The sequence below is a fragment of the Oncorhynchus mykiss genome, unplaced genomic scaffold (assembly GCF_013265735.2).
Source record: "Oncorhynchus mykiss isolate Arlee unplaced genomic scaffold, USDA_OmykA_1.1 un_scaffold_654, whole genome shotgun sequence".
Classification (NCBI taxonomy): domain Eukaryota; kingdom Metazoa; phylum Chordata; class Actinopteri; order Salmoniformes; family Salmonidae; genus Oncorhynchus; species Oncorhynchus mykiss.
In genome coordinates this window covers 1-52,500 of record NW_023494101.1, presented here as the reverse complement: position 1 = coordinate 52,500, position 52,500 = coordinate 1, and the positions used below count along the sequence as shown (strand labels likewise).

The 52,500-nt window shown below is 43.3% G+C and overlaps 1 long non-coding RNA gene across 1 annotated transcript; it reads left to right on the top strand.

Moving 5' to 3' along the window:
• The first annotated feature begins 9,757 nt into the window (after window positions 1-9,757).
• Window positions 9,758-29,712, top strand: LOC118961014. The gene is made up of 3 exons (XR_005048882.1): window positions 9,758-9,781; window positions 28,102-28,163; window positions 29,654-29,712. It is a non-coding gene; the product is annotated as an uncharacterized LOC118961014 (long non-coding RNA).
• Window positions 29,713-52,500: the final 22,788 nt, after the last annotated feature.

Here is a 52,500-nt window from a genome sequence, read left to right as displayed (position 1 = left end):
GCAGAGCCTCAGACTACAGCTAGCACTGAGATGCAGAGCCTTAGACCACAGCTAACACTGAGATGCAGAGCCTTAGACCACAGCTAGCACTGAGATGCAGAGCCTCAGACCACAGCTAGCACTGAGATGCAGAGCCTCAGACCACAGCTAGCACTGAGATGCAGAGCCTCAGACCACAGCTAGCACTGAGACGCAGAGCCTCAGACCACAGCTAACACTGAGATGCAGAGCCTCAGACCACAGCTAACATTGAGATGCAGAGCCTCAGACCACAGCTAGCACTGAGATGCAGAGCCTCAGACCACAGCTAGCACTGAGACGCAGAGCCTCAGACCACAGCTAACACTGACATGCAGAGCCTCAGACCACAGCTAGCGCTGAGATGCAGAGCCTTAAACCACAGCTAACACTGAGATGCAGAGCCTCAGACCACAGCTAGCGCTGAGATGCAGAGCCTTAGACCACAGCTAGCACTGAGATGCAGAGCCTTAGACCACAGCTAGCACTGAGATGCAGAGCCTTAGACCACAGCTAGCACTGAGATGCAGAGCCTTAGACCACAGCTAGCACTGAGATGCAGAGCCTTAGACCACAGCTAGCACTGAGATGCAGAGCCTTAGACCACAGCTAGCACTGAGATGCAGAGCCTCAGACCACTGCACCAGTCAGGAGGCCCCTGTAACAGAGCTGTTGATAGTCCCGGTAGGCCTGTTTATTATTTTCGCAGCCTTTGCCGTTACCCTTATTGTCGTGTTTTTCTCTTTCTACAGTTGGCACTGGGCGCTTTCCCCTATCCACAGGTGAGTCCCTTCCTCACTACATTCCATTCACATGGCTTCATGTTTAGCTATGTAGAAGCCACACAGTAGGGTGTCATGACAACATGTGGTCATAGGGTCTTTCTCACTCCCTTAATTCTGTTTGTGATGTCACTGGTGGTCCCATAGTGACTCTTATCCATTCTCCATGTTGACCCTACTCCTACAATCCTGCTCATCTTCAAATGTAATTGCTGAGCCACAGAAGAGGTCTGCTGAATCCCATCAGCTCTTTAATTAGGCCCAAATGAGGGCTTAGAGCCATAATCCTCCTCTGAGCATGCTGAACTTGGTTACCTCGCCTGACTGGCTGCACGGCGGCCATCTTGGAAAGCCATGTGGATGGTGGCTGTAATGGTGGTTATTGAGTGGATTCTTTGAGTGTTGTTTATGATGTGTCACTGGACCAAAAGGTCTTCTCACTTGATCAAGAGTGACCTTTCTGAAAGGTCACCTGGCTTTGTGACATCTACTTTATCCATTGTGTGCTTCATCTACTCCGACTTACTTTCCATTATTCATTCTTCTGAGAGGAAAATGGAATGACAAGACAAAATGGCTACTGAGTATGTAGAACTTTCTATAAACCTCCAAACAACCATAAAATAATGTGATGTAGGTTTTAAAAATAATTGTTTTGTGAAAGGAATGTTCTGGAGTCAGGTACCTCAATTATTGTCCCAAAATTAATACATGTGTGTCCTTTCTACATAAAGGGTCCCATGTTTCTCAGTTGGCAGAGGAAGGCGCTTATAACGCCAGGTTGTGGGTTCGATTCCCACGTGGGACCAGTACAACCACAAAAGTATGAAAATGTCTGAACTCACTAATGTAAGTCGCTCTAGATAAGAGCATCTGCTAAATGACTAACATGTAAGTCTCTCTGGATAAGAGTGTCTGCTAAATGACTAACATGTAAGTCTCTCTGGATAAGAGTGTCTGCTAAATGACTAACATGTAAGTCTCTCTGGATAAGAGTGTCTGCTAAATGACTAACATGTAAGTCTCTCTGGATAAGAGTGTCTGCTAAATGACTAACATGTAAGTCTCTCTGGATAAGAGTGTCTGCTAAATGACTAACATGTAAGTCTCTCTAGATAAGAGCATCTGCTAAATGACTAACATGTAAGTCGCTCTAGATAAGAGCATCTGCTAAATGACTAACATGTAAGTCTCTCTGGATAAGAGTGTCTGCTAAATGACTAACATGTAAGTCTCTCTGGATAAGAGTGTCTGCTAAATGACTAACATGTAAGTCTCTCTGGATAAGAGTGTCTGCTAAATGACTAACATGTAAGTCTCTCTAGATAAGAGCGTCTGCTAAATGACTAACATGTAAGTCTCTCTGGATAAGAGTGTCTGCTAAATGACTAACATGTAAGTCTCTCTAGATAAGAGTGTCTGCTAAATGACTAACATGTAAGTCTCTCTAGATAAGAGCGTCTGCTAAATGACTAACATGTAAGTCTCTCTGGATAAGAGTGTCTGCTAAATGACTAACATGTAAGTCTCTCTGGATAAGAGTGTCTGCTAAATGACTAACATGTAAGTCTCTCTAGATAAGAGTGTCTGCTAAATGACTAACATGTAAGTCTCTCTAGATAAGAGCGTCTGCTAAATGACTAACATGTAAGTCTCTCTGGATAAGAGTGTCTGCTAAATGACTAACATGTAAGTCTCTCTGGATAAGAGTGTCTGCTAAATGACTAACATGTAAGTCTCTCTGGATAAGAGTGTCTGCTAAATGACTAACATGTAAGTCTCTCTAGATAAGAGCGTCTGCTAAATGACTAACATGTAAGTCTCTCTAGATAAGAGCGTCTGCTAAATGACTAACATGTAAGTCTCTGGATAAGAGTGTCTGCTAAATGACTAACATGTAAGTCTCTCTGGATAAGAGTGTCTGCTAAATGACTAACATGTAAGTCTCTCTAGATAAGAGCGTCTGCTAAATGACTAACATGTAAGTCTCTCTAGATAAGAGCGTCTGCTAAATGACTAACATGTAAGTCTCTCTAGATAAGAGCGTCTGCTAAATGACTAACATGTAAGTCTCTCTGGATAAGAGTGTCTGCTAAATGACTAACATGTAAGTCTCTCTGGATAAGAGTGTCTGCTAAATGACTAACATGTAAGTCTCTCTGGATAAGAGCGTCTGCTAAATGACTAACATGTAAGTCTCTCTGGATAAGAGTGTCTGCTAAATGACTAACATGTAAGTCTCTCTAGATAAGAGTGTCTGCTAAATGACTAACATGTCAAATGTAAAGAAAGCATCAATCAGCAGTTGAAACAATAACGCGTTTACCTCGCACCTCTTTCTATAAACAGAGAAATCTAACCACTGTTACATCCATAACTCTGTCTGTGAATTTAAGGACTGACCTATCAAAATGATAGTTTGAATAATGAGGTTTTATAGTGTTTATTTACAAACATTGGAGCAAAACAAGCTTACGTTGGGATCAGATGGGGAAGGACAGTTGAACTAAGCTCGTGAGACATTTCTAGGTTATATTCTCCACCAATCAGTCAGTCACATCATTCATTTAAAGTCCCAAAAATGGATGCAGCAACTGTATATTGTTTTAAAAAGGACATGAAGTTCTACAACGCACTTTTCAGGTCCATGTCTCCATGTCCCCATCCATCAACCGCTGCTAAGGCAATACGGTGTGACTTTTTAATCGTCAACACCACTTCCTCTTTACATTTCTCATGCTCAAGAACAAGATATATATATATATTTATAAGTCAAATGTCGATGCACTGTCCCATTTTAATATGTGACTCCTAAGGTACACAGTTTCCAAGCGGTGAAATCTAAACTCCGTGGAGGCTGATTTTAAAGGAGCCCAGTGGGCTAAAGCAGAGCGCTAGTACCATTAGTCCAAGCTCTGCGCTGGTGACCACTTTGTTTCCCAGTGCTAATTAACCCAACAGGCGTGCTGCGAACCAATCTAATGAACATTACTCACGGCTACCATGACCGTCGGCCTGTGGATGGCCTGGAACACCCAAATAAGACTGGAGGGAGACCATAGCACTGACGGACTGAAACTGGGATATGATGCCAAGTGTATCATTGGTTGTGAATCTATTCAGTAGCTATAAGATACCGTAGCTGCATGTCCAGAAGAGGAATTGTCTAGGTTCTGTGGCATTGTTTATAATGTTTAGTACGCAGAGTAAGACCTGTGAATTAGGATAGTTGTGATAGTTATCCCTAGATGTGTTTCTGTAGGGGCTTTGCAATAAATGGATGTCTTGAAGAGAATAATTAAGAGGATATAAGCCCTCTACACAGTGATTAAGCTGCATAGTGAATCCGTTTTGTTAATACTAGTCCTGGAGACATGGGAAATACTAAACTTGTTTTGAGGCGACCAGTCAAACGTGTGTTTGTGCCCCCTGTGTTCATCCTGCTGTGATGACGTACATGAGGTCTCCATGGTTATTGTGTGTGTTGCCTCAGGCAGGTCTCATTTCGGAGTGCTGCCACTCTTATCTTCAGCAGTGTCTATTAACGTGGCCATTATCATGTTAATCGCCAATGTATGATTACATACAATAATGAATGCCTCACAGTCTCACACACACACACACACGGTTTTTGAATAAGAAGCAGAGAGATGTGGGCTTGTCTGTTCTTCTCTGGTATTTACATATCCACCATTTTGTATGGAAGAGAGCATCATTCACAGCATCTTCATGCTTCTTTTTAATAGGCATGAGACCTCTGGTAACACTTTAATATCTCCAATGTATTGAATCCAATCTATAACAGTCTGTCTGCCTGTATACTTCCACCAGAACCTGATTCTTAAATTAGCCTAAATAACCAGAGGAAGAAAAAAGACAAACTTGTTCTTTACAAATGGAGCCATAGGCGTTGTGGTGGAGCGTTGAATGTTTTCACACCCTATTAATTTATTTATTCTTCCTCTCTCTCCCCGTCTTTCACTGTTTCCCCCCTCTCTCTCTCTCTCTCTCTCTCTCTCTTTCTCTCTTCCTCATTCTCTCTCTCTCTCTTCCTCATTCTCTCTCTCTCTCTCTATCTCTCACTGTTCCCCCCCTCTCTCTCTCTCTCTCTCTCTCTCTCTCTCTCTCTCTCTCTCTCTCTCTCACTGTTTCCCCCTCTCTCTCTCTCTCTCTCTCTCTCTCTCTCTCTTCCTCATTCTCTCTCTCTCTCTCTATCTCTCACTGTTCCCCCCTCTCTCTCTCTCTCTCTCTCTCTCTCTCTCTCTCTCTCACTGTTTCCCGCTCTCTCTCTCTCTCTCTCTCTCTCTGTCTCTGTCTCTCTCTCTGTCTCTCTCTCTCGCTCTCTCTCTCTCGCTCTCTCTCTCTCTCTCTCTCTCACACTGTTTCCCCCGCTCTTGCTTTCCCATCCTTCTCGCTCTCTCGCTCTCTCGCTCTCTCTCTCTCTCTCTCTCTCTCACACACAGTTTCCCTGCTCTTGCTTTCCCATCCTCTCTATCTCTCTCACTGTTTCTCCTCTCTTTCTCTCTCTCTCTCTTCTCTCTCTCCTCTCTCTCTCACACTGTTTCTCCCTCTCTCTTCTCTCTCTCTCACTCTCTCTCTCTCACACAGTTTCCCCCGCTCGCTTTCCCATCCTCTCTCTCTCTCTCTCCCCTTCTATCTTCCCTACATATGGAATTTAAAGCTACACCAAGAGACAGTGTGTTGCGCCAGGGAGATCTCCCCGCTGCCAGTGCTCTCCTCATTCTCTCTGTTTAATTTTCCCTGCTCCATATGGCGTTACAGACAGTTCACCTGGGCAGGCTGTAGCAGAGCACTGGTAGAACGGGTAGAGTGGCGGCCGAGCGCCGCTCGGCTTTCATCTCGCCAGGCGCAGCCGGCGAACGTCCTCGGGGCCCAGGCCTGTCAGCTGTCTGTGCAGAAGCCCCCTGTGCTATCACCCGCCACGGTCCACCCGGACTGTGGCAGCCAACACAAAAAGAGAGAATGGAATCAATTGTAAGCACCTGAGATTTGCTCAGGATAGGTGGTTTGGGGAGAATGGGGTCAGTGTTTTGGGTGGGATGTGGGTGGATTTGAAGGCAGGAGGGGGCTTTTTTGTTTTTGGAAAGAGGCTGCTGTGACGCTGTAAGGGGGCTCTTGTACTCACCCATTTCCATGTTGGAGTGTGTGTGTGTTTGTGTGTGTGTGTGTGTGTGTGTGTGTGTTGTGTGTGTGTTGTTACTATACGAGTTGCCGGAGTATGGGTAAACAGTAAAAAAACAGTGGGGGCGGGGAGGTGGCGGGATAAACAGAACACACGCCATGGCGTTTTCCATCCTGTGTTGTCTTGATTAGATTGACGGCCTCTTAATTCCTCCTCACCCCATGTGGTGATCCATTTGCATTCGTTGTGAGGAGAGTTTTCTAATGGGAGTTTTCTCATGGCTCTGAAAGTCTTTGAAGACAGCAGACTGGATGTGATGTGTATACAGCCGCCGGGGCAGCGCCCCCCCTGATTGATTGGGGGGCACTTTCCCTCATCTCCATTTTAAATTGTCCGCAGGGAAGAAGAAGAAAGAAGGAAAAGAAGAAACAGGAAGTAGAGTAGTTCAAATATGTTTTGATGGTGTTGTTTTATGAAGGGATCACATAAACATGTCAAAACTGTAGAGGGATTTAACAGATCAGTGATTGCACTCCCAAGTATTGAGTAATGTACACTTTTTGACACCATCCCCATATTGCGTTGTGACGCGGGGACTTTCATATGATGAAGTATCACATTCCAAAAAACATGTTGAATGCTTTATGCAGAGGCCTCATTCACCCCTTGTCTGGGAACGTTTTTTACTTCTTGATGCTCTAGCTATTGCTCCCCCTCAACCCTGAACATCTCTTGCCTTTCAGATCAACACACAGCTGTTAACATCTAGAGAAAAAATGGGAGACCGATGGCGGTATTGAGGTGTTTCAATAAGTACCGTCTTTCCCTGTCTGTAGACTGAGAGAACAGCTTCTAACATGGATGACTGAGTAGGGAATACCACCGTCTCCCTGTCTGTAGACTGAGAGAAACCCACTTCTACGTGATTGACTGAGTAGGAATACCATTGTCTCCCTGTCTGTAGACTGAGAGAAACAACTTCTACATGATGACTGTAGTGAATACCATTGTCTTCCTGTCTGTAGACTTTGCTGCAGATCTGAGAGAAACAGCTTCTACCTGATGACTGAGTAGGAATACCACCGGCCTCCCTGTCTGTTAGACTTGAGGACGGGGGAAAAAACAGGTTCTACATGATGACTGAGATGGGACTGAGTAGGAATTTACCATTCTCCCTTTTCCTGTAGACTGTTTTGAGGAAAACAGCTTCTACCTGGGATGACTGAGTATGAATACCATTGTCTCCCTGTCTGTAGACTGAGGAGAACCAACTTCTACATGATGACTGAAGGTAGGAAAAAAAAAAAAAACATTTCCGTCCTCCCTGTCTGTAGACTGGAGAGAAAACAAACTTTCTACATTGGGATGACTGAGTAGGAATTACCATCGTCTCCCTGTCTGTAGTGACTGAGAGGAATGAACAACGTCTACATGATGACTGGGTAAGTAGGAATAATACCACGTCTCCCTGTCTGTAGACTGAGAGAACAACTTCTACATGATGACTGAGTAGGAATACCATTGTCTCCCTGTCTGTAGACTGAGAGAACACAGTTTCTACATGATGACTGAGTAGGAATACCATTGTCTCCCTGTCTGTAGACTGTGAGAACAGCTTCTACCTGATGACTGAGTAGGGAGAATACCATTGTCTCCCTTTCTGTAGACTGTGAGAAACAGCTTCTACAAATGAGACTGAGATGACTGAGTAGGAATACCATTCTCCCTTTCTGTAGACTGTGAGAACAGCTTCTACCTGATGACTGAGTAGGAATACCATTGCTTATAACCAAATCTGTCTATTTCTGTTTGTGGGATTGATGACTGTGATGAAACGAGGGGAGTTTCATTGAGTTGACCTCGAGTGTCCATCCATTGCCTCTGAAATGTTGTTCCCTCAGAAGTATTGGAGTCCATTTTGAAACCAAGACTTTAAAAAAATCCATATTTTTGCCTCTACTCTTATTTGGGGTTATTGTTCATGATTAGAGTTGTTGTTTAAAACTGAATGTGAAACACAGAACACTGTTGTTTTCCTCTGCAGGATTCAGTCTCCAGTTTGTTGTCCACAGTAGTCGTCATTTTCAAAACCAACTCTGTATCAGAAACAACAAGGGACTCATTGAAAGGTTAATGTATTGTTAGACCGTAATCATCATATGAAGCGCTGATTACCCCCAGGACAAAATTATATATATACTACGTTGTGATGTGTAAATTAGATCATCAAGTTATATCGTTCAATGACTATGTTAAATGGAAAGATGGGACGGCATTGTTACGGCTCACTTTGTCGACGCCAGATCAAATTACTGTGTACGAAAAGAACAAACTCTTGACAAAATAGAACTCAAATAAGTTTGCCTTCCACAATCCAATTTCAACCCCTGAGCAGCTTGCAATTTTGTTTAGTAAAATTATTTCTGAATGAATTTGTTTTCTGTAGTCGCCCATAACGTATGTCTGAATCAGTTAAAATAGGTGTAGAGGCCATGAAGGGCCTCTTGAGAATTTACCACGAGTTGCAAAGCTGTCAGTTAATTCAGAGAATGAATCAATAGAGTTCTAACGCATTATCAAAGAGCCTACGAAACAAGCAATTAATTGTCTAAACATAATGGGCCATCTAGCTCAAAGCAGAAAGACCTTGGGTCTCTTGTTATCTATGCATTAAAAACGTTCTCCCTGTCTGACTTACAACTCCGTTTCTTGTGGTGTGTGTTGAGCTTTTCGGCCATGAAAGAAACTTCAAAGACTGTTTTTTTAAAATTCATTTTATATAATTTATCTGAAGTAAAATAATTGAAACTGTTGATGAACAAAGCCGTCATTTCAGGTCATTGGACTTCCACGTACTTTGTGTTGGAAGCTGTTGGTTTCCTGTGGAGTGGTGATGGATGAAGACAGAATAGTCTATACGGAGAACCTTGTCATTTGGTAGTGTCTCACCAGAGATGACTGGATAATTGTTAGTTTTAGTGGTCGACCATAGCCCCCATGTTAGCCTCTTTAACTTTTTATTCTCCTTCTTTTTAACAACATTTAATTATGTTGTATCGTTTGAGTGGAAATGTTTGCTCAGCCTGCAGATTCCTATTTGAAATATACATTATGCACAATTCATTCTACAAACCCTGCACCTTTAGACAACCTGGAGGGGGTAGCAGGGAAGATGAAATGAACAGTGTGAATGAATCTCTTCCACCTCCCCAATGAGAGCAAGACTATTAACGTTTGGGTATTGTGTGTATTATTATGTAGATGGTGTTAACCACATGCCACCGGGGGGGATGCCATCATATTCTCCCAGTGATCATAATGTGTCCAAGTGTGTGCTTTTGATTATGACATGCTAATTACATATTGCCTCTCTCTCTCTCTCTCTCTTCTTCTTCTTGTCTTCGTCTGCCTTTACAGATTCAGAAAAACCAAGGATCTTTAATGGTGAGATGTGATGTATTTTTCGTGGGGGGAAGACAGTGTTTCACCCCGGCAGTGTTTCACTCTCCAGCAGATCCCTCATTTGAAACGTCCCACAAATTGCGTTTTTTTTTTTTTTTGCATTGAAATGATAACGGGGGCCTTAACTGCCTGTATTAGATTAGATGCTATTATAGAATAATAGAAAACATTCAGGAAGCGATGGCTGTGCCGGAGCTTGGTGCATTTGATTAATGTGAATACCTTTTTATTACATTAGTGATTTTCTCTGCCACCTCTCTGTCGTAACGTCTCATGTAGACTAATACTTCGTTTTCTTCTTCTGCCCATCTCCTCTCTCTCTCTGTTCTCTCCCCATTCAAGCCTCTCCAGTTTACTGCAATGCATCGTTGATGAGGTGAGTCGGCGTCTTATGTGCTTTCTCTCCTAAAAGTCATTCCTAATGGTGTGGAAAGCTTATATTTTGTTTCCTAATGAAGCACAGTGCTCAGACGGCTTCGCTCGCGCTCGCTCACCCCCCTCCGCACCCCCACACACACACAACCGCCTTGGGCCATTCCACACACACACACACATACACACACACACCACACACCCACCACACACACTCTCTCTCTCTCAGGCTGCATCCACCCTGAGCGGCTCTGTAGACACAACACACACACACCCACACACACACACACACACACACACAGGCAGATCACAGATGCACGTATACACACACAGATAGACATAAACACGTACTTACTGCCTGAACCATTCTATACACCACACATTGATAGACACACACACACACACACACATTGATAGACAAACACACACATATTGATACATACACATTGATAGGCACACACACACACACACACACACACACACACACACACACACACTGATAGACACACACACAGGCAGATCACACACACACATTGATAGACACACACACACACACACACACACACACACACATTGATAGACACACACACACATTGATAGACACACACATTGATAAACCCACACACATTGATACACACACACTGCTGCCTCAAGTCGTTCTCAAAGGTTATTATAGTTTTTATTTCTCTTCGTTTTCTGATTTTTATTTTATTTGAAATTTAGTTTGTTGGTTTTCAGACCTGAATTGATTGTTTTTTTAAATTTAGTTTTAGTTATTTTAAAATGATTTATATTTCTAGTTTCTCACACACAGGCCAGGGATAGAAGATACAATGTAGTAAGCTTCCTCCCAGTATCAGCCCAAACAGCTGTTACTTCTTCAGCCAGATCTCTTTTACAAGCTATTATGTTACTTTGTTTCTGATGGCGATCTATTGTGCATTTTCTTTTGTACTCTTAAGGCAGCAGGTTTTACAGAATATATTATTGACATTTGCAACGAGCATCCCAGCGGAGTGTTTGACACACTTTTATTTCAGTCAATACTCTGATCTTCAATTCCCTGTCGTTTTCTTTTATACGTTTATGCTCGGTTTCCTTTCCTGACATTTAACTGCCCCTTAATGGACCCGTTGTACAACTTCCGATGACCCCCGTTAGAGAACATCAGCGTGAAGCGAAGAGCGCTGTTGAATCACGACAAAAATAGTTATCCCTCAAAACACACGCGTGGCAAAAATAGACACGATTGATTGGATTGGAGACATTGGGTCAATTACAGAACATTTCCTAGGATTTTCTACCTGCAGAAACACTAGTGGATAATGCTGGAAGTAGCAGTTAAAACACAGGGCCTCCAGAACTGGACCAAAAGGCAGGACTCTGCACATACCTAACTAGCTAACCCACCATGTTAAGTCTATAGGAATGCTAACAGGGCAACTTTAGCTTCGTAGTGCTTATACTATGTAAAAACACACTATATTTATTAAACCTTTATTTACACAGGGAATCCCATTTCAGCCGGGCATCTTTTTCAATGGTGCCCTGATGAATTGGTTTCTATATTTAATAGTTTGATAATTGTAATTCATATTTAACCACATCTCCTCCCTGGGTTTGCTTGTGTGTCAATGTGCCAAATGTTGATCGCAGCAAATATGGCCGCGCCCTTGTTGCCAGGCTACATAAGGTGAATATAGAGACACACTCAGATGTTCTCACTCAAGTGCTTTAATATACACACACACACACACACACACACACACACACACACACACACACACCTGGCAGAGGTAATGTAGCATGACCAGTCTAAGGAGCACAGAGAGTGTCAGGCCATCCAATATGTAGCATTAACCTTGACCTCTGACTCTTAGCAACACATGTTCCCAGAACCTTGACACACTTCCCTATCCTACACACACACATACACACACACACCAGGGTCAAGGGCAGTGTACCCCTCAGTCTACATGTAGCGCTGTGTATCAATCCTTTCTAGAATGATATATTTCAACAGCGAGGATATTTTGTGAAATAGGTTACGACGTGGTACTGCAGTCAGGTTAAGACCATGGTGAGGTCGACGAAGTACGCAGATGAGCTTCCCTGTTTCTGACCGTTTGGATGTGGAGGCCCTGGGTTGGCGTGGTTACGTGTGTGTGTGAGGTCTGATGGACGTACTGCCAAATGATCTAAAGTTATATTGAAGGCGGCTTATGGTAGAGAAATTAACATTAAGTTCTATGGCAACAGCTCTGGTGGACATTCCTGCAGTCAGCATGCTAATTGCGTACTCCCTCAATGCTTGAGACATCTGTGGCATTGTGTTATGTGACAAAACTGCCCATTTTAGAGTGGTCTTTTATTGTCCCCAGCAGAAGGTGCACCTGTGTAATGATCATGCTTCTTGATATTCCACACCTGTCAGGTGGATGGATTATCTTGGCGAAGGAGAAATGCTCACTAACAGGGATGTAAACACATTTGTAAACCAAATGAAGAGAAATAAGCTTTTTTTTGTGTGTATGCAAAATGTCTATGATCTTTAATTTCAACTCAGGAAACATGGGACCAACACTTTACGTGTTGTGTTTATATTTTTGTTCAGTATAGTTTGTCTTCAGTGTGTGTGTGTGTGTGTGTGCACGCAGCACCCCATTTCACCCCCTAAAACAAGGGACCTTTCTGTCTCCACTCTCCTCTTCAGCTCCTCACTGACACGCGCTGATAACACAATGCCAGGAGAGAGCCCAACCCCACACACCCCAACCACACATTAAACATACCAAGCTTGTCCTTTACAGAGTATAGATTGGGTGTAATTAATAATTAAACGCTTGCAGTTGTAATGGGTTGACCCGGGCTGAACTGTTCATTAGTCACCAAGGCGAAGGCATCACTCAAACTATTTTCTCCCTCGCCCTTCGCCGCTTCTCCCCTGGCAGCGAGAGAGAGGTAGCGGGAGCTCTCGGGCTAGCGGCTAGCACCACCCTCCATTCTAGCAGACCAAGGACTTGGAGAGGAGGTGATGAGGGGAGAGGAGCGGAGAGGTGATGAGGGGAGCGGAGCGGAGAGGCCCGGCTGGGAATGGGAAAGTGTGGGACGGTTGCGGACCCATGTAGGTGGTGGTGGAGCCAGGAGTATTCAATTGCCACTGTCGCTCCTGCTGGGTTAGGATTGGTTAGAAATGGGACGGTATGGGGCGGTTGGATTGGGCCAGGGTGGGCTGGGCTGGGCTGGACTGGATCTATGTGACCTGGGCTCGACGGAGGAGTCTTTGCCGTGCCTCATATGAAGAGCAAATGTGGTCCTGTAGAACTAGGGATGAGTAGGTATATGGAGGAAGTAGAAGAAAATCTAGTGAGTTTTGTCTGAGTGCCAACCAAATACTGTAGCTAGACCTACAGTAGTAATTATGACTAGCCAGGCCTACAGTAGTAGTTATGACAAGCCAGGCCTACAGTAGTAATTATGACTAGCCAGGCCTACAGTAGTTGTTATGACTAGCCAGGCCTACAGTAGTAGTTATGACTAGCCAGGCCTACAGTAGTTGTTATGACTAGCCAGGCCTACAGTAGTAGTTATGACTAGCCAGGCCTACAGTAGTAGTTATTGCTGTAGCCAGGCCTACAGTAGTAGTTATGACTAGCCAGGCCTACAGTAGTTGTTATGACTAGCCAGGCCTACAGTAGTAGTTATGACTAGCCAGGCCTACAGTAGTAGTTATGACAAGCCAGGCCTACAGTGGTAGTTATGACTAACCAGGCCTACAGTAGTAGTTATCGTTGTAGCCAGGCCTACTGTAGTAGTTATGACTAGCCAGGCCTACAGTAGTAGTTATGACTAGCCAGGCCTACAGTAGTAGTTATGACTAGCCAGGCCTACAGTAGTAGTTATGACTAGCCAGGCCTACAGTAGTAGTAATGACTAGCCAGGCCTACAGTAGTAGTAATGACTAGCCAGGCCTACAGTAGTAGTTATGACTAGCCAGGCCTACAGTAGCAATTATGACTAGCCAGGTCTACAGTAGTAGTAATGACTAGCCAGGCCTATAGTAGTAGTTATGACTAGCCAGGCCTACAGTAGTAGTTATGACTAGCCAGGCCTACAGTAGTAGTTATGACTTGTCAGGCCTACAGTAGTAATTATGACTAGCCAGGCCTACAGTAGTAGTTATGACTAGCCAGGCCTACAGTAGTAGTTATGACTAGTCAGGACTACAGTAGTAGTTATGACTAGCCAGGCCTACAGTAGTAGTAATGACTAGCCAGGTCTACAGTAGTAGTTATGACTAGCCAGGCCTACAGTAGTAGTAATGACTAGCCAGGCCTACAGTAGTAGTTATGACTAGCCAGGCCTGCGGTAGTAGTTATGACTAGCCAGGCCTACAGTAGTAGTTATGACTAGCCAGGCCTACAGTAGTAGTTATGACTAGCCAGGCCTACAGTAGTAGTTATGACTAGCCAGGCCTACAGTAGTAGTTATGACTAGCCAGGTCTACAGTAGTAGTTATGACTAGCCAGGCCTACAGTAGTAGTTATGACTAGCCAGGCCTACAGTAGTAGTTATGACTAGCCAGGCCTACAGTAGTAGTTATGACTAGCCAGGCCTACAGTAGTAGTTATGACTAGCCAGGCCTACAGTAGTAGTTATGACTAGCCAGGTCTACAGTAGTAGTTATGACTAGCCAGGCCTACAGTAGTAGTTATGACTAGCCAGGCCTACAGTAGTAGTTATGACTAGCCAGGTCTACAGTAGTAGATATGAATAGCCAGGCCTACAGTAGTAGTTATGACTAGCCAGGCCTACAGTAGTAGTTATGACTAGCCAGGCCTACAGTAGTAGTTATGACTAGCCAGGCCTACAGTAGTAGTTATGACTAGCCAGGCCTACAGTAGTAGTTATGACTAGCCAGGTCTACAGTAGTAGTTATGACTAGCCAGGCCTACAGTAGTAGTTATGACTAGCCAGGCCTACAGTAGTAGTTATGACTAGCCAGGCCTACAGTAGTAGTTATGACTAGCCAGGCCTACAGTAGTAGTTATGACTAGCCAGGCCTACAGTAGTAGTTATGACTAGCCAGGTCTACAGTAGTAGTTATGACTAGCCAGGCCTGCAGTAGTAGTTATGACTAGCCAGGCCTACAGTAGTAGTTATGACTAGCCAGGCCTACAGTAGTAGTTATGACTAGCCAGGCCTACAGTAGTAGTTATGACTAGCCAGGCCTACAGTAGTAGTTATGACTAGCCAGGCCTACAGTAGTAGTTATGACTAGCCAGGCCTACAGTAGTAGTTATGACTAGCCAGGCCTACAGTAGTAGTTATGACTAGCCAGGCCTACAGTAGTGGTTATGACTAGCCAGGCCTACAGTAGTAGTTATGACTAGCCAGGCCTACAGTAGTAGTTATGACTAGCCAGGCCTACAGTAGTAGTTATGACTAGCCAGGCCTACAGTAGTAGTTATGACTAGCCAGGTCTACAGTAGTAGTTATGACTAGCCAGGTCTACAGTAGTAGTTATGACTAGCCAGGCCTACAGTAGTAGTTATGACTAGCCAGGCCTACAGTAGTAGTTATGACTAGCCAGGCCTACAGTAGTAGTTATGACTAGCCAGGTCTACAGTAGTAGTTATGACTAGCCAGGCCTACAGTAGTAGTTATGACTAGCCAGGTCTACAGTAGTAGTTATGACTAGCCAGGCCTACAGTAGTAGTTATGACTAGCCAGGCCTACAGTAGTAGTTATGACTAGCCAGGCCTACAGTAGTAATTATGACTAGCCAGGTCTACAGTAGTAGTTATGACTAGCCAGGCCTACAGTAGTAGTTATGACTAGCCAGGCCTACAGTAGTAGTTATGACTAGCCAGGCCTGCGGTAGTAGTTATGACTAGCCAGGCCTGCGGTAGTAGTTATGACTAGCCAGGCCTGCGGTAGTAGTAATGACTAGCCAGGTCTACAGTAGTAGTTATGACTAGCCAGGCCTACAGTAGTAGTAATGACTAGCCAGGCCTACAGTAGTAGTTATGAATAGCCAGGCCTACAGTAGTAGTTATGACTAGCCAGGCCTACAGTAGTAGTTATGACTAGCCAGGCCTACCGTAGTAGTTATGACTAGCCAGGCCTACAGTAGTAGTTATGACTAGCCAGGCCTACAGTAGTAGTTATGACTAGCCAGGCCTACAGTAGTAATTATGGTTTAAATATTTTTATATTAATTTGCATGAGATCAAAGGTCCCTGGTTATCATCATCTGTATCCCTCTTCATTTGAAAATGTCTCTGTATGATTTAGACACACACACACAAACACAAACGGGGCTCTTTTAAGTGGATCATTGATATTGCTGTAGCTGGAGGTGTGTTCGGGGGAGAGCAGGAGTGCTGCAACTCAGACACACGCCGCGCCACGTTGCCATGGGAGTCTGGGGCTCAGGTGAGAGGGTGAAATTAGCTGGGAAATGATTGTTACTGAACCAGTTTACTGGACTATCTTTTGTTCATGTATCCCCTCCTCTCTCTCTCTCTCTCTCCTCTCTCTCTCTCTCTCTCTCTCTCTGTCTCTCTCTGTCTCTCTCTCTCTCTCTCTCTCTCTCTCTCTCTCTCTCTCTCTCTCTGTCTCTCTCTGTCTCTCTCTCTCTCTCTGTCTTTCTCTCTCTTTCCTCTCTCCTCTCTCTCTCTCTCTCTCTCTCTCCTCTCTCTCTCTCCTCTCCTCTCTCTCTCTCCTCTCCCTCTCTCCTCTCTCCTTCTCTCCTCTCTCTCTCTCTTCTCTCTCTTCAAACACACATAACTCACCTCTGTTTGGGAGGACAGACGAGGACATTTGGCCTCGATTCTCCAAAACCAAATCTAGAACGAGACAATCTCCCAGTTCCATGAATACACACATCGCTCCTGCTGTCCCTCTCTTTCATTAATCTCTTTGTCTCTTCTACTTGTTGAGCAGCAAAGCAAAGCGTTCCACTAACAAGAACTCTGCTTTAATTTCCCTAGCCCTGTAATTACGGATCTCATTTTGCCTGATAATTGCGCTGGGCCAATGACATGTATATTTACTGCTCTGTGTGTGTGTGTGTGTTACAGGGGGTTGAGGTGTGTGTGTGTGTGTGTGTGTGTGGTGGGGGGGGGGGGGGTGGGGTGTCACGGCGGTCAGAGAGAAGACACACGGACCGTGGCTTTCATCATCATGCTCATCTCAGAACGCTATACATCAAAGTCTACCGCTGTCCTCCTCAGCTGGGACCATGAATACATGCATGAGTGTGTGTGTGCATGTTGTGCATGTGTGTGTCTGCATTTTCAGGTGTGTGTGTACTGTACAACACATTCATGTTTGTTTCGTGTGTGTGTGTCAGCGTTTGCGACACAGTACAACTCTGCAGGGGAAATTGTTTGGTGCTCGCTCTCTCTCTCTAAACGGCGTGTCCACTGAAGCATTTGGCCTGTAGTGTGTGTGTGTATGAGAGAGATATTACTCATCCAAGCAGCAGCAGCACTAGGAAGTAGAGTGATATTAGAATAAGCCATTCCTTTGTTAGTTCAAATAGGTGCATGTATCATCATTTTCTGGGTTCTGTGATCGATATGTCAGGAATAGGGACAGCTGCCCAGAGGTATTTTAACAGCAAAGCAGCTATTTATTATGGATCCCCATTAGCAGCAGCCAAGACAGCAGCTATTCTTCCCTTCATAATGTCATTAAGGCAGTTATACAATTTCAAAAACATTAAACTACATTTGTTACAGAATTCGCAACACACTAAGTGTTTTTCCCTCAGGCCCATACTCCACTACCACATATCTACAACTCTAAATCCATGTGTACGTGTGTGTGTGTAGTGCCTATGTTTGTTGCCTCACAGTCCCCGCTGTGTATTTTTATCTGATTCTACTGATTGTATCAGTTACCTGATGTGGAATAGAGTTCCATGTAGCCATGGCTCTATGTAGTACTGTGCACCTCCCATAGTCTGTTCTGGACTTGGGGACTGTGAAGTGACCTCTGGTGGCATGTCTTGTGGGGTATGGATGGGTGTTTGAGCTGTGTGCTAGTTGTTTAGACCGACAGCTCGGTACATTCAACTTGTCAACACCTCCTTACAAATACAAGTAGTGATGAAGTCAATCTCTCCTCCACTTTCAGCCAGGAGAGATTGACATGCATGTTGTTAATGTTAGCTCTCTGTGTACATCTAAAGTCCCTCTTTGTGGCACCTGTTCACACGACTGAACATTAGACCATGTGTGACAACTAGGGCCTGTAGGACCTGCCTTGTTCATATTGTTGTTAAGAATGTAGATTAGTGCTTTACTATGGACAGATTTCTCCCCATCTTAGTACCTGTTGTATCAATATGTTTTGACCATGACAGTCAACTTACTCAATTTCCAAATTATTTATTACAATATTTAGTTGAGGTTTAGGGTTTAGTGAATGATTTGTCCCAAATACAATGCTTTTGTTTTTACTTATTCCTTGCCACCCATTCTAAAACTAACTGCAGCTCTTTGTTATGTGTTGCAGTCATTTCAATCACTGTAGTAGCTGACGTGTATAGTGTTGAGTCATCCACATACATAGACACACGGGCTTTACTCGAAGCCATGTTGTTTGTAAAGATTTTAAAAAGCAAGGGGCCTAGACAGCTGCCCTGGGGAATTCCTGATTCTACCTGGATTATGTTTGAGAGGCTCTGTGTTCTGTTAGACAGGTAACTCTTTATCCACAATATAGCAGGGTGTGTAAAGCCATAACACATATGTTTCTCCAGCAGCAGATAATGATCGATAATGTCAAAAGCTGCACTGAAGTTTATCAAAACAGCCCCAAAAATCGTTTTATCATCAATTTCTCTCAGCCAATCATCAGTTCTTTGTGTAAGTGCTGTGCTTGCTGAATAGCCTTCCCTATAAGCGTGCTGAAAGTCTGTTGTCAATTTGTTTACTGTAATATAGCATTGTATCTGGTGAAAAGTTTACTAAGGGTTGGTCACAGGCTGATTGGTTGGCTCTTTGAGCCAGTAAAGGGGGCTTTACTATTCTTAGGTAGCGGAATAACTTTTGCTTCCATCCAAGCACACTTTCTAGTAGGCTTACATTTAAGATGTGGCAAAATCGCTCACTATTATCCTCAGTAATTTTCCGTCTAAGTTGTGAGACCCCGGGGGCTTGTAATTGTTGATAGACAACAATCATTTTTTCACCTCTTTCACATTTGCTTTACGGAATAAAAAATTGCAATTCTTGTCTTTCGTAATTTGGTCAGATATACTTGGATGTGTAGTGTCAGCATTTGTTACTGGCATGTTATTCCTACGTTTGCTAATCTTGCCAATAAAAAAGTAGTTTGAAATATCTGTTGGTTTTGTGATGAATGAGCCATCGGATTCAATGAATGATGGAGTTGAGTTTGTCTTTTTCCCCAACGTTTTATTGAAGGTGCTTCAAAGCTTTTTACTATAATTCTTTGTCATTTATCTTTGTTTCATAGTTTTAATTTCATGTTATTTTTATTCAGTTTAGTCACATGATTTCTCAATTTACAGTTTGTTTGCCAATCGGTTGTGCAGCCAGACTCATTTGCCATTCCTTTTGCCTCATCCCTCTCAACCATACAATTTTTCAGTTCCTCATCAATCCACGGGGATTTAACAGTTTTTACAGTCATTTTCTTAATGGGTGCATGCTTATTAGTAACTAGGATAAGCAATTTCATAAATATGTCAAGTGCAATGTCTGTTTGCTCCTCATTACACACCATGAACCAACAGATATTCTTTACATCAACAACATAGGAATCACTACAAAACGAATTATATGACTTCTTTTACACCATATTAGGCCCAGCCTTTGGAATTTTGGTTTTCCTAGATGTGGCTACTATATTGATATCTCTACATTCAATGGATCTGGATACTGCTTTCAAGCACATTTCTGCAGCATTAGTAATACATGTTGATGATTTCATTCATGTGCTGTTTGTAACTACCCTGGTAGGTTGACTGATCATCTGAACCAGGTTGCAGGCACTGGTTACAGTTTGAAGTGGGCAGCTTGATGAAAGCCAGTCCATATAAATCACCCAGAAAATATACCTCTCACATACATTATTAAGCATTTCACACATGTTATCCAGATACTGACTGTTAGCACTTGGTCTTATAGCAGCTTCCCACCAGAATGGGCTTTAGGTGAGGCAGATGAACCTGTAACCATATTACTTCAACAGTATTTCACATGAGATCCTCTCTAATCTTTACAGGAATGTGGTACTGAATATTAACAGCAACACCTCCACCACTGGCATCTCTGTCTTTTCTGTAGATGTTATAACCGTGTATTGTTACCACTGTATCATCAAAGGTATTGTCTAAGTGAGTTTCAGAGATAGTCAAAATATGAATCATCCGTTACTAGCAAGTTATTAATTTCATTAACCTTGTTTCTTAAGCTACATATATTAACATGGGTTATTTTGAGCACTTTTCTGGGATGCTTGCTTGTTTTCATTGCTTTACTTAGCTTAGCAGAAGTAGACATTCTCATGTTATTTATGTTAGTGCAGGGTGAGCTGCACACATTGGACTTCCTACTAGGGAACACCACCTCAGTGCTAACATTATAAATCTGGTTCATAGACACATGATTGCTGCATACAACAGCTGTAGGATCAGCAGAGGCATTCAGGGCAGTTAGAGGCACATAAATTAGGTTACTTACATTGTGTCTACCAATGCCCCTGGGGTAATGTACATTTGCTGAAGCATTATGACAACTCTGCGTCACAATGGTAGGGATGAACTGAGCTGGGCTTGTGTCATTGATGAGTCATTGTCTCAACGCAGCCGTACAATGCTGTGAAAGGATCCAGGACCCCAAATGATCCCATCCTCCTTATAAAATGTGTTTTGTTTCCGAAAGGTATTGAAATTGTCAACAAAAGTTACACCCATACAGCTGCAATAATCACGTAGCCAGTTGTGAAGAGAAAGAATCCTGCTAAAGTGTTCAATGCCACGATTCAGAGAGGGCACAAGGCTAGATATGATGGGTGTTTTGTTAGTGTCTAGCAGAGAGTTAATCAGCTCTCTAAAATCCAGTTTCAACTGTTCAGCGCTGCCCTTCATAATGTCACTAAAACCCACATGGACTAGGATAGAATCCATTTAAACAGTTCACTCCCCCTTTTTGACTGAACATTCTTTTTTAGGGCTGTGTGTGCCAGTGGGCCGTACAGCCAAAAGAAGCTAGCTGCTCAAGCACTGTTACACATTTATTTGGTCACTAGGGCATTTACAGGCTTCCTTCAGAAAAAAATTGTAGACCACCACAAGTCTGGGTCATCCTTGGGAGCAATTTCCAAACGCCAGAAGGTACCACGTTCATCTGTACAAACAATAGTACGCAAGTATAAACACCATGGGATCACGCAGCCATCATACCACTCAGGAAGGAGACGCGTTCTGTCTCCTAGAGGCAAAAGGAAACCGGTACAAAAGTATCTATATCCACAGTAAATCGAGTCCTATATCGACATAACCTGAAAGGCCGCTCAGCAAGGAAGCAGCCACTGCTCCAAAACCGCTTTAAAAAAGCCAGACTACGGTTTGCAACTGCACATGGGGACAAAGATCATACTTTTTGGAGAAATGTCCTCTAGTCTGATGAAACAAAAATAGAACTGTTTGGCCATAATGACCATCGTTATGATTGGAGGAAAAAGGAGTAGGCTTGCAAGCCGAAGAACACCATCCCAACCGTGAAGCACAGGGGTGGCAGTATCCTGTTGTGGGGGTGCTTTGCTGCAGGAGGGACTGGTTCACCTCACAAAATAGATGGCATCATGAGGGAGGATAATTCTGTGGATATTGAAGCAACATCTCAAGACATCAGTCAGGAAGTTAAAGGTTAGTCGCAAATGGGTTTTCCGAATGGATAATGACCCCAAGCATACTTCCAACGTTGTGGCAAAATGACTTAAGGACAACAAAGTCAAGTTATTGGAGTGACCATCACAAAGCCCTGCCCTCAATCCCATAGAAAATTTGTGTGCAGAACTGAAAAAGTGTGTGCGAGCATGGAGGCCTATAAACCTGATTCAGTTACACCAGCTCTGTCAGGAGGAATGGGCCAAAATTCACCCAACTTATTGTGGGAAGCTTGTGGAAGGCTACCTGAAACGTTTGACCCAAGTTAAACAATATAAAGGCAATGCTATCAAATATGAATTGAGTGTATGTAAACTTCTGACCCACTGGGAATGTGATGAAAGAAATAAAAGCTGAAATAAATCATTCTCTCTACTATTATTCTGACATTTCACTTTCTTAAAATAAAGTGGTGATCCTAACTGACCTAAGGCAGGGAAATTTTACTGGGATTGAATGTCAGAAATTGTGAAAACCTTTGTTTACATTTATTTGGCTAAGGTCTATGTAAAGTTCAGACTTCAACTGTATATACAGGGACACGTCCAGGGTCAGTAGCTTTATGCAGGGTCAGTAGCTATATGCAGGGTCAGTTCCAGGGTCAGTAGTTATATGCAGGGTCAGTTCCAGGGTCAGTAGTTATATGCAGGGTCAGTTCCAGGGTCAGTAGCTATATACAGGGACAGTTCCAGAATCAGTAGCTATATACAGGGACAGTTCAAGGGTCAGTAGTTATATACAGGGACAGTTCCAGGGTCAGTAGCTATATACAGGGACAGTTCCAGGGTCAGTAGCTATATACAGGGACAGTTCCAGGGTCAGTAGCTATATACAGGGTCAGTAGCTATATACAGGGTCAGTTCCTGGGTCAGTGTTTACCATATTTACAATGTGCAGGGATACTGGAGTGATAGAGGTAGATATGTATAGGGGTAAGGTGACTAGGATATATGATAAACAGAGTAGCAGCAGTGTATATGATGATTGTGTGGAAGTGTGTGTGTGAGCAAATTAAGTGTGTGCTTGTTGGAATGTGAGTGAGTTTGTAGACTCCTGTGTGTGTGTGTGTGCAGAGTCAGAAAGTCTGCGTAGCCATTTTGTTAGCTATTTAGCAGTCTTATGGCTTGGGGATTGAAGCTGTTTAGGAGCCTCTTGGTGTCAGACTTGATGCTTTGGTTCCGCTGCTTTGCGGAAGCAGAGAGAACAGTCTATGGCTTAGGTGGCTGGAGTCTTTAACAACTTTCCAGGCCTTCCTTTCACACCATCTGGTATAGAGATGTCAGGGAGCTCGGCCCCAGTGATGTACTTGGCTGTCGGCCCCACACTCTGCAGAACCCTGCGATCGAGGGCGGTGCAGTTGCAATTCCAAGCAGTGATGCAGCCAGTCAAGATGCTCTCAGTGGTGCAGCCAGTCAAGATGCTCTCAGTGGTGCAGCCAGTCAAGATGCTCTCAGTGGTGCAGCCAGTCAAGATGCTCTCAGTGGTGCAGCTCTAGAATTTGAGGGCCCATGCCAAATCTGTTCAGCCTCCTGATGGGGAAGAGGCTCTGTTGTGTGGGTGGGTGGGTGTGGGACCATTTGAAGTCCTTAGTGATTTGGAAACCAGGGAACTTAAAGCTCTCGACCCGCTCCACTACAGCCCTGTGAATATACCTACCGTTGATATGGATGGGGCCATGCTCACTCCCCCCCCCCCCCCACCCCCACCACCTTCTGGAGTCCACAATCAGCTCCTCGTCCCTACTGACGTTGAGGGAGAGGTTGTTGTCCTGGTAACACAATGCCAGGTCACTGACCTCCTCCCTGTAGGCTGTCTCATTGTAGCCAGTGGTCAGGCCTACCACCATTGTGTTGTCAGCTAACTTGATTATAGTGTTGGAGTCGAACTAAGCACACACCCCTGTGGGGCCCCCGTGTTGAAGGTCAGTTTGGCGGAGGTGATGTTGCCTACCCTCACCACCTGGGGTCGGCCCGTCAGGGAGTCCAGGATCCAGTTGCAGAGGGAGGTGTTCAGTCCCCAGGTCCCGAGCTTGGAGGGGACTATGGTGTTGAACTCTGAGCTGTAGGCAATGAATAGCGATAGGTATTCCTCTTATCTAGGTGGGTGAGGGCAGTGTGGATAGCAATTGAGATTGTGTCGTGTATGGATCTGTTTGGGGCAGTATGTAAATTGGAGTGGGTCTAGGGTGTCTGGGATGATGGAGTTGATATGTGCCATAACCGTCCTTTCAAAGTACTTCCTGATTACAGATGTGAGTGCTACAGGGCTGTAGTCATTGTGGCAGGCAGCCTTAGAGTACTTGAGAACAGGAATGATGGTGGTTATTATGAGATGTGACGATTACAGACCGGAGCAAGGAGAGGTTGAATAGAACTGTGAATGTGCCTGCCAGCTGTTCTGAGCATGCTCTGAGAACATGCCCTGGAATACCGTCTGGCCCCGCAGCCTTGAGTGTTGACCTGATTTAAAGACCTTACTCACATCGGCCTCAGAGAGCGAGACCACCCAGTCCTCTGGGCTGGCGGGGGCCCTCATGCACGGCTCGCTGTTGTTTTTGTCGATGCGTGCATAAAATCCATTGAGTTGATCTGGTAGAGGCATCGTTGGGCAGATCACGTCTGGGTCTTCCTTTGTAATCCGTAATGGACTGTAGCCCCTACCACATGCAGAGGACATCAGAGTTTGTATAATAGGATTCCAGCTTGTTCCTACAGTGTATTGATTGTTTGATGGCTCTGCAGACTTCGTAACAGGACTTCTGGTACTTGTTTCTGCCCTCAGCCATAGCCTCGGGGTGGCTGCGGTAGCCCTGTGTGCGGTAGCCCTGTGTGCGGTATCCCTGTGTGCGATAGCCCTATCTTTAAACTCTGTGTTAATCCTGGGCTTTTGATTGGGGAAGCAGAGAACCTTCAGTGTGGGGACAACGTCCACAATGCATTTCCTAATGAAGCCGGTAGTGGAGGTGATTAGCTCGTTGACGCTATCGGCGGAGTCCCGGAACATATTCCAGTCAGCGCTAGCAAAGCAGTCATGTAGCATAGCCTCCGATTTGGAGGACGTGACATGGCAACTTCCTGTCAACAGATAGATTCCCTCTCCAATTCCCTTTTCACCCTGTTTTCTCCATAAAGACTTTTGGCACACTAGAAAGCATAGAGAACAACAGGATGAGCTTCATTGTGTGAAAAATCACATCGTAATAAATTCTCATAGATGGGTCATTTCCATTTGAATTTCAATTCACCTCCTGAATTCATCTGTCCACCACTCTAGAAACCACAGTGTTCCATTCCACCCTCTCCATCAACCCTTAGCATGGTGTGTGCAGTCTGGTGTGGGTAGGAGAGAGATACAGTGTTGATTGAGTCAGAACTCTCCCTAGAGAGTGATGAAGGGGGGGGGGTGGGTGGTGTGTGAGGGAGGAGCTATGGAGGGGTTAGGGAGGGAGGAGCTATGGATGAGGAGTTAGGGAGGGAGGAGCTATGAAGGGGGGGGGGGGGGGGGAGCTATGGAGGGAGGAGCTATGGAGGGAGGAGCTAGGGAGGGAGGAATTAGGGAGGGAGGAGCTATGAAGGGGAGGGAGGAGTTAGGCAGGGAGGAGCTATGGAGGGAGGAGCTAGGGAGGGAGGAGTTAGGGAGGGAGGAGCTATGAAGGGGAGGGAGGAGTTAGGCAGGGAGGAGCTATGGAGGGAGGGATGAAGGGGCAGGGAGGAACTATAGAGGGAGGGATGGGGAGGGAGGAGCTATAGAGGGAGGGGAGAGGGAAGAGCTGAGGAGGGAGGAGCTATAGAGGGAGGGGAGAGGGAAGAGCTGAGGAGGGAGGAGCTATAGAGGGAGGGGAGAGGGAAGAGCTGAGGAGGGAGGAGCTATAGAGGGAGGGGAGAGGGAAGAGCTGAGGAGGGAGGAGGGAGGAGCTATAGAGGGAGGGAGGGGAGAGGGAGGAGCTATAGAGAGAGGGAGGTGACAGGGTGGGAGCCAACATCTACTGGACAACATCAACTGGGCCTGGCCTGTGCTCTCCACACACATTCACATGAAATACCCACACATTCTCACACACACACACATATTCTCACACACACACACACACACACGTTCAGACAGCATGGTGAAGAAGGCGCAACAGCGCCTCTTCAACATCAGGAGACTGAAGAAGTTGGGCTTGGCCCTTAAGAAAGGAAATGTTCCTCCTTATATTCTGATTCAGACAATACTGGGATCGTAATAAAACCACATTCTGATTTCTGGCTCTTAGAAATGTTTGTTTTGCAGCTCACATGTAGGATTGCTGCTTAAAGCCAGTTGACTTGACAGTTTAAATGTCTTCATTCTGTTGGCTGAAGAGGTTTAGGTTGCTGCCCTTTGGCCTCAATTCTCCTCTACCATGCTTTCTTTTTGTCTCTCTCTCCATCCCCCGCTGTCTCTCCATCCCCCGCTGTCTCTCCATCCCCCGCGGTCTCTCCATCCCCCCGCTGTCTCTCCATCCCCCGCGGTCTCACCATCCCCCGCTGTCTCTCCATCCCCCGCGGTCTCTCCATCCCCCCGCTGTCTCTCCATCCTCCCGCGGTCTCTCCATCCCCCCGCGGTCTCTCCATCCCCCCGCGGTCTCTCCATCCCCCACGGTCTCTCCATCCCCCGCTGTCTCTCCATCCCCCGCGGTCTCTCCATCCCCCCGCTGTCTCTCCATCCCCCGCGGTCTCTCCATCCCCTTCGGTCTCTCCATCCCCCCGCGGTCTCTCCATCCCCCCGCGGTCTCTCCATCCCCCACGGTCTCTCCATCCCCCGCTGTCTCTCCATCCCCCGCGGTCTCTCCATCCCCCCGCTGTCTCTCCATCCCCCGCGGTCTCTCCATCCCCTTCGGTCTCTCCATCCCCCCGCTGTCTCTCCATCCTCCCGCGGTCTCTCCATCTCCCCGCGGTCTCTCCATCCCCTTGGGTCTCTCCATCCCCCGCGGTCTCTCCATCTCCTTCGGTCTCTCCATCTCCAGTCCTCTGTGACTGTCTCACTACAATGTTCATTATGGTTGTTGACTGTGGTTGTTGACTGGGGTAGCTGACTGGGGTAGCTGACTGGGGTAGCTGACTGGGCTAGTTGACTGGGCTAGTTGACTGGGCTAGCTGACTGGGGTAGCTGACTGGGGTAGCTGACTGGGGTAGCTGACTGGGCTAGTTGACTGGGGTAGCTGACTGGGGTAGCTGACTGGGGTAGCTGACTGGGGTAGCTGACTGGGCTAGTTGACTGGGGTAGCTGACTGGGGTAGCTGACTGGGCTAGTTGACTGGGGTAGCTGACTGGGGTAGCTGACTGGGGTAGCTGACTGGGCTAGTTGACTGGGCTAGTTGACTGGGGTAGTTGACTGGGGTAGCTGACTGGGGTAGCTGACTGGGGTAGCTGACTGGGCTAGCTGACTGGGCTAGTTGACTGGGGTAGCTGACTGGGGTAGCTGACTGGGGTAGCTGACTGGGGTAGCTGACTGGGCTAGTTGACTGGGCTAGTTGACTGGGGTAGCTGACTGGGGTAGCTGACTGGGGTAGCTGACTGGGGTAGCTGACTGGGGTAGCTGACTCGGGTAGCTGACTGTGGTTGTTGAGTGCACAGCGGGTGAAAAAGTTCTCAAATTGATTCTTATAGTGTTTGACTATCAAACTGTAACACACTACCCAATACGATTATAATAAAGTTTTCATTTGTATTCATGCCTCAAACACATTTTATACCGTGCCATTGCCAAGTAAAATATACTTTAAAATATAGACTTTAGAGGGCATTCATGTAAAATAAATGACAGTTGCAATCTGACAGTAAAATGTTTCGCCTTTCATGGCGAAATCTCCTTTAATATTTTTATCGGAACGAAGATGACCAGTGCCGCTCACACTTGTGCTCACCCGACACCCCCCCCCCCCACACTGATTCCTAAAGGAGATTATTTTCCTTGACTCCATTGTGCTCGTCCAACAATAGGTGGGGTTCAGGTGCAGCTACCTCTTTTTACTAAGAAGACGGGACAATGTATCGCAGCGTTTAGAAATAGCCTCTTTATCAAGGTCGGCTTTTCTCAGCAAAATGTGTTTTAATAACTAGAATTCTATGTAGTTCAGGGTTTGGGGTTTCTCCGAATTGTGGTTTTGTATTCTTAACCAGTGGATACAGATCTAGACACAGTGATTGTGAAGAATTGGGATTTTTAGATTTGTGTAATTAAATCTCTCATTTGGGTTCAAGTTATTCGTATGTTGATTAGTAGTGTTTATCAAAGTGGATCTCTTCAACAAAATTAAGAAATGGGTTTAGCTTTTAGTGACAGATTTGATATCACATAACAACCTTCTAGAAGCTTCCGTGTTATGCTGTGTGGTCTTAAGTTGTTCAGTTGTGTCCTTGTGTTTCTCCCAGGAGCCTCCTGTTCTTCCTGTGGGTCAGTTCAGCCAGAAGTTTGTCCACTTCATCACACAGTGGTGAGTCAAATTGTTTTACATTTTGTCATTTAACAGATGATCTTATCCACAGCGACTTACAGTTAGTGGATTCATCTTAAAATAGCTAGGTGAGAAAACCCTTATCGCTCTCTCTCAAATATCAGCCTTTTGATGTGTTGGTTTCAGCCGAACAGAAATAAACCTAAACAGAAACCTAATAAATCAACAGAGTCAATATGTTTAAAAATTAAGTTCAATAATTGGATACAATTGAATAGCATTTAATTTGCCAAAGGCCAGACCTCAACCATGTTAATTTATTTTTAAATCCATCGTCTTTAGTACACTAAATGTAATCGTTAATATGAATTTAGTAGGCTGTATTTTTTTTTAACTTGATGACTCATGTAGGACATGCATTATCACTGTAGTGCCCTCCACTCTCCTATGTCTGATAATGGTGTTGGGTGGTAACGGGGCAGCTAGCAGAGACAGGATAACAAGGACAGGCCTTATCCCAATATACCAGGCTCTCCTGAAGGACAAATTATCTCTCTGATTTGTTTCTTTACTGCAGCAACACAGCACAATATTTACACTGACCATGTCTCCCATGGTCTGTTGGCCCCCTGTTAGCCAAATGCTCTCACTGATAAACACACAGCAGGGGGAACACACCCAATGGACTGACCTACCGGCCAAAAGCAGGACCTTAACAGTGTGTGCATGTTTCTGCATGTGTATGTCCTTGTACGTGTGTCTACATACCGCCAGCTGTTGTTTACCTATCTCTATGCTTTATTTACTCAAACAGGCCAGGTCTCTGTTTCTCTTCTCCGTGCCCGCCCCAGCCCTGGCACCGGGTTGGCACTGCCACCTCCCAGGCTATTCTTAGAGGTCCCTGTCCTGTCCCTGGTCCCTGCCTGCTGTGATTCATCACACAGTAACTCGGTTAGCTCCAGACGGGCCTCTCTAGAACCACACACTAATCCTTCACAGTCCCCTATGTAGGTCGCCCTGACGAATCTCCACTCCTCATTCTCAGGACTGGCAGGGTCCTCACACAGGGTCAATGACTGTTTGGGTACTTAGTGTGTGTGTGTGAGCTGGCGCTGGTGGTTAGAGTGGTGCTGATGCAGATGGTTTTGATCTGCTTTATTGTTCAAATGATAGTAGGCCAACACACACACACACACACACACACACACACGCACACAACATCGAGGAGACCTCGTATGAGGAATATGGACTGGTTGTCCACACATTTTATTGTCAGACTGTACTAGCCATAGCATTTCCACTGCGTGGGGCTCATAGTGTAACAAAAGCACCATTGGGACAATCTGGCAATTAGGCTTGTCAGGTTTGTCAGTAATGTCCTTGGACGCTCATTAGGAACAAATGCTCATTAGGAAATGACTTATAGAAAAATGTAAGTAATGAACCACAAAATGAAATAGTCTTACCTTCAAAAATGTCTCTGTATGTTTAAACAACATTGTAATAAAACTGCTGTTTTCTCTGTTCAGCATGAAGAGACTCCCCAAAGAGAGGCCTGCTCCTACCAACCTTATGGTGAGTTACCATGTTACAGACTATAGAAACCTCCTAACAACCTTGTGGTGAGTTACCATGTTACAGACTATAGAAACCTAACAACCTTATGGTGAGTTACCATGTTACAGACTATAGAAACCTCCTAACAACCTTATGGTGAGTTACCATGTTACAGACTATAGAAACCTCCTAACAACCTTATGGTGAGTTACCATGTTACAGACTATAGAAACCTCCTAACAACCTTATGGTGAGTTACCATGTTACAGACTATAGAAACCTAACAACCTTATGGTGAGTTACCATGTTACAGACTATAGAAACCTAACAACCTTATGGTGAGTTACCATGTTACAGACTATAGAAACCTCCTACCAACCTTATGGTGAGTTACCATGTTACAGACTATAGAAACCTAACAACCTTATGGTGAGTTACCATGTTACAGACTATAGAAACCTAACAACCTTATGGTGAGTTACCATGTTACAGACTATAGAAACCTCCTAACAACCTTATGGTGAGTTACCATGTTACAGACTATAGAAACCTCCTAACAACCTTATGGTGAGTTACCATGTTACAGACTATAGAAACCTAACAACCTTATGGTGAGTTACCATGTTACAGACTATAGAAACCTCCTAACAACCTTATGGTGAGTTACCATGTTACAGACTATAGAAACCTCCTAACAACCTTATGGTGAGTTACCATGTTACAGACTATAGAAACCTCCTAACAACCTTATGGTGAGTTACCATGTTACAGACTATAGAAACCTCCTACCAACCTTATGGTGAGTTACCATGTTACAGACTATAGAAACCTCCTAACAACCTTATGGTGAGTTACCATGTTACAGACTATAGAAACCTAACAACCTTATGGTGAGTTACCATGTTACAGACTATAGAATCCTCCTAACAACCTTATGGTGAGTTACCATGTTACAGACTATAGAATCCTCCTAACAACCTTATGGTGAGTTACCATGTTACAGACTATAGAAACCTAACAACCTTATGGTGAGTTACCATGTTACAGACTATAGAAACCTCCTAACAACCTTATGGTGAGTTACCATGTTACAGACTATAGAAACCTCCTACCAACCTTATGGTGAGTTACCATGTTACAGACTATAGAAACCTCCTAACAACCTTATGGTGAGTTACCATGTTACAGACTATAGAAACCTCCTACCAACCTTATGGTGAGTTACCATGTTACAGACTATAGAAACCTCCTAACAACCTTATGGTGAGTTACCATGTTACAGACTATAGAAACCTCCTAACAACCTTATGGTGAGTTACCATGTTACAGACTATAGAAACCTCCTAACAACCTTATGGTGAGTTACCATGTTACAGACTATAGAAACCTCCTAACAACCTTATGGTGAGTTACCATGTTACAGACTATAGAAACCTCCTAACAACCTTATGGTGAGTTACCATGTTACAGACTATAGAAACCTAACAACCTTATGGTGAGTTACCACGTTACAGACTATAGAAACCTACCAATCTTATGGTGAGTTACCATGTTACAGACTATAGAAACCTACCAACCTTATGGTGAGTTACCATGTTACAGACTATAGAAACCTAACAACCTTATGGTGAGTTACCATGTTACAGACTATAGAAACCTCCTAACAACCTTATGGTGAGTTACCATGTTACAGACTATAGAAACCTCCTAACAACCTTATGGTGAGTTACCATGTTACAGACTATAGAAACCTCCTAACAACCTTATGGTGAGTTACCATGTTACAGACTATAGAAACCTCCTAACAACCTTATGGTGAGTTACCATGTTACAGACTATAGAAACCTACCAACCTTATGGTGAGTTACCATGTTACAGACTATAGAAAACTCCTAACAACCTTATGGTGAGTTACCATGTTACAGACTATAGAAACCTAACAACCTTATGGTGAGTTACCATGTTACAGACTATAGAAACCTACCAACCTTATGGTGAGTTACCATGTTACAGACTATAGAAACCTAACAACCTTATGGTGAGTTACCATGTTACAGACTATAGAAAACTCCTAACAACCTTATGGTGAGTTACCATGTTACAGACTATAGAAACCTCCTACCAACCTTATGGTGAGTTACCATGTTACAGACTATAGAAACCTCCTAACAACCTTATGGTGAGTTACCATGTTACAGACTATAGAAACCTAACAACCTTATGGTGAGTTACCATGTTACAGACTATAGAAACCTACCAACCTTATGGTGAGTTACCATGTTACAGACTATAGAAACCTACCAACCGTATGGTGAGTTACCATGTTACAGACTATAGAAACCTCCTAACAACATTATGGTGAGTTACCATGTTACAGACTATAGAATCCTCCTAACAACCTTATGGTGAGTTACCATGTTACAGACTATAGAAACCTCCTAACAACCTTATGGTGAGTTACCATGTTACAGACTATAGAAACCTCCTAACAACATTATGGTGAGTTACCATGTTACAGACTATAGAAACCTCCTAACAACCTTATGGTGAGTTACCATGTTACAGACTATAGAAACCTCCTACCAACCTTATGGTGAGTTACCATGTTACAGACTATAGAAACCTCCTAACAACCTTATGGTGAGTTACCATGTTACAGACTATAGAAACCTCCTAACAACCTTATGGTGAGTTACCATGTTACAGACTATAGAAACCTCCTAACAACCTTATGGTGAGTTACCATGTTACAGACTATAGAAACCTCCTAACAACCTTATGGTGAGTTACCATGTTACAGACTATAGAAACCTCCTACCAACCTTATGGTGAGTTACCATGTTACAGACTATAGAAACCTCCTAACAACCTTATGGTGAGTTACCATGTTACAGACTATAGAAACCTCCTAACAACCTTATGGTGAGTTACTATGTTTCAGACTATAGAAAGCTACCAACATTATGGTGAGTTACCATGTTACAGACTATAGAAACCTCCTAACAACCTTATGGTGAGTTACCATGTTACAGACTATAGAAACCTCCTAACAACCTTATGGTGAGTTACCATGTTACAGACTATAGAAACCTAACAACCTTATGGTGAGTTACCATGTTACAGACTATAGAAACCTACCAACCTTATGGTGAGTTACCATGTTACAGACTATAGAAACCTACCAACCGTATGGTGAGTTACCATGTTACAGACTATAGAAACCTCCTAACAACATTATGGTGAGTTACCATGTTACAGACTATAGAATCCTCCTAACAACCTTATGGTGAGTTACCATGTTACAGACTATAGAAACCTCCTAACAACCTTATGGTGAGTTACCATGTTACAGACTATAGAAACCTCCTAACAACATTATGGTGAGTTACCATGTTACAGACTATAGAAACCTCCTAACAACCTTATGGTGAGTTACCATGTTACAGACTATAGAAACCTCCTACCAACCTTATGGTGAGTTACCATGTTACAGACTATAGAAACCTCCTAACAACCTTATGGTGAGTTACCATGTTACAGACTATAGAAACCTCCTAACAACCTTATGGTGAGTTACCATGTTACAGACTATAGAAACCTCTTAACAACCTTATGGTGAGTTACCATGTTACAGACTATAGAAACCTCCTAACAACCTTATGGTGAGTTACCATGTTACAGACTATAGAAACCTCCTACCAACCTTATGGTGAGTTACCATGTTACAGACTATAGAAACCTCCTAACAACCTTATGGTGAGTTACCATGTTACAGACTATAGAAACCTACCAACCTTATGGTGAGTTACCATGTTACAGACTATAGAAACCTAACAACCTTATGGTGAGTTACCATGTTACAGACTATAGAAAACTCCTAACAACCTTATGGTGAGTTACCATGTTACAGACTATAGAAACCTCCTACCAACCTTATGGTGAGTTACCATGTTACAGACTATAGAAACCTCCTAACAACCTTATGGTGAGTTACCATGTTACAGACTATAGAAACCTAACAACCTTATGGTGAGTTACCATGTTACAGACTATAGAATCCTCCTAACAACCTTATGGTGAGTTACCATGTTACAGACTATAGAAACCTCCTAACAACCTTATGGTGAGTTACCATGTTACAGACTATAGAAACCTCCTAACAACCTTATGGTGAGTTACCATGTTACAGACTATAGAAACCTAACAACCTTATGGTGAGTTACCATGTTACAGACTATAGAAACCTCCTAACAACCTTATGGTGAGTTACCATGTTACAGACTATAGAAACCTAACAACCTTATGGTGAGTTACCATGTTACAGACTATAGAAACCTACCAACCTTATGGTGAGTTACCATGTTACAGACTATAGAAACCTACCAACCGTATGGTGAGTTACCATGTTACAGACTATAGAAACCTCCTAACAACATTATGGTGAGTTACCATGTTACAGACTATAGAATCCTCCTAACAACCTTATGGTGAGTTACCATGTTACAGACTATAGAAACCTCCTAACAACCTTATGGTGAGTTACCATGTTACAGACTATAGAAACCTCCTAACAACATTATGGTGAGTTACCATGTTACAGACTATAGAAACCTCCTAACAACCTTATGGTGAGTTACCATGTTACAGACTATAGAAACCTCCTACCAACCTTATGGTGAGTTACCATGTTACAGACTATAGAAACCTCCTAACAACCTTATGGTGAGTTACCATGTTACAGACTATAGAAACCTCCTAACAACCTTATGGTGAGTTACCATGTTACAGACTATAGAAACCTCCTAACAACCTTATGGTGAGTTACCATGTTACAGACTATAGAAACCTCCTAACAACCTTATGGTGAGTTACCATGTTACAGACTATAGAAACCTCCTACCAACCTTATGGTGAGTTACCATGTTACAGACTATAGAAACCTCCTAACAACCTTATGGTGAGTTACCATGTTACAGACTATAGAAACCTCCTAACAACCTTATGGTGAGTTACTATGTTTCAGACTATAGAAACCTACCAACATTATGGTGAGTTACCATGTTACAGACTATAGAAACCTCCTAACAACCTTATGGTGAGTTACCATGTTACAGACTATAGAAACCTCCTAACAACCTTATGGTGAGTTACCATGTTACAGACTATAGAAACCTAACAACCTTATGGTGAGTTACCATGTTACAGACTATAGAAACCTACCAACCTTATGGTGAGTTACCATGTTACAGACTATAGAAACCTACCAACCGTATGGTGAGTTACCATGTTACAGACTATAGAAACCTCCTAACAACATTATGGTGAGTTACCATGTTACAGACTATAGAATCCTCCTAACAACCTTATGGTGAGTTACCATGTTACAGACTATAGAAACCTCCTAACAACCTTATGGTGAGTTACCATGTTACAGACTATAGAAACCTCCTAACAACATTATGGTGAGTTACCATGTTACAGACTATAGAAACCTCCTAACAACCTTATGGTGAGTTACCATGTTACAGACTATAGAAACCTCCTACCAACCTTATGGTGAGTTACCATGTTACAGACTATAGAAACCTCCTAACAACCTTATGGTGAGTTACCATGTTACAGACTATAGAAACCTCCTAACAACCTTATGGTGAGTTACCATGTTACAGACTATAGAAACCTCTTAACAACCTTATGGTGAGTTACCATGTTACAGACTATAGAAACCTCCTAACAACCTTATGGTGAGTTACCATGTTACAGACTATAGAAACCTCCTACCAACCTTATGGTGAGTTACCATGTTACAGACTATAGAAACCTCCTAACAACCTTATGGTGAGTTACCATGTTACAGACTATAGAAACCTCCTAACAACCTTATGGTGAGTTACTATGTTTCAGACTATAGAAACCTACCAACATTATGGTGAGTTACCATGTTACAGACTATAGAAACCTCCTAACAACCTTATGGTGAGTTACCATGTTACAGACTATAGAAACCTCCTAACAACCTTATGGTGAGTTACCATGTTACAGACTATAGAAACCTAACAACCTTATGGTGAGTTACCATGTTACAGACTATAGAAACCTACCAACCTTATGGTGAGTTACCATGTTACAGACTATAGAAACCTACCAACCGTATGGTGAGTTACCATGTTACAGACTATAGAAACCTCCTAACAACATTATGGTGAGTTACCATGTTACAGACTATAGAATCCTCCTAACAACCTTATGGTGAGTTACCATGTTACAGACTATAGAAACCTCCTAACAACCTTATGGTGAGTTACCATGTTACAGACTATAGAAACCTCCTAACAACATTATGGTGAGTTACCATGTTACAGACTATAGAAACCTCCTAACAACCTTATGGTGAGTTACCATGTTACAGACTATAGAAACCTCCTACCAACCTTATGGTGAGTTACCATGTTACAGACTATAGAAACCTCCTAACAACCTTATGGTGAGTTACCATGTTACAGACTATAGAAACCTCCTAACAACCTTATGGTGAGTTACCATGTTACAGACTATAGAAACCTCTTAACAACCTTATGGTGAGTTACCATGTTACAGACTATAGAAACCTCCTAACAACCTTATGGTGAGTTACCATGTTACAGACTATAGAAACCTCCTACCAACCTTATGGTGAGTTACCATGTTACAGACTATAGAAACCTCCTACCAACCTTATGGTGAGTTACCATGTTACAGACTATAGAAACCTCCTAACAACCTTATGGTGAGTTACCATGTTACAGACTATAGAAACCTCCTAACAACCTTATGGTGAGTTACCATGTTACAGACTATAGAAACCTCTTAACAACCTTATGGTGAGTTACCATGTTACAGACTATAGAAACCTCCTAACAACCTTATGGTGAGTTACCATGTTACAGACTATAGAAACCTCCTACCAACCTTATGGTGAGTTACCATGTTACAGACTATAGAAACCTCCTAACAACCTTATGGTGAGTTACCATGTTACAGACTATAGAAACCTACCAACCTTATGGTGAGTTACCATGTTACAGACTATAGAAACCTAACAACCTTATGGTGAGTTACCATGTTACAGACTATAGAAAACTCCTAACAACCTTATGGTGAGTTACCATGTTACAGACTATAGAAACCTCCTACCAACCTTATGGTGAGTTACCATGTTACAGACTATAGAAACCTCCTAACAACCTTATGGTGAGTTACCATGTTACAGACTATAGAAACCTAACAACCTTATGGTGAGTTACCATGTTACAGACTATAGAATCCTCCTAACAACCTTATGGTGAGTTACCATGTTACAGACTATAGAAACCTCCTAACAACCTTATGGTGAGTTACCATGTTACAGACTATAGAAACCTCCTAACAACCTTATGGTGAGTTACCATGTTACAGACTATAGAAACCTAACAACCTTATGGTGAGTTACCATGTTACAGACTATAGAAACCTCCTAACAACCTTATGGTGAGTTACCATGTTACAGACTATAGAAACATAACAACCTTATGGTGAGTTACCATGTTACAGACTATAGAAACCTACCAACCTTATGGTGAGTTACCATGTTACAGACTATAGAAACCTACCAACCGTATGGTGAGTTACCATGTTACAGACTATAGAAACCTCCTAACAACATTATGGTGAGTTACCATGTTACAGACTATAGAATCCTCCTAACAACCTTATGGTGAGTTACCATGTTACAGACTATAGAAACCTCCTAACAACCTTATGGTGAGTTACCATGTTACAGACTATAGAAACCTCCTACCAACCTTATGGTGAGTTACCATGTTACAGACTATAGAAACCTCCTAACAACCTTATGGTGAGTTACCATGTTACAGACTATAGAAACCTCCTAACAACCTTATGGTGAGTTACTATGTTTCAGACTATAGAAACCTACCAACATTATGGTGAGTTACCATGTTACAGACTATAGAAACCTCCTAACAACCTTATGGTGAGTTACCATGTTACAGACTATAGAAACCTCCTAACAACCTTATGGTGAGTTACCATGTTACAGACTATAGAAACCTAACAACCTTATGGTGAGTTACCATGTTACAGACTATAGAAACCTACCAACCTTATGGTGAGTTACCATGTTACAGACTATAGAAACCTACCAACCGTATGGTGAGTTACCATGTTACAGACTATAGAAACCTCCTAACAACATTATGGTGAGTTACCATGTTACAGACTATAGAATCCTCCTAACAACCTTATGGTGAGTTACCATGTTACAGACTATAGAAACCTCCTAACAACCTTATGGTGAGTTACCATGTTACAGACTATAGAAACCTCCTAACAACATTATGGTGAGTTACCATGTTACAGACTATAGAAACCTCCTAACAACCTTATGGTGAGTTACCATGTTACAGACTATAGAAACCTCCTACCAACCTTATGGTGAGTTACCATGTTACAGACTATAGAAACCTCCTAACAACCTTATGGTGAGTTACCATGTTACAGACTATAGAAACCTCCTAACAACCTTATGGTGAGTTACCATGTTACAGACTATAGAAACCTCTTAACAACCTTATGGTGAGTTACCATGTTACAGACTATAGAAACCTCCTACCAACCTTATGGTGAGTTACCATGTTACAGACTATAGAAACCTCCTAACAACCTTATGGTGAGTTACCATGTTACAGACTATAGAAACCTCCTAACAACCTTATGGTGAGTTACCATGTTACAGACTATAGAAACCTCTTAACAACCTTATGGTGAGTTACCATGTTACAGACTATAGAAACCTCCTAACAACCTTATGGTGAGTTACCATGTTACAGACTATAGAAACCTCCTACCAACCTTATGGTGAGTTACCATGTTACAGACTATAGAAACCTCCTAACAACCTTATGGTGAGTTACCATGTTACAGACTATAGAAACCTACCAACCTTATGGTGAGTTACCATGTTACAGACTATAGAAACCTAACAACCTTATGGTGAGTTACCATGTTACAGACTATAGAAAACTCCTAACAACCTTATGGTGAGTTACCATGTTACAGACTATAGAAACCTCCTACCAACCTTATGGTGAGTTACCATGTTACAGACTATAGAAACCTCCTAACAACCTTATGGTGAGTTACCATGTTACAGACTATAGAAACCTAACAACCTTATGGTGAGTTACCATGTTACAGACTATAGAATCCTCCTAACAACCTTATGGTGAGTTACCATGTTACAGACTATAGAAACCTCCTAACAACCTTATGGTGAGTTACCATGTTACAGACTATAGAAACCTCCTAACAACCTTATGGTGAGTTACCATGTTACAGACTATAGAAACCTAACAACCTTATGGTGAGTTACCATGTTACAGACTATAGAAACCTCCTAACAACCTTATGGTGAGTTACCATGTTACAGACTATAGAAACATAACAACCTTATGGTGAGTTACCATGTTACAGACTATAGAAACCTACCAACCTTATGGTGAGTTACCATGTTACAGACTATAGAAACCTACCAACCGTATGGTGAGTTACCATGTTACAGACTATAGAAACCTCCTAACAACATTATGGTGAGTTACCATGTTACAGACTATAGAATCCTCCTAACAACCTTATGGTGAGTTACCATGTTACAGACTATAGAAACCTCCTAACAACCTTATGGTGAGTTACCATGTTACAGACTATAGAAACCTCCTAACAACATTATGGTGAGTTACCATGTTACAGACTATAGAAACCTCCTAACAACCTTATGGTGAGTTACCATGTTACAGACTATAGAAACCTCCTACCAACCTTATGGTGAGTTACCATGTTACAGACTATAGAAACCTCCTAACAACCTTATGGTGAGTTACCATGTTACAGACTATAGAAACCTCCTAACAACCTTATGGTGAGTTACCATGTTACAGACTATAGAAACCTCCTAACAACCTTATGGTGAGTTACCATGTTACAGACTATAGAAACCTCCTAACAACCTTATGGTGAGTTACCATGTTACAGACTATAGAAACCTCCTACCAACCTTATGGTGAGTTACCATGTTACAGACTATAGAAACCTCCTAACAACCTTATGGTGAGTTACCATGTTACAGACTATAGAAACCTCCTAACAACCTTATGGTGAGTTACTATGTTTCAGACTATAGAAACCTACCAACATTATGGTGAGTTACCATGTTACAGACTATAGAAACCTCCTAACAACCTTATGGTTAGTTACCATGTTACAGACTATAGAAACCTCCTAACAACCTTATGGTGAGTTACCATGTTACAGACTATAGAAACCTAACAACCTTATGGTGAGTTACCATGTTACAGACTATAGAAACCTACCAACCTTATGGTGAGTTACCATGTTACAGACTATAGAAACCTACCAACCGTATGGTGAGTTACCATGTTACAGACTATAGAAACCTCCTAACAACATTATGGTGAGTTACCATGTTACAGACTATAGAATCCTCCTAACAACCTTATGGTGAGTTACCATGTTACAGACTATAGAAACCTCCTAACAACCTTATGGTGAGTTACCATGTTACAGACTATAGAAACCTCCTAACAACATTATGGTGAGTTACCATGTTACAGACTATAGAAACCTCCTAACAACCTTATGGTGAGTTACCATGTTACAGACTATAGAAACCTCCTACCAACCTTATGGTGAGTTACCATGTTACAGACTATAGAAACCTCCTAACAACCTTATGGTGAGTTACCATGTTACAGACTATAGAAACCTCTTAACAACCTTATGGTGAGTTACTATGTTTCAGACTATAGAAACCTACCAACATTATGGTGAGTTACCATGTTACAGACTATAGAAACCTCCTAACAACCTTATGGTGAGTTACCATGTTACAGACTATAGAAACCTCCTAACAACATTATGGTGAGTTACCATGTTACAGACTATAGAATCCTCCTAACAACCTTATGGTGAGTTACCATGTTACAGACTATAGAAACCTCCTACCAACCTTATGGTGAGTTACCATGTTACAGACTATAGAAACCTCCTACCAACCTTATGGTGAGTTACCATGTTACAGACTATAGAAACCTACCAACCTTATGGTGAGTTACCATGTTACAGACTATAGAAACCTAACAACCTTATGGTGAGTTACCATGTTACAGACTATAGAAAACTCCTAACAACCTTATGGTGAGTTACCATGTTACAGACTATAGAAACCTCCTACCAACCTTATGGTGAGTTACCATGTTACAGACTATAGAAACCTCCTAACAACCTTATGGTGAGTTACCATGTTACAGACTATAGAAACCTAACAACCTTATGGTGAGTTACCATGTTACAGACTATAGAATCCTCCTAACAACCTTATGGTGAGTTACCATGTTACAGACTATAGAAACCTCCTAACAACCTTATGGTGAGTTACCATGTTACAGACTATAGAAACCTCCTAACAACCTTATGGTGAGTTACCATGTTACAGACTATAGAAACCTAACAACCTTATGGTGAGTTACCATGTTACAGACTATAGAAACCTCCTAACAACCTTATGGTGAGTTACCATGTTACAGACTATAGAAACATAACAACCTTATGGTGAGTTACCATGTTACAGACTATAGAAACCTACCAACCTTATGGTGAGTTACCATGTTACAGACTATAGAAACCTACCAACCGTATGGTGAGTTACCATGTTACAGACTATAGAAACCTCCTAACAACATTATGGTGAGTTACCATGTTACAGACTATAGAATCCTCCTAACAACCTTATGGTGAGTTACCATGTTACAGACTATAGAAACCTCCTAACAACCTTATGGTGAGTTACCATGTTACAGACTATAGAAACCTCCTAACAACATTATGGTGAGTTACCATGTTACAGACTATAGAAACCTCCTAACAACCTTATGGTGAGTTACCATGTTACAGACTATAGAAACCTCCTACCAACCTTATGGTGAGTTACCATGTTACAGACTATAGAAACCTCCTAACAACCTTATGGTGAGTTACCATGTTACAGACTATAGAAACCTCCTAACAACCTTATGGTGAGTTACCATGTTACAGACTATAGAAACCTCCTAACAACCTTATGGTGAGTTACCATGTTACAGACTATAGAAACCTCCTAACAACCTTATGGTGAGTTACCATGTTACAGACTATAGAAACCTCCTACCAACCTTATGGTGAGTTACCATGTTACAGACTATAGAAACCTCCTAACAACCTTATGGTGAGTTACCATGTTACAGACTATAGAAACCTCCTAACAACCTTATGGTGAGTTACTATGTTTCAGACTATAGAAACCTACCAACATTATGGTGAGTTACCATGTTACAGACTATAGAAACCTCCTAACAACCTTATGGTGAGTTACCATGTTACAGACTATAGAAACAACTCCTAACAACCTTATGGTGAGTTACCATGTTACAGACTATAGAAAACCTAACAACCTTATGGTGAGTACCATGGTTACAGACTATAGAACCTACCAACCTTATGGTGAGTTACCATGTTACAGACTATAGAACCTACCAACCGTATGGTGAGTTACCATGTTACAGACTATAGAAACCTCCTAACAACATTATGGTGAGTTACCATGTTACAGGACTATAGAATCCTCCTAACAACCTTATGGTGAGTTACCATGTTACAGACTATAGAAACCTCCTAACAACCTTATGGTGAGTTACCATGTTACAGACTATAGAAACCTCCTAACAACATTATGGTGAGTTACCATGTTACAGACTATAGAAACCTCCTAACAACCTTATGGTGAGTTACCATGTTACAGACTATAGAAACCTCCTACCAACCTTATGGTGAGTTTACCATGTTACAGACTATAGAAACCTCCTAACAACCTTATGGTGAGTTACCATGTTACAGACTATAGAAACCTCCTAACAACCTTATGGTGAGTTACCATGTTACAGACTATAGAAAACCTCTTAACAACCTTATGGTGAGTTACCATGTTACGGACTATAGAAACCTCCTAACAACCTTATGGTGAGTTACCATGTTACAGACTATAGAAACCTCCTACCAACCTTATGGTGAGTTACCATGTTACAGACTATAGAAACCTCCTAACAACCTTATGGTGAGTTACCATGTTACAGACTATAGAAACCTCCTAACAACCTTATGGTGAGTTACTATGTTTCAGACTATAGAAACCTACCAACATTATGGTGAGTTACCATGTTACAGACTATAGAAACCTCCTAACAACCTTATGGTGAGTTACCATGTTACAGACTATAGAAACCTCCTAACAACATTATGGTGAGTTACCATGTTACAGACTATAGAATCCTCCTAACAAACCTTATGGTGAGTTACCATGTTACAGACTATAGAAACCTCCTAACAACCTTATGGTGAGTTACCATGTTACAGACTATAGAAACCTCCTAACAACATTATGGTTGAGTTACCATGTTACAGACTATAGAAACCTCCTAACAACCTTATGGTGAGTTACCATGTTACAGACTATAGAAACCTCCTACCAACCTTATGGTGAGTTACCATGTTTACAGACTATAGAAACCTCCTAACAACCTTATGGTGAGTTACCATGTTACAGACTATAGAAACCTCCTAACAACCTTATGGTGAGGTACCATGTTACAGACTATAGAAGCCTACCAACCTTATGGTGAGTTACCATGTTACAGACTATAGAAACCTACCAACATTATGGTGAGTTACCATGTTTACAGACTATAGAAACCTCCTAACAAACCTTATGGTGAGTTACCATGTTACAGACTATAGAAAACCTCCTAAACAACATTATGGTGAGTTACCATGTTACAGACTATAGAAACCTCCTAACAACCTTATGGTGAGTTACCATGTTACACGACTATAGAAACCTCCTAACAACCTTATGGTTGAGGGACTATGTTTCAGACTATAGAAACCTACCAACCTTATGGTGAGTTACCATGTTACAGACTATAGAAACCTCCTAAAACCTTATGGTGAGTTACCATGTTACAGACTATAGACACCTCCTACCAACCTTATGGTGAGTTACCATGTTACAGACTATAGAAACCTAACAACCTTATGGTGAGTTACCATGTTACAGACTATAGAAACCTCCTAACAACCTTATGGTGAGTTACCATGTTACAGACTATAGAAACCTCCTACCAACCTTATGGTGAGTTACCATGTTACAGACTATAGAAACCTCCTAACAACCTTATGGTGAGTTACCATGTTACAGACTATAGAAACCTCCTAACAACCTTATGGTGAGTTACCATGTTACAGACTATAGAAACCTCCTAACAACCTTATGGTGAGTTACCATGTTACAGACTATAGAAACCTCCTACCAACCTTATGGTGAGTTACCATGTTACAGACTATAGAAACCTCCTAACAACCTTATGGTGAGTTACCATGTTACAGACTATAGAAACCTCCTACCAACCTTATGGTGAGTTACCATGTTACAGACTATAGAAACCTCCTAACAACCTTATGGTGAGTTACCATGTTATAGACTATAGAAACCTCCTAACAACCTTATGGTGAGTTACCATGTTATAGACTATAGAAACCTACCAACCTTATGGTGAGTTACCATGTTACAGACTATAGAAACCTCCTAACAACCTTATGGTGAGTTACCATGTTACAGACTATAGAAACCTACCAACCTTATGGTGAGTTACCATGTTACAGACTATAGAAACCTCCTAACAACCTTATGGTGAGTTACCATGTTACAGACTATAGAAACCTCCTAACAACCTTATGGTGAGTTACCATGTTACAGACTATAGAAACCTCCTAACAACCTCATGGTGAGTTACCATGTTACAGACTATAGAAACCTCCTAACAACCTTATGGTGAGTTACCATGTTACAGACTATAGAAACCTCCTAACAACCTTATGGTGAGTTACCATGTTACAGACTATAGAAACCTCCTAACAACCTTATGGTGAGTTACCATGTTACAGACTATAGAAACCTCCTAACAACCTTATGGTGAGTTACCATGTTACAGACTATAGAAACCTCCTAACAACCTTATGGTGAGTTACCATGTTACAGACTATAGAAACCTAACAACCTTATGGTGAGTTACCATGTTACAGACTATAGAAGCCTACCAACCTTATGGTGAGTTACCATGTTACAGACTATAGAAACCTAACAACCTTATGGTGAGTTACCATGTTACAGACTATAGAAAACTCCTACCAACCTTATGGTGAGTTACCATGTTACAGACTATAGAAACCTAACAACCTTATGGTGAGTTACCATGTTACAGACTATAGAAACCTAACAACCTTATGGAAGTGAACCAAAACATGACTATAGGAAGATATCACACAGACATATCTGTCTGGACGTGAGTTCCATGTCCCCTCTACCCCAGTGAGTCTGACTGAGTCTGTCTCACTCCGAGTGTTTGCTTGATGGGTTTCTCTGATCTGGTGTTAGTGCACAAGGCCACAGCAATTTACACCAGCTACCTTTTAAGAGCTGTGACAGGGAAGGGAGAGACTGTGGTTCTGTTTGTATAGATACACACACACAAACAGTCTATCTGAATCTGTGTGTGTGTGTGTGTGTGTGCGTGCGTGCGTGCGTTTTGGGGATGAGTGTAAAGGCGGAAGTGCTAACTGAGTGTGTGTTCTCACACAAGGAAGAGGAGTTGAGGGGAGAGAAAGAGAACTGAACACTCAGACCCATTTCTCTCTGTATCTCTCTCTCTGTATCTCTCTCTCTCTGTATCTCTCTCTCTGTATCTCTCTCTCTGTATCTCTCTCTCTGTATCTCTCTCTCTCTGTATCTCTCTCTCTCTGTATCTCTCTCTCTCTCTGTATCTCTCTCTCTCTCTGTATCTCTGTATCTCTCTGTATCTCTCTCTCTCTCTGTCTCTCTCTCTGTCTCTCTCTCTGTCTCTCTCTCTGTCTCTCTCTCTGTTTCTCTCTCTGTTTCTCTCTCTCTGTTTCTCTCTCTGTATCTCTGTCTGTATCTCTGTCTGTATCTCTCTGTCTGTATCTCTCTATCTGTATCTCTCTCTCTCTGTCTCTCTCTCTCTGTATCTCTCTCTCTCTGTATCTCTCTCTGTATCTCTCTCTCTCTGTATCTCTCTCTCTGTATCTCTCTCTCTGTATCTCTCCCTCTGTATCTCTCTCTCTGTATCTCTCTCTTTGTATCTCTCTCTCTGTATCTCTCTCTCTGTCTCTCTCTCTGTCTCTCTCTCTGTATCTCTCTCTGTATCTCTGTATCTCTCTCTCTCTGTATCTCTCTCTCTCTGTATCTCTCTCTCTCTGTGTCTCTCTCTCTGTATCTCTCTCTCTGTATCTCTCTCTCTGTATCTCTCTCTATGTATCTCTCTCTCTGTATCTCTCTCTCTGTATCTCTCTCGCTGTATCTCTCTCTCTGTATCTCTCTCTCTGTATCTCTCTCTGTATCTCTCTCTCTGTATCTCTGTCAATTCAATTCAAGGGGCTTTATTGGCATGGGAAACATGTGTTAACATTGCCAAAGCAAGTGAGGTAGATAATATACAAAAATGAAATAAACAATAAAAACAGTAAACATTACACATACAGAAGTTTCAAAACAATAAAGACATTACAAATGTCATATTACGTATATATACAGTGTTGCAAGGATGTACAAATGTTTAAGGGTACACAAGGGAAAATAAATAAGCATAAATATGGGTTGTATTTACAATGGTGTTTGTTCTTCACTGGTTGCACTTTTCTCGTGGCAACAGGTCACAAATCTTGCTGCTGTGATGGCACACTGTGGAATTTCACCCAGTAGATATGGGAGTTCATCAAAATTTGATTTGTTTTTGAATTCTTTGTGGATCTGTGTAATCTGAGGGAAATATGTGTCTCTAATATGGTCATACATTGGACAGGAGGTTAGGAAGTGCAGCTCAGTTTCCACCTCATTTTGTGGGCAGTGAGCACATAGCCTGTCTTCTCTTGAGAGCCATGTCTGCCTATGGCGGCCTTACTCAATGGCAAGGCTATGCTCACTGAGTCTGTACATAGTCAAAGCTTTCCTTAAGTTTGGGTCAGTCACAGTGGTCAGGTATTCTGCCACTGTGTACTCTCTGTTTAGGGCCAAATAGCATTCTAGTTTGCTCTGTTTTTTTGATAATTCTTTCCAATGTGTTAAGTAATTATCTTTTTGTTTTCTCATGATTTGATTGGGTCTAATTGTGCTGCTGTCCTGGGGCTCTGGGCTCTGTGTTTGTGAACAGAGCCCCAGGACCAGCTTTCTTAGGGGACTCTTCTCCAGGTTCATCTCTCTGTAGGTGATGGCTTTATTATGGAAGGTTTGGGAATCGCTTCCTTTTAGGTGGTTGTAGAATTTAATGGCTCTTTTCTGGATTTTGATAATTAGTGGGTATCGGCCTAATTCTGCTCTGCATGCATTATTTGGTGTTCTACGTTGTACACGGAGGATATTTTTGCAGAATTCTGCGTGCAGAGTCTCAATTTGGTGTTTGTCCCATTTGGTGAAGTCTTGGTTGGTGAGTGGACCCCAGACCTCACAACCATAAAGGGCAATGGGCTCTATGACTGATTCAAGTATTTTTAGCCAGATCCTAATTGGTATGTTGAATTATATGTTCATTTTGATGGCATAGAAGGCCCTTCTTGCCTTGTCTCTCAGATCGTTCACAGCTTTGTGGAAGTTACCTGTGGCGCTGATGTTTAGGCCAAGGTATGTCTAGTTTTTTGTGTGCTCAAGGGCAACGGTGTCTAGATGGAATTTGTATTTGTGGTCCTGGCGACTGGACCTTTTTTGGAACACCATTATTTTGGTCTTACTGAGATTTACTGTCAGGGCCCAGGTCTGGCAGAATCTGTGCAGAAGATCTAGGTGCCGCTGTAGGCCCTCCTTGGTTGGTGACAGAAGCACCAGATCATCAGCAAACAGTAGACATTTGACTTCAGATTCTAGTAGGGTGAGGCCGGGTGCTGCAGACTTTTCTAGTGCCCGCGCCAATTCGTTGATATATGTTGAAGAGGGTGGGGCTTAAGCTGCTTCCCTGTCTCACCCCACGTCCCTGTGGGAAGAAATTAGTTTTTTTTGCCAATTTTAACCGCACACTTTTCGTTTGTGTACATGGATTTTATAATATTGTATGTTTTACCCCCAACACCACTTTCCATCAGTTTGTATAGCAGACCCTCATGCCAGATTGAGTCAAAGGCTTTTTTGAAATCAACAAAGCATGAGAAGACTTTGCCTTTGTTTTGGTTTGTTTGGTTGTCAATTAGGGTGTGCAGGGTGAATACATGGTCTGTTGTATGGTAATTTGGTAAAAAGACAATTTGACATTTGCTCAGTGCATTGTTTTCATTGAGGAAATGTACGAGTCTGCTGTTAATGATAATGCAGAGGATTTCCCAAGGTTACTGTTGACGCATATCCCACGGTAGTTATTGGGGTCAAATTTGTCTCCACTTTTGTGGATTGGAGTGATCAGTCGTTGGTTCTCTGTCTGTCTCTGTCTGTCTCTCTGTGTCTCTGTCTGTCTGTCTCTCTCTCGCTCTCTTTCTCTCTCGGTCTCTGTCTCTCTCGGTCTCTGTCTCTCTCGGTCTCTGTCTCTTTCGGTCTCTGTCTCTCTCAGTCTCGGTCTCTCTCGGTCTCTGTCTCTCTCGGTCTGTCTCTCTCGGTCTCTCTTGGTCTCGGTCTCTGTCTGTCTCTGTATCTCTCTGTATCTCTCTCTCTATCTCCTCTCTTTGTCTCTCTCCCCCTCCCTTTCTCTCCCCCTCTCTCTTTCTGTCTCTCTCCCCCTCCCTTTCTCTCCCCCTCTCTCTTTCTGTCTCTCTCTCTCCCTTTCTCTCCCCCCTCTCTCTCTCTCCCTCAGAGAATGCATTGATCTCTGCTTAGTTTAGGTCTATCAGTTAGTTAGTTGTTAGTTAGTTAGTAGGACATCCCATAGTCACAGACAGTCAGACAGACTGTCAGACAATAACCAAACAGACTGTACATATCCCAGGACACCAGCATCACTAACAGCCACTAATGCTCATACCATAAAACCCCACAGCGGGAATGACGTCAATAAAAGCCATATCAATAATCAGAGGGAGCCGCGTCCCATCCTCATCCACCATCCATGCCAAGCTGATGAGCGAGCCCACGGAGGCATAATCGTAAAGAGACACAATTTGCCGTGTCTTCCACCGGCTCTCCTGGAGGAATAAGGCCGTGAAGATAATAACTATTAGTGAACGACGGCACTTTGTACTGGGGATTCCAGCTGTGGCAAGCTGCATTAACATACAGATGGAATGTGTATATAGACTGTTAATATGTACACGGTGGTGGGGGGGGGAGGGTGCGTGAGACAATCAGACCCTCGCCACAGAGGCACGCGGCCGTGACCTCATCTCGTGCCTCATCACGGAGAACGGAAATGAAGGGCCTGAGGGGAGAGGGACGCAAAACAGAGAGAGGAGAGAGAGGAAGGGAGGAGAGATAGAGGAAGGGAGGAGAGAGAGAGAAAGGGAGGAGAGAGAGAGGTAGGAAGGGAGGAGAGGGATAGGAGAGAGGTAGGAAGGGAGGAGAGAGGTAGGAAGGGAGGAGAGAGGTAGGAAGGGAGGAGAGAGGTAGGAAGGGAGGGAGGAGAGAGGTAGGAAGGGAGGGAGGAGAGAGGTAGGAAGGGAGGAGAGGGGTAGGAAGGGAGGAGAGGGGTGGGAAGGGAGGAGAGGTGGGAAGGGAGGAGAGAGGTGGGAAGGGAGTGGAGAGAGGAAGGGAGTGGAGAGAGGAAGGGAGGAGAGAGAGAGGAAGGGAGGAGAGAGGAAGGGAGGAGGAGAGAGGAGGGAGGAGAGAGAGAGGAAGGGAGGAGAGAGAGAGGAAGGGAGGAGAGGGGTGGGAAGGGAGGAGAGAGGTAGGAAGGGAGGAGAGAGGTAGGAAGGGAGGAGAGAGTGGGAAGGGAGGAGAGAGGTGGGAAGGGAGGAGAGAGGTGGGAAGGGAGGAGAGAGGTGGGAAGGGAGGAGAGAGGTGGGAAGGGAGGAGAGAGGTGGGAAGGGAGGAGGAGAGAGAGGAAGGGAGGAGAGAGGTGGGAAGGGAGGAGAGAGGTGGGAAGGGAGGAGAGAGGTGGGAAGGGAGGAGAGGGGTGGGAAGGGAGGAGAGAGGTAGGAAGGGAGGAGAGAGGTAGGAAGGGAGGAGAGAGGTGGGAAGGGAGGAGAGAGGTGGGAAGGGAGGAGAGAGGTGGGAAGGGAGGAGAGAGGTGGGAAGGGAGGAGAGAGGTGGGAAGGGAGGAGAGAGAGGAAGGGAGGAGAGAGGTGGGAAGGGAGGAGAGAGGTGGGAAGGGAGGAGAGAGGTAGGAAGGGAGGAGAGAAAGGAAGGGAGGAGAGAAAGGAAGGGAGACTTGTTGCCGTTTTCTGGACAGAGATTAATAAAACAGTCCGGGAATAAAAAGCATTCTGGTAGAGTTTCTCCATTTAAAGTGCTTTTTAGTCTGTAGTCTGGGAAACCGGCCTTCATGTTATAACAAGTCGTAATAACGGCTTACACTGACTTTAAGTCCAGGTAACCACAGCTGATATGTTTCATAGCTAAACTGAGCTAACTGGTCAACACAGAACTGGGAGACATAACATTTCTGAAAGAGAAAGAACCTGTTAAATAGACGATTCAACATTGTTCCTCTGTTGTCATCAGGTCAACATCAAGGCAGAGGGTCTGTCAACCAGTAAAGTGTGAGCTGAAATCAGAATGGCGTGTGGTGTGTTGGTGTGTCTGTGTCTCTCTCTCTTTGGAAAAAATGTCTTCTCAACTTGCATCACAACAGCTGTGTCTGTCAGGAAAGTGCCAGTGTGTTCTCCTTCCACTGATGCATCTTTCATTAGGAGGACATTACCTCATGATATCCTATCAAGGTGTTCATAATACGATGACACACTGAGGACTTTCCATTGGCTGGCTCCCAGGAAATGACCAGGGCTCCACCATGCTCTAGTCTAGTGTCGTCTGACCTGGTAGGAATACTTCTGAAATACAATTTCCTTCCTCCCTGCAATGAATGCCTGTCTCTCTCTTTCTCTCTTGTGTGTCTCTCTCTCTCTGTGTGTGTGTCTCTCTCTCTCTCTGTGGTGTGTCTCTCTCTTTCTCTCTTTGTGTCTCTCTCTCTCTTTGTGTGTCTCTCTTTCTCTCTTTGTGTGTCTCTCTCTCTCTCTCTCTGTGTGTCTTTCTCTCTTTCTCTCTTGTGTGTGTGTCTCTCCCTCTCTCTGTGTGTGTCTCTCTCTTTCTCTGTGTGTCTCTCTCTCTCTCTCTCTCTTTGTGTCTCTCTCTCTCTCTCTGTGTGTGTGTCTCTCTCTCTCTCTGTGTGTGTCTCTCTCCCTCTCTGTGTGTCTCTCTCTCCCTCTGTGTGTGTGTGTCTCTCTCTCTCTCTCTTTGTGTGTCTCTCTCTCTCTCTCTTGTGGTCTCGCTCTCCCTCTCTGTGTGTGTGTCTCTCTCTCTCTCTCTCTCTCTCTGTGTGTGTCTCTCCCTCTCGTTTTTGTAAAGAGCTGTTGTAACGCTGTAAGGGGCCTCTGTACTCACCCTTTCCATTTTGAGGTGTGTGTGTCTGATCCACTCCCTCCCACCATCCCCTTGTCTCTGATTGTGACTTGATTGACATCTCTTCTCCTCCTCTATTCCCCACCGGAGGGCCCTCATTGTCAACGAGCCTTTTAGCACCTTTGTCCCTAACACAGCCCCCCCGGCCCCTTAACTCCCTCCCCCCGCCCCCTTCAAACTCCCTACCCAGAGGTGCCAGATGAGCCCCCTGGTCTGTGACAAAAGGGGCCGTGCATGTGTGTTGTGTGTGTCGAGTCTTAGACAGTCCCCAACTCCCATCAAGGACCCTGACCGCCTCCACTTGCCAAAAAACCCTGCAGAAAACCCCATGTAAAAATGACTGTTGAGTGTAGTAATCTGAGTGTGTTTGGGGAGGTTGAAAGGTGCGGCACGGGCTGTTAAGGGTGTAAAGAGGTGGAAGGGTTCAGCAGTCCCGTGGTGCCCCAGAAGAGAGAGAGAACTGAGATTTAAAGTCCCATCCTTCACGCAGCATTCACCACTGGGACCTGTGAGAGTGACAGGATTTTAAAAGGACTCCAATCTCCTCCACTTGTTACACATTAGAAAGATGGAAGGTTTTCTCAGCGTCTCAGACATTTCTGTTGTCGACACTTTAACACCAGGGACCGTTCTTATCACATCTGACCCCTAGGGCCTCGCACTCAACATAGTAAGGCTTCTTACTCAGTGAGACTTCACAAAGTGAAATAGGAGAATTTAGACAATTCTGGATTAGGGGAGTGTCTGTGTTTACCAGTTGAACATAGCCATGCAAACATCTTTTATATAATGCTAACTTTTATTCATAATTCTAATTCGTAAAAGCCTAATGGCAGCTGTTTTTACTCTCTCTGTCATAGAATTTAAACTATTCCAGGCTTGTCAACTCATCATACTGCTGCCCAGAGAATATTCCCTGAGTCTCATTTTCCTCATCATGATAAGAAAGTCAGTGTTGATTAACTACAAGGGTACAAGTTAGTGTAGCCAGCCAGCTCCCTTGCAGCGCAGGCAGGCTCTAGGTAGATATGGTATTAGCCATCTCTACGGATGCCGTTTGGCCTATGTAAGTATCCCTCTTTTTAAGCTGATGTACTGGAGTAACGGATCATCTCATATAGAATCCATCTCTCA